General features: G+C 34.7%; 2 protein-coding genes across 3 annotated transcripts in view; both read left to right on the top strand.

Moving 5' to 3' along the window:
* Positions 1-10,861: 10,861 nt before the first annotated feature.
* LOC129227449 (uncharacterized) lies at positions 10,862-55,865 on the top strand. 2 transcript variants are annotated; one of them, XM_054862008.1, is made up of 7 exons: positions 10,862-12,302; positions 18,788-18,832; positions 33,727-33,816; positions 35,344-35,412; positions 40,197-41,684; positions 49,344-49,451; positions 54,156-55,865. In XM_054862008.1, the coding sequence occupies exons 1-7, from the start codon at positions 10,950-10,952 to the stop codon at positions 54,279-54,281; spliced, it is 3,279 nt and encodes a 1,092-aa protein (XP_054717983.1). In that variant the 5' UTR covers positions 10,862-10,949; the 3' UTR covers positions 54,282-55,865. The 2 variants fall into 2 exon arrangements, with proteins under 2 accessions (XP_054717983.1, XP_054717984.1); XM_054862009.1 differs by having other exon boundaries at positions 11,980-12,302; positions 33,727-33,813.
* Positions 55,866-64,585: 8,720 nt separating this feature from the next.
* The window catches only part of LOC129227492 (uncharacterized), a 10,129-nt gene continuing 2,625 nt past the window's right edge, over positions 64,586-72,089 (top strand). Inside the window, exons 1-2 of the mRNA XM_054862065.1 lie at positions 64,586-66,408; positions 67,823-68,011. Of these exons, the coding sequence (XP_054718040.1) occupies positions 66,238-66,408; positions 67,823-68,011 (360 nt within the window). The 5' untranslated portion in view covers positions 64,586-66,237. The remainder of the gene's footprint in view (positions 66,409-67,822; positions 68,012-72,089) is intronic.

Consider the following 72,089-nt stretch of genomic DNA (forward strand, 5'->3'; position numbering starts at 1 on the left):
CGTGATTGTTTTTTTTTTTTTTTTTTGAAAAGTAGAGAGAAATCAATTCTCCTTTTCTCCTTTCCAATTTTTCAAATTTGAACTTCCAAAAACTCAATTCCATACAACTTTGAAAATTTTTACAAGAAGGAAATTCTGGAGCTCCTCCGCCCCCCCCCCCTGGAAATTTTTTCAAAATTAAAGTCCTAAAAACCTAAGTAATATTAGGAGAAGTGCTCCAGAGGCTATTCTAACTTAAATTTTTCTTAAGTCATGTTTGAAAAACCTAACTTTTGATGATATTTAAGAAGGGAGGTTCGGAAACCCTTGCCCGAATATTTTGTGAAATTGAAGTCTTAAAATCGTGATTGTAAGATCATAATTAGTAACATTAGCTGGCAATCTTTCGAAATTGAAGCTCTAAAAACGCAATTTTAAGTGATTTTCGAACGGAGTTTCATGCACTGTTGTTGTGTGTACGGGAGCTTTTGTGAAATTGAAGATCTGGAAACGAAATTTGAGATGCTCCGTAATGCTTTTGGCATAGAGGGGGGAGAGATTTGGTGGAGTAGCATTTTGAAAACTTTCTTATTTTCAGCTGAAAAGAAAAATAATAAGGAAAAAGGAGAAGAAGTAGGACAGAGGGGGAGTAGCTGACCAATTAGTTGAAACTATTGAGAATTTTTAATGCAAGGATTTCTTTTTAAAAGAAATTAGAGTTTTACCTCAACATCATTATTTTTTCCTAATTAAAATCATTTTGTTTTCCAAAGACAAAGTTTTTTTCCCCCTTCAATAGTAAATATTTTTGAAAAACATTAAACTAGCATTCTGGAGGGGAGGGGGTACGGGGCGGTGCAATTAAGGGGGGTGCCCTGCGGACCCTTACCCCCCCCCTCCCCACCGCAGAACAGGAGGGTACTATTATATTCTAAATTGAAAGATAATATTGTAGAGGATATTCCACTTTACAATCTGAAACTGAAACTTACCATTAAAACGAATAATTCTAAAGTACAAATCGTTAAAAAGGCATTGAATTTAATATCTAGTACAAACACATTGTCCAAAGCTCTTTCTTTAATTTAATATGCACATAGTTGAAGAAAATGGAGGTTTAAGAATTGAATAATTATGGTCAAGTCGTTACTTTTCGGAACAAAAAAGTTAATCTAAATTATTGTCTACAATGTATGCATATTACGCACAAGTATGCAAATGTGCTTACCATATTTTTTAATGTATGATAACATGAGGCAGTGGAATTACCACAAACAAGAGTTTCAAATCACAAAAAAGACATATTGCAGGAATTATAATAGGTATAACATATTCATCGCAAGAACCAAAATGGGGAATAGCAAATTTCTTGCGCTGCTTCGTATGGCTCAACCTTGTGAAATTATAAACATACTGAAATATCCTTCATGGCTCCACATATGAAGAAAAATGATAATTAATTAGCATCATGTGTTTTCTGTGTAAAAGATTGCGCTTTTAAATAGTATATTCGGACACAACAAGATAATAATTTTCCGTTATAAATAGGCAGCAAAGAGGATTGCTTGTTTTAATGAGCAGTATACTTTCAGTGCTACTTTTGTAGATATAATGAAAAGTTCAAATTTAGTTTTTTTGTTGGAGATTTCACCCCTCAATCTCACGACCTTGCACATAGGGATGGCCTGGCCCTGCCTAGCTTGTACTAATCGAAACATTGTGCAGCAGGTAGAGACGGCAGTTTCAAACATATTATCAATCATCAGTTTGGATAAAAGAGCTGGAGGTATTGTACCTCTCATTAAAGCTGAAATTACCTTCGTACTTGTAGTTAAATAAATTCATCCTGCTAGGGAAGGACAACAAATCTGGTATGACTCACATTGTAACTCCTCCCTGCCCTACATCAGGGGATGTCTAAGGGCCATAACTCTCCACATGGGGCTCCCATGGAGTTCAACCATGCTATAAAAAATGTAACAGAAAAGTGTTTGTCTTGAAGACATGGACACACTAAAAGGTGATTAAAATTCATGAAGTCTCTTGTAGAACAAAGGGGGGTTGCTGGGAGAAGAAACAAAACCAGTACAATGTGAGTGTAGAATGTAATTTCTCTAAAAAAAAAAAAAATGAATTCATAAATAGGTCTGTTTCGCCTGCATTGTTTTCATCTGTGTCTTCTGTTGAATTTTCATCAATCCTTCTCTGATAATGTTGACTTTGTCATAGATTAGTTTGTTATAGATTATTATTAGCATTTTCTTAAATATACTACAATGTTAGATTAAATAGTAATTTACCTATATCTCTGAATTATTGAAACATATTTGAACTTAATTTTCTTTTTTAGTGCTGCATGAGTTCAAACCATTTACTCAATGGCTTTTCACTGATAACATAACGAACAAAAAACCAACAAAGATGGCTTTTGAAGTTATCAACTTTCTGACGTTGGATTGTTTGCGACAGGTATAGATTCGGAGTTATTAAATAATACTATAAATATATTTGAAATGGTATTTAAAAGGTAGGCAGTTTAAAAAGTCATTTAATTGCTGTTGTAACTTAATGCTTCCTTTATATAACAGTTTAGAAATGTTTCTGATTTCCTTAATATCTCACAAAGATTTTACCTGCCATTTGTCTTGTCTTTTTGTCATTACTTTTGCTTTCCTTACTCAATCTTGCTGAAGTGCTTATCATAAAGACTAAAAGACTTGTTTGGGTCGTATATATCCCTTTCACCCTCTCTATGTTTCAACTCCATAAACTAAATGTATGTCTTGCAGAGGTTGAAATTAGTATCAGTCAGATAGGTGCCAATGGCACCGAATATTTTTTTCCTAGTTGCCAAAATGTGTAGTTTGGTTGCAATTTTCAAATTACAGAGGTGTGAAATTTATTAGACTTAAGGAGCGAAAAACAGGAAAATCGAATATTCCGGCTTAAAAATAGCCTCTAGATACTTTTTAAAAGCCTAGTTATGTTTTTCAAGAATAGTCGAAGTACTATATGCATTATTTCGGTACAAAATTTCCTGTTTGCTATGAGTTTCCCCTCCATGGCAGCACTGAGTCTTATCTGATAACAGCTGTGAGCGGTGTTAAGTATTTTTTCGTGTATTTTTGCACTAGGACCACCAAAATAACAAGTTTACGAGTGATTTTGTTTTGCACAGTGGTTTCAGGGAACAGTTTTAGAGTTCGTTTTTATGTTTTTCCCTTCGAACATCGGGTTTGGTGAATTTTGGGAAGTGGGTAAGCTGCCTGATATCTTACCACGCAAGAAAGCATTGGTTATGCGTATGTTACACCAAAATACCTTTTGACAAAAGGAACTTGCAAAAAAACTTACTATTTCCCCAAAAACTGTCAGCAGAATCAATGTTTCTGTCAAAAAAAAAACATACCAATTGCACCATACCAAAGAAGTTGAGAAAATGTGGCAGAAAATGCAAAAGGTCTCCAAGAATGGAAAGAAAATTTATTTAGATAGTCAAGGCCAACAGAAGAGCAACTAGTAAAGACCTTGCTAACAGTCTGAAGCACATGGTGTGGAGGGGAATCCACCATTGGTCCGGCAAAGACTCATCGCCAATGGAATGCCAGCTCAAAGGCCATGCTGGCAGGGAGCCACGGCACACGAAAGAGGTACAGGGAGATATCCCGTATCTCACGATGAGCAAGGTTCACATATTAAGGGGTAAACTCCCAGTTGGGCTGACGCCCAGCCGATAACCTTACCCGGCACAATAAGCCCTAAGACCGTCCATGGCAACCAGACGACTATCGACCATCGCACCCAGACGTTGGGGGGGGGGGGGGCTTTATGCTCCCCCCAGATGGTGGAACCAAAGGCTTACAGCTAAGTGGTGGGGTGTTTGTAGAGAAAAGTACACCACTGCTCAGAAAGGTCAAAATCACCCCAGATATGGCAAAAAAAGGACTTAGTGGTCTCTCTCTTAAAAGGACTTAGTGGTGAACATCTCTTGCACATATTTCACCCAGTGAATCCCTTTCTGTGCCATATCTGGGGTGATTTTGGCATTCCTGCATGGCCTTTGAGCAAGTATTCCATTGGCCATGAGTCTTCGCTGGACCAATAGTGGATCCACCTCCACACCATGTGCTTCAGACTGCTAGCAAGGTTTTTAACTAGTTGCTCTTCTGTTAGCCTTGACCATCTAAATAAATTTTCTTTCCATTCTTGGAGATCTTTTGCATTTTCTGCCACATTTTCCCAACTTCTTGGGACAATTGGTATGTTTTCTTTGACAGAAGCATTGATTCTTCTGACAGTTTTTGGAGATATAGTAAGTTTTTTCGCAAGTTTTTTTTTTTTTTTTGAAAAGGTATTTTGGTATATAACATAAAAATAACCAATGCTTTCTTGTGTGGTGAGATACCAGGCAGCTTACCCATTTCACAAAATTCACCAAAACCAATGCTCGAAGAGAAAAACATGAAAACGAACTCTAAGACTGTTCTCTGAAACCACTGCAAAACAAAATCACTCACGAACTTGTTATTTTGGTGGTCCTAGTGCAAAAATATAAAAAAAAAAATACTTAACACCACTCACAGCTGCAGAAAAAGTTTTGGAAACACAACCGACCATAATGACTGAGGTTTCCAGATAAGACTTGATGCTGCCATGGAGGGGAAACTCTAAAGCTAACAGGAAATTTTGTGCTGAAATAATGTATATAGTTCTTCAACTATTCTCAAAAAACATAATTAGGCTTTTAAAAAGGATCTAGAGGCTATTTTTAAGCCGGTATTTTTGATTTTCCTGTTTTTTGCTCCTTGAGTCTAATAAATTTCACAACTCTGTACATTGATTAGATGCATACATCTTGCAAAGATCTATGCAAAACTGTATAAAAGGAACATTGAAATTTAAACTAGCTTTAAAAAAATTGAAATATACACGGTACAAAGTTATCCCTATAGTGCATGTAAATATGAAGAATAGAATGTCAAACCCTTCTCCAAGAATGAAATGTTTAGTTAATTATCTTGATCAATTTCAAATTCAAGTGCTATTTAAGTTATTTTATACACTACGGCATACAACATATAGCACCTTGGTACAAATTTCTAATTATTGGTTTGTCAAAAATATGGCACAATAACCAGGGATGCCCCCCCTAAGAGCTAAGGGCTCCCCTCAATACTACAAAGACCCCCAAAAAGAGAAAAATATCCCTTAAACCTTTCCCTCCAGCTAAAAATTTCAATGACGCCGTGTGCAACACGTGTCTCCCCCCCCCCCTAGATGGGCATCCCTGATAAAACAAATGCTAAACAACAAGGGATAAAAATTTCATTTGACACTGAAGCAGCAAATTTCAAGTAAAACAACAAAGTTTTATACCAAATCAATTCTTTTTCAAGAGGTGGGTAAAATAACCTTGCATTATCGATCAATCATTCTTGCATGGTGTAACATTCAGGAAATTACCAAAAGAAGGTTCAACTATAAACAGATGCTAAAAAATTGCTGCACCAGTACAATATGCACTAAAATTCCATAAGCTTCTTTTTCGTACAAAAAACGATTAAAATAAATTAATGTACAATAGTTTCCAGCAGAAATGTCACATTGGCATAGTCGTCGCACTGCCCAAAAAGTATGCTTAAAAAATTTTTTAATGCTCAGAAAAACCTTTGGATTAAAAATGATATCATATGGATAGGCTTGCCAGATTTCTGCAATGTTCAACCGAGACATTTGAATACTCCCTCCCTTCCCCCCCCCCCCCCGCCATCGTAGCAAGTACTCAAAAGGGTACACACCCCTGGTTGGTTTTGAGAGTGTTCTAGGGGCTAGTTCATTTTTAATGCTATGAATAAATGGTTACTAATTATGAGCCTATACCAGGGGTAATAAATAATACGTGATGCAAGCAGATACATTTAAACATTTTATTTCCTGGATGTTAATACTTTAAAACTTTGAATGAGGAATAAAATTTTAACACTATTTACATGTTGTTCGCATTGGCTAGAGCTTTTTTTTGATTAATCTTCTTGTAAAAATCCTCACTGGCTAATCCAATATTAATTTTACAGGTCAATGTTACAAATCTGTTCCTCAAAGCTAGACTAACGTTAGTTACATAATTGCCACTTTACAGGAGAGGGGAAGAACATTTGTCAGGAGCATGCAAAGAATTGGACGCGCGATTTTTGACAGTGGTAAATAATTGCAGATTTTTTTCTTTAGATCTAGGTTTGCATGGCTCGATGCATACTAAGATCCCACATACAATGCAGCAATAAATGCAATTGCAAATAAGAATAAGGAGGAGAGAAAAAAATAGAAACACAATGATTTAATAATGAAAATAAAGGAAAACTAAGCAATTTCTTGAAGCACAAAATAAAATAGGCAAATTAAAGGTAACAAGGGCTAAAATAGCTTTAAACTTTCAGAAGAATACTTTCTGGATGCAAAAGATTTGGAATCTTAAAGACAGCGCTCCATTTTTGGCCAGCACGTGTTTGATGTTGCCCTGTTTCCAAAACAAACTCATTTCACACATAAAAAATTTGAAATGGTAAAAACTTCTTTTTAACTGCAATAAATCTGTTTAAAAATAATCCCCCCCCCCCCCTAAATTTTTGGTCATGATTTCTCAATGGATTTGATCAATCTAAAAAACAACCCGAAGGCCTTTTTAAAAAGCGGATTTCCGCGAAAAATAGAGAAAGCATATATACGTACCTGAATATATGTAACATTCAAAAATCATAAATAAATTAAAAATAATAATAATAATAAATAAATATGTAAAAGGAAAAAAGAATGTTTACGTGATTTGTTAAGTTATAAACCCACTCAATCCAGATAAAATGGATTTCTGATTCACCCCCTAGGCACAGAATGCATATGTGTGGCTACTAATGGCTGAACATTAAGGTAGGTACAAATGCAAACACATGAAACTGGACCACAAATGGCGATTAGCTCCGCTTTTGTGACCTGAGTGCTTTATCACATTTCACTCATGAGGTAAGGATGCTGACAAGCAATGGACTGTGTGTGTGTGTGTGTGTGTGTGTGTGTGGTGAAAAAGTAAAAGACAGTGAAAAGGAAAGGGGATTACTTCCAGGGGGCCCAAGATACAGAACAAAAGCAAGGAAAGAGAGGAGAAATAAACAAAAAGGCATGTTTGATGTCTCCAATTGTTATTACATTATGCTGGGAGGGGGATGGGCGGCGATAATCTTGGAAAGAGTCCTTTCTGTTATCTGGAAGTAGATGGTTGAAAACAAATCTTCTGAAACTGGGAGCTGGACAGAGGGGGGGGGGGGGGAAGCAAAGTTAGGCCTGTCAGCATGACAGCTGGGTTTAAAATCACGGTCGTTAAAACGAAATTTATAGTTGCAAAATACGACTAACGACCGCTAATTTCGAGCACTGATGTCAGGATTCATTCTAGATGCAAACAATTGATGTCATGTTTTAAGTATTTAGCTGACATTTTGTCAAATGCAGTAAACAGCACCCAAGTGCTCTTCATTTGACAGTCATTGAACTGTATACAGCTACATGTAATGAAAATTGGGTAATCATACACAATCATGTTAGGTAATTTTCACTTTGCAATAGGTTGAGAAACCAGAGTTCAGATTTCTGTGGAAATAGGATTTTAAGCCACATGTTTCATTTTTAAAGCTCTTTGTTATTGAACCAGTGGTTAAAAGCCAAATAAAGTTGACAGTGAATATGGCTGTTAGCTACTATATCAGCCAGTTCTTTTTTAGAAACATTGCTTTTGCTTGGTACACAGATTATTTTAGAAATGATTATGGGTACTGGGTGTCACAAAGATCTTTTATGGTCAATTATCCAAATCTGAAGTTTTGTTCTACACTCTAAAGAATTGCATTTATTAGTGGAAAACTTGCTACCACCAGTGAATCTATAAAATTTTTTGTGCTCTCTAATTGCTGTCTTGATTATTATTTTTCCCCCCTAGATTGTTCAAGAAGTGTTTCTGTTAAGAGAATATTATCTACTGGCACCTTTCTTTAAAAAAGCAGTTGTGAAGGACTTTAGAAAATATGAAATAGAGGACTTTCATTTTTTTGATGAATCGAATCAAAGGTATGTATAAGTTCAATGTTGAAAATGTATTTTAATGCACTTATTTTTATGAGGTTTCTCTGTAAACATTTTCTATTCTTGTTGGCAATGAGTTCTTTCCATGGCATCCATTATTTGGCCATTCAGGAATAGCAAACCATAATTACTAGGTGTGCTCAAGCAGGGCCGGATTTGGAAGTGTGGAGACCCCGGGGGCAATGAAGGAGTGGATTCCCCTAATCAGGTTCAAAAAGATCATCATATTTTCGAGAATTTCCGATACTTTGATATATATCCAAATATTTTGATATATATGTATATCCGATATTTTCAACCCGTGAAAGTTAGGATATTTTGCAAAAATTTTATTGTGGGGGCCCCTTTGTTGTGGAACCCCGGGGCAGTAGCCCCGCCTGCCCTCCCTTAAATCCCGCCCTGTGCTCAAGGCTCTTCTCAAACTTAGGAATGCAGTATGGTGGAAATTGGTATATTGAAGTTCTTAAAGAGATAAAACGATCAGGGAGCAGTGCCAAAGGTTCCTAACTCTCTCATGTTTAAATCTTGTCATTTTGACTAGAATGTCAAATGAGGCAGTGAGGAGCAAAGGGATGCAAGGGGACATTTCCAAGTTTTGATTAAAACGCCTTTAAAGATAACTTCTTAGGTAAGCTTTCATTGAATTTTTTTTCTAAATCATGCTGTTTAGCAGCACCTGACAGGGCTGCTAGTACTATATCTTTCCTCAAGACATAGGAGAGGTTCCCCTACTATGTGTACTAGTCTCCAAACTTTTAATTTTGCCACTACATTTGCCCTTTGCTTCTTACTGCCTCAAATGGCGTTCATGTGTTAAATCGCTGTATGATGGGTGCAATCATTGCACTTGAGTTTCGTCACCCTCAAGACCAAAAACCTCATACTTGTGCCATCAGGTGTCGACTTCAAGGAAGAGAAATAGTTGAAAAACTGATGATCCATTCAAAAGGGGCACATCAGGGGTGTTTGTGATTCAAAAATTTTGTGTTGCTGTTTCCAAAACTTTTCAGTTGATAACGTTCTAAAACTAAAAAATTATTAAGGAAAAAAACTTTTAAAACTTTTTTTTTTAATGATTTTAATGATTTTTGTATTCATATGTGAAAGGTTTTTACCAAGGGGGTGGTCAAACTCCCTTTTTTTTCCAAAAATTTCACACAGTCTTCAGAAAATTTTTCTTGAGTCCACTTTCACACGTGGTGCACATGAAACAACAGACAAATGTTAGCATGAACTGCCCTAATGTGGGAAAATGTTTTATGGGGTGTATAGATTCTGTCTTTTAAATAAAGTTTGCATTCATGTGCAGAACATACATTTGGACATCTATTTTAAATTTCTCAATTCTTGCAAAATATCCTCAAATCTATTGTTGCTATTTTTTAAAGTTTTTACATTGCTTCCCAACTAATTATTTTTTAGTGTTAGTTTAAAGAGGAAAAAAAAAACCAAACAAATATCTGGACATTTCACCAAAAATCATGAATTTTGTCCTATATGGGACAGCTCTATATATAACTTAAAAAGTAATTTATAAAAAATATAATAAATAAAAATTTTTGCTTAAGAAATCTCACATAGGTATGTTTTTATTAGGAACTTTTTTTTTTTGTTTATTACATGTACCGAAATGAAGTATAAAGCTGTCAGGTGCAAGGCAAAACGTCTGCTTTTCTGTTGAATAACCTTTTTGTAGTTGAAGTAATTAAGTATTTATGGATCTTATGGAAAAAATGGATGAACTCATACTCCAACCATTGGATGACATGGGTATAAAAATTTAGTAACAGTAGTTTTTACCAAGAAATGTGGCAAATTTGGTAATTAAATCTGGAAATGTGAAAAGTATCCTTTATACAAAAATTCAATCATTGGGAATTCAAATTAAATAGGTGACATCCATGTGAAAACTTTCTATTTTTGCACCCATTTTACCACAATTGACCCCACTATATTTATATGAAATTATCTACATGAATGTTAATCTACAAAGAATAGCTTCTTAAGTATATGAGATACAAAATTATTTTGTATTCAACAAATACATTTTGCACTAAAGGTGTGTAGTGCTATAATTAGAAAGATATTTAATGAAGTTGAGTTTTAATTTAATTGAAAAAATATAAACTTTTAATTCCAGGGTGATTGACAACTTAAGAAGCCTCGACAAATCGACTCAAGACTGGCAGTTACTAAATAAGAAGAACATCAGTAGTAAATTTAATAAATTTCTATTGGGGGAAATTCCTTTGTCTGAGTTGAATCCTGATCCCCCTACAGAAACAGATGTTTTTCCCAGTAGGAGAGAAATAGATGATTTACTTCCAGGGTTTGCAGATCACAGATATAATTTAGAACATCTAAAGAAAAAATATTTGGGAAAACAAGAAATTATTGTGTGTGCTGCAAAAAACACTTCAAATAGTGATGAAACAAACATGGAGGTTGAACTGTTCGATGAGGGCAGTTCAGACTTTGTTATTAATGAATCATCAACTGCAGAGCCTAAATCAAATACATTTTTTCTCTCAGTCTCAGATGATGAAAGTCTTCCCCCTATCTATAATTGTATTGAAAAATGTTTACATGATTCTAATGATGCAAACACTATGGACCAAGATATTATACCACAAACACACACAATTCTTCTAAAAAGTTCAAATGACAATGGAGGCATAAAGCCCAAGTTCAATAGGGAAAAGGCATTTGATTCAGCCCACAAAGCAAATTCTATAGAAGGGAACAAGAAGAAAGATGATTATGAGCATTCTGAATTAAATGACGGTACTTTGTTTGAACCTGTATGTAAAGGGTGGTTACATAGTTCTCTTTGCAAATTTATGTGTAATATCCTGACGGACACAAAAGTTGATTGTATATTTGGCTCTTCAGAAGAAGTTGAATATGATAGTGAGAAGAGAAAGGAAAAAACAATAGGTGATACTTGTTTTGTTTTTTTGGCTAAAAGGGAGGAGGAGGATGGTAAAATTTCATTTGAAAATGAAAATGTAGTGCCTGAAGAGAGTGATGAACTTGATAGCGAATATGTTCTTAGTGATTCAAGTGACGATTTTTCCGACTTGGAATTTAGTTCCCTTTCTCTTCTTGACTTATCAGATTCTGAAGAAAAAGAGAGCGAAGGTGTGTGTGCTAGAAAAAATGCATACCTGTCTGATATTATGCAAGCAACTTCAGAAGAGGATGATTTTTTATTTTCTTCTGCTCATGCGGAGATACTTGATAAAGAAGATGATTTTGATTCTGACAAAGAAAATAAAAGTTTAGGGGTAACATTTTTCGGTCTCTCCCGCGACCCCACACAGGGTAATTTTCTGCCTAATTTTTCTTCAATTTGTGAAACAGAAAGTGATCTAGATTCTTACCATATACGATCTGATGATGAGATCACATTATGTTCTGACATTTTATCAGACATGGAAGTTGATAAAGATGATGAAAACTCATCATACTCTGAATCATCCCAAAATGATGAGAAGGAAGGTGTTTTTGATGGTGAAGTGTTATTCGAAAGTTATTTTGGTATTGAAGGTTGTTGCTGCTCGCCAGAAGATAAACCATTAGGTAAGCTAAGGGATGAACTTACAGGAGACAATGAACATAACTTACCTCCTACTCACGCACACCCCCATGTAAAGGGTTCTGAAGCACAGGAAATAGAAGGCATATCCTTGGACGATCTGAATTTTAGTGAAATCAAAACTGATGAATTTTGTGACACATTTTTGAATCTCCTTGAAATCATTTATGCAGAAAATTTAACTGAAGAGGAATTTTCTTCTGTGTATGTTAGAGATGTTTATGATGTTCCTGAATGGGGGGACAGCAGTGAGGGGAATGATATTAGTTTTGATGAAGGTGGTGATAATAATAGTGAGGGACCCCCCACTCTTCTCACACACACACATGTTGATCATGTTGAAATAGATGGTGGTGATGGTAATATATCTGATAATGTTCATGACGACACTGACGGGCATGTTGAAGATGACATGGAGGTTAAAGATGTATCTGGTAGTTATACATTAAATGTTAGCAATGGCAGTGATGATTTAAATGAAAATGACATAAAGATTTCTGAAGATGATGAGGTTCTAGGATATGGCATTGAAAGTGCTGAGAAGCCAGTAGATAGTATTACAAGACATTTACGGGACGAGTTGTTTTTTGGTGAGGTTAGTGTTTTTCAGTTTTCATACATAATTCAAGCCAATTTCTGACAAAACAATTTGGATTACAATCTTTAAATGAGACAGTGTGAAGCAAAGGGATGTAAGTGCCAAAATTAAAATTTTAGAGATAACCGGTACAAATAACAGGGTTCCCACAGGTCCTTGAGAATCCTTAAAAGTGCTTTATTTCAGTGCTGTATTACAAAGAACCCTTTAAAGTGCTTAATTTTGAACAAAAATTCTTTATTATTTTAAAAAGGTGTTTTATTTTTAATTTTTTTAAGCAAATCTTTCAAATCAAAAATTCTGTCAATTTTTTTTCAATCATCTCTTTCTGTATTATTTCAAATCCCATTGTTTATTTCTTTTACTGAAATTCAACATTTAAATGAATTACTAAGGTTATTTTATTAATGTTGTCAATTGATTTTTTTTAAAAATTAATATCAAATATTTTCAAAAAACTTTCCCTGCTTTTTTTTTTTTTTTTTTGCAAAAACTGAAACACAGCAAAGAAATTGATTTGATTTGCTTATCTTGCCAAAATTCATTAAGTAAGCATTTTCAAGCAACAATTGCATAAATACTCATTTTTCTTGCCAAAATTTTTGCATATTCATGTTCTTTTTTTTTTCTGGTTCCTTCTCTAGTATTATTGTAATTTTTAATTGTAATTTGTAGTTTCAAAACTAGCTGTAAAACTTTTAATATCATTCAGTCTTTTCTATTATTATTGTACTTTTTAATTTTGACATTATAATCACATATGTGTCTATATGGGAAATCAAAGTGCTTTGTGCTCAGAGTTTGATTTACTTTGTAAATTTTTATTGATTAAATTCTAATTATTATTTTTATGCTACGTTTTAAGTTATCAGAATACAAATAACATTTTTAGGTTTTTTTTTAATTTTATATTTTATTTTTTTTTATTTTAAGAGCAATATTAAACCGTTCTGCAAAATCACAACATGCTCCACAAATCCATTGTAGATGGTTCTCAAATCCTTTGTTTTACAATTTTAATCCTGCATAAAGTTAAATTTTGCATTTTTGTTCTCAATGTATTTGTTTATGCTATTGTCCTAATTCTTAAATTTCATTCAATTGAAATTTATATTTTCTGTATTTTCCCATTTGTCACAAGGATCTTCCAGAACCAGGTATAAAAAGATAATACATCAACTATGAAAATTTTAAATGATTTAGCAAGAACACAAAGAAATCACCCTAGTTGGAGAAAAAGTAGGATGCTTTAAAAAAGTGCTTTATTTTAATTTCCATTTTGTAGTGGAAGCCCTGAAATAATAGGGGAACCTCTCCACTGCTTTGGGGCAAGAGATAGTTCTACTAACTCTGGTGGATGCTGCTATACTGCATGATTTAGAGAAAAAAAATCAGTAAAAACTTACCTAGGACTGCAACTTTAAAGGCATTTTGCTTGAAACTTTAAAAAGTTCACTTACATACATCCCTTTGCTTCTCACTGCCTCAAATGGGCTATGATGTTTGTTTATAGTGAAAACCTAATATATTATTGCTAAAATAATCTAATCTTGATCAATCTTGCCACACAATAAAGAAAGGCATCACCTAATTCAAACATTTGTTTTCAAAATCATTTTAAAATAAAACTTAAAATCAGTTGCCACAGAAGTGTTCACATCTTAAAAATTCATACCGATTGTCCCATTTTTTATCTATACAAATAATAATCTAAGATGTTTAGGTGTGGAATAGAAACATGAAATTTGGTATGAAGATATAGTTTTTGCAAACAATGTTCAGCTCAGAGCCTGAGTTTTGATGAATTAAGCTGAAAAATTCATTTGATTTTTAGCAGTTTTTATCTTAACATCAAACTAATTGTTCTGTTCTCCTTTAGTATATTGTTGTCTGGAGGATATTTAACTTTGCCAACTTTTTAATTGCGAAGCATCTAGAATAATGAAATTTTCTCTTAGAGTTCCGTTCAAGTTAGAAATAAATAAACATTGTTATATGATCTTTGAATAAGAAACTTGTGTGTTTATGTGTTTGTTGCAAGCTTCTGTTGAAGACAATAAGACCTGGAAATATGAAATTTTTTCAGAGGTGTAGAATATTTGAATCTATCAGTTCAAAAACCAGTCATCTCCATCAAAACTAATTTTATAGGAGAGATAAAAAGCTAAGTTATTCAAATTCAGCTGACATATGGGGCTTTTTTCCTTTTTTAAAACCTTAGAATATGGACGCTTACTTAAGACTTCGACACTTCAACGGGCTTAATATTGCTTCAATATTGCTTAATACGATTTTTAGTTGGGGGGGGGGGGGGCGAGGTAAATGAGATTTTACGGATGAGCCGAAGGTTTAAAGTTACGCTACTACCTCGCCCTAGTCTGGACTTGTCACCCTGTGACTTCCACATCTTTGGACTAAGACAACATTAGAGGGGAAACGCTTCTATTTGGACGATGAAGTGAAGAAAGCTCTGTAAGACTTCCTCAGGAATCAGCCCCGATCTTTCTACAGCAAAGGCATGGACCTGCTTCTGCAATGCTGGGACCTGTGTTTCAACGCCCATGGCGATTTCCTTTGATTTACATTGAAAGTATTATTATAATTCAGCCTGTCCACTTTTCATTTGGACAAGCCATATATATATATCTCATCAAAAACAACCCTGTTGTAAAAATTTCCCCGCCAAGAAAACCTTTAACTTTTCCGCACAAAAAAGAAAACCTGCATCCTAAACCCAAAAACCCTCAGCCATAAAAAGTTATGATATCTAGTTTGCCCGCCAAGTATCTGCCAAACTATCATCCTCCCTCTTCTCCTTTTTCATCACAGCTACTTTCATTAGAACCTCCTCCCACCTTCAACTCCTCAGAAATATGGATAGATCTTTTAGACTGTTTATCTTGTTTGGCAGGAAGCTTCTTAAAGTGAAGTGGTTGCTTGGTGAGCAAAAAGCTCCCCGCCAAACAAGATAAACAGTTTAAAAGATCTATCCATATTTCTGAGGAGTTGAAGGTGGGAGGAGGTTCTAATGGAAGTAGCTGTGATGAAAAAGGAGAAGAGGGAGGATGATAGTTTGGCAGATACTTGGCGGGCAAACTAGATATCATAACTTTTATGGCTGAGGGTTTTTGGGTTTAGGATGCAGGTTTTCTTTTTTGTGCGGAAAAGTTAACGGTTTTCTTGGCGGGGAAATTTTTACAACAGGGTTGTTTTTGATGAGATATCACATCTTTTTGCATTGATATTATTACTTTGTCTGTATTTTTAGAATTGAGAACATCAAGTCAAAAAATTTTCAATTGAAACAACGCTGTTTTGTGTTTTTAAGGAACAATAATGGCTAGCCTAATTTTACGTCAAGTTATTTTCTGACTATTAAGATTCTATATTCATTTTGCGAGAATTGGGCGGTTTAAATTTTATTACAATCCTTGTATCCTCTCTCTGTTGCAAAGAAAATTTCTTGGATAATAAAATACTATATTTTAAATTATATTGCTTTCGAGTATTTTGCAACTTCGCAATAAATTCTATAACAGTTTCTTTATTTGACATATTCAACATTTTCATGAAGGTTTCTTTAAATGTTTTACAGCTTGAGGGCTATTTTAATCTAGCTTTTCACTTTTTGTTTAATTACATTTTTTCTTAAATCGTGGATTATTTTACGTTTTATGGGATAGTTTAATTGTTTGGTGATTTATCTTTTTCTTGATAGAAGTCTTTGTCTTGTTTAATACCTAGTTTTGTTTAAAAGTTCATTTAAAAAACGAAATAACGAATGTTATCACCAAGCAAAAAAAAAAACTAAGCCATTAAATATTTTAAATTTGAATGTGTCAGAAGATCTATACAACTTTACTCGATGTCAAATCGCGGATATCCCAAATTTGCCATAGTGAATGCGCATGTTGCGCGTGGACTAAGCTCATTAAAAGTCTTGCTTAAATTAATTGCAAAAAATTTTTCAGCTAACAAATTACTGCAAAGCACGGATATCCACACACGTATTTCATATATTTTCAATTCATTATGTATTGTTTGTGAAAAATCCATTAATTTAGAAAATAATCAAACCAATAAAAAAGTGCTATTTTTCGTTTTCAATTAAAAAGTTATATGTTCCGTATTCATATGCGTACAGTTTCATATAATTTGTCACGTAAAATATGGTAATGGTTTAACCCCAGTTTCGCGCCGACATTTAAAATTTCTTCCCTACATAAATACATCAAAACTGAAAAACAGGAAGAAAAGAAATTTTGTATCGGCAAAACTGGGTGGGGGAGGGGGGGGAGGACAGCATTCTAATCTCATTCATTAATTTGTTTCTCTGCAAAAGTATAAACAAACAACATAGAATCTGAAAACAGAAAGCCCAATGAGCTAAGTCTGCGAGCATGTGCAGTCGCTGTGGCAAATTTGTGATATCCATGATTTGACGTCTAGTTGCAACTGTTGGATATGTTTTAGTCTTGATTGAATTTCATTTCCTAAGACAACTTTGGAATATTTGTTAGATCTGTTCTAACCTTGCAATTGCAGTCCGAGATAAACAAACCCTATGAGCTGAGAGTAAGTACATAAGAATTTAGGGAAAATTAGTGATTTTCAAACTTTAATTACTCCGGCCCATGATGTCCCCGATGGTTGAATTTTTGTATATGTACTCAATGGCCCTCGAAGAATATGTATACAAAAAATCATTACCGTAGCTCCTCGGGGGGCTGTGATAGAACACCGGGAAGGTACAATTTTTTGGGGATAAAAACGAGGGGGGAAGGGGAGGGGGGTCAAATGGCACAAAAGGCACATCAGTAGGGTACAAGGAATGTGTGTGCGAAATTTCAGCTTGATTCCTTTTTTCGTCTGGGCTATAGCCCTGTCAAAGAAAGCGAATACGTTTTGGAACAGCGATTTTATAACTTTAATACCTCCTCCCCCTGATGGTCTAGGGGATTGTATTTTGGTTTACGGCATCAGGGGGAACTAGAGATTGAGTGTACTAAAAATCAACTCCGGGGGTCTTCATGGGGCTGAGATACAGAGGGGGGAAAAACCCCAATTCGTTCCGTCGCATAATCTTGTTCTTGGTCGCTTTATTTTCTTTCGTCTTTGGCGGTGGATTTGCTTCTGTTGGCTGCTGACGTTTGGTTTCCTTGGCGGGGCAAGACGCTCCCGCGTCCCGTGATATGCATACATATATATATATATATATATATATATATATATATATAAACATCAATAGAACAATAAACAGACAAGTTTACAACACAGATAAATGACAGAGATGAAACCAGTACTCTTCATCAGTGGAAAGTTCATCCTATAGTCGAAAGACCAAAAAATTTTAATACTAAAACTAAGAACAGGATGTCCAATTCCGAAAAAGTCAACATTCATGAATACATTGGGCAAAAGCACCACATGTGAAAAATGAATGCAGATTTTTGGATTTTTCCAAAAATCTGAACTTCATCACTAGGAAACTTCATCCTATGGTCTTTCAATCATAGGATGAAGTTTCCACTGCTGAAGAGTACTGGCTTCATCTCTGTCATTTATCTGTGTTGTAACCTTGCCTGTTTATTGTTCTATTGATGTTTATATTTACCTGGCTTATTTGTTTGGCTGCTTTGCGCATCTTTGGGCTTCTGGTTTTTGGTACTCTAATTTTTTCCTATTTATATGTTTTTAATTATATATATATATATATATATATATATATATATATATATATATATATATATATATATATATATATATAATATGCAAACCAAATACCAAATATTAAACAAATTATATAAAAAATAATGATGAGGAAAAGGAAAATTGCAAATAGCTATTTAATAGGAAAAGACAATGTATGGTCAAAAGACCAAAAAATTTAACTATGAACTAAAAGAGTGTTTAAGCTCCAGTACATGCAATATAGAGTAACATTGGACAGATGCACCACATGTTAAACTATAAACGATAAACAAGAGCCGAAACCTAAAATTAAAAGCAGGGGGTTTCGCCTCGACTAATTAGGAAAACAAGTTCCAAAATAATTAGCCATCCACGGGACAGTACCTGCCAATAACCAAAATTATCTTACCTTGAGATCCATTTATAATAAAACCAATCCGATGTTCAACCTGACAGAATTCATTCCTGTTATCAATGGAAAAGTAAAAAATAAGTCCATATCCAAAGAGATTAATCCAAAAACATGCCAGTCGTCCGTTTCCCACGTTTTGGTGTGGTCTTTTCAATATTTTTCACTTTTATTATAATTATATATAAAATATCAGCTGAAACTGAAATTTTAAAACAGATTACAATAAATCAGATCTAATCTATTGAAAATTTCAGAAATCTTTTCTCACTTTTCATTACATTGTTTTATTGCATATTTTTTTAATACTCAGTATTTTTTGCCTTGTCAAATTATAATATACGTAGAAGTGAAAAACTGCTATAATATATGTGTTTTGCAGGGTGTACATGGACTCTCTGGATCCGGGGAAACTTCAATTTCTAAGGTAACAACGAACTCTTTGGATTTTCTATATAGTCCTCAGAATTATTCACCACTCTAAATTAATGAAACTTCGATCATGTTTGCAATTTTTAGAAAAAGAAATCATTATGTTTTGTTTATAAAATGTTAGAATCACTGTTTGGTGCCACATATAGTCTCTTCAACCTTTGGTGCCTCACAGTATTTCACCTCCTGAAGCTGCAACTATCCCCATTACCATGAATTGGTTGTGAAGAGGTTCTGCTCTATTCCAACCCTGTCGCTGTTTTGGATGGTTTGTGTTGGATATAATTTGAGGTTTATGGCCTACAGCTAAGCTGAAAATTAGGCAACTCATTTCCAACTAAAAATTTGAGGTAGTGGTCTGCCCGAAGAAAATAAAACATGAATCATTCTTTACACTGAAAAACATTTATTTGACACATATTGAAAATTGGTTACAACACAATGATTTGTTCCCCGGGAAAAATTAGAAAAAGAGATCTTACAATGAGTCCATGCATGGATTAAAAGTCCTGTTGGTGTTCCAAGGTGACGCCTCACCGGTCGTTGGACAGTATGGCAATTTCCACGAATTGCAGGCAGGTCGATTCACACCGCGTGAGCAACAGTTCACCACATCAGGGAAAGGTATACCAGGGATGGACGCGATCTTCTTCCGCAGGAGAACAAAAGACCCACATCAGGGAAACTTAGAACTCTTTGCTTTTGTAGACGTCATCACAACACGCGGGTTCCAAACTCAAAACATCATCAGTGCTTTTCCAGGAAAAACCAGACCTCACCAAGAGGCCAATAGCAAAAATTTAGGATGACATTTGACGAACACGTTCACGGGACACAGACAACACAAGACGAGGAGACGAGTAGAAGTAAAAAAACGAAGCGAAGCGATCGAGCTCCTGCCGGTCTGCGTATTTATAGCCAGATTCGGCCTTTCCAGAAACAATGTGACGTTACCTAATTTGCATATTGCCAAAACAACACAACCCGGAGAAAACACAGCTTGCCGGTTGCACAATTCTTATTTAATTTGGCATTCAGCACTTAACACCTCAACATGATTTCATCACGTCATTGACACGTGCTCTTTCGGAAGTTTACCGACATCTGCCGAATGACAACAACCAATCATAGCATGCCGCATGTTTTCCAAACACTTCCGATTCAAACTCGGACATTTGAGTGTTGGCGGCAGGTGGATGGGATTCTTCGCGCAAAGTTTTCTCTCGGAATGGCAAAAGGTAAGTCACAAAATGATTTTTCTTTTAAACAATATTGGTGAAATCCTTCAAGAACCAAAAATAAAGGCATTTAGCCCAACAAGTTCCCCCCTCTTGAAGGAATTTCATCAAAAAAAAAACACATTATATACATTAAAACATTTAACTACATTCATATTATATTTACAAAAGATACATTTGAAAAACAGTTCAAAAATTTGATACGCCCCCCTCATTTAATCCCAATTAAATATAATTTTACAAAGTTTATTTAAACAATTCTTAGATAGGGGTTTAGTGAAAATATCCGCGATGTTTATATTTGTCCTCACATATTTAATCAAAAAAATCTTTTGCTCAATTAAATTTCTTAAAAAATGGTACCTTACATCAATGTGTTTTGTACGGGAATTCTCAATGGGAGACTTAGAAAAATCAATTGTTGCAGTGTTATCACAATAAATAATTGTATCTCTAAGCTGGAGGTTTTCAATATTTAATTCACTTATTTCTGTGATTATCCTCTTCAGCCAGACCATTTCTTTTGCAGTTTCACCAAGTGAAATATATTCTGCTTCCATTGTGGATAACGCAACACATTTATGTTTAAATGTCCTCCAATTAATCGGGACCCGATCAATACACAAAATTGATCCTCCCATTGAGACCCTATCCTCCCGATTAGCGGCGTAATCGGAGTCTGAAAATCCCCGTAGATTTACACTATTGATTGAACTTAAATTTAGTTTGTATGATATTGTATGCTTTAAGTACCCTAGCAATCTTAATAGAAAATCCCAATGCTTTCTTCCGGGATTTGCTTGAAATTGGGAAAAATATTCACCGCATACGAAATGTCAGGTCGGGTCTTCCCCGCTATGTATGCCATACAACCCAACAAATTTCTGTATGGGAGCTTTTCTGCTTCCCTTTTTTCTTCCTCAGTTTTCGGGCAGTCGTCCTTCGACAAAACTGTACCCTTTGAGATTGGGAGGGTTGAATTTGGCACATAGTAATCAGAGAATAACTCCAAGACCTTCGAAATATAAGAGCTTTGGTGAATGAAAAGATTATTTTTATCTTCCACAAATTCAATCCCCAGGAGCTTTCTGGTTTTCCCCATTTCTTTAATATCATACATACTTTTAATTTCATTGATTACCTTTTTAATTAAATTTTCATTTTTTGCTAGAATTATTATATCATCTACATAAATAAGAAGAAAAGTATTTTTGTCTCTATGGTATACACAATTACATCCTTTTAATTTTTGAAAACCAAAACCACGAAGAACACTGTCTATCTCTAAGAACCAGTTTCTTCCGGACTGGTGTAGTCCATAGAGAGACTTCTTCAATTTACAGACAAAATTAGGGTAGCTTTTACTGACAAAACCCTCTGGTTGTCTCATGTAGATTTGTTCCTCTAAATCAGCATACAGGTAAGCATTTTTTACATCAATTTGTGAGTGACACCATTTTAAAAGACATATGAAAATAGAAAAGAAAACTCTTACAAGTGAAAACTCAATTACTGGACTGAAAACTTCAGAATATGACTCAATTGACTGACGGTCCCCCCTAACAACTAATCTGGCCTTGTATCTTACAACTTCACCCCTGTCATTTACCTTGAGATCGTAGACCCACCTGTTTCCCAAAATTGGTTTCCCCTCTGGTGGGGGTACAAGGTCCCACACCTCTCTTTGGTTAATGACATCCAATTCAGACTCCATGGCCAGTTTCCAGTTGTCCACCTCGGGGGTAGCCATACATTGCCTATACGAGTTCGGTATAAAAATTTCTACCAAACTTGCTTCTTCACTTTCTCCCGAACTTTCACTGTCGTCACAGATTTCCCCTACTGTTGGATTTTTAGATGAAAAGTCAAAAAGTTTTGGTTTATACTCTATTTTATTTTCACTACAATATTTTAGAACCTGTTTTAATGAATTTAATCTTACTTTATTTTTACCGGCAATTGTATAATAAATATCAGTCCTATCCCCGGTCTTTCTCTTTTTGGCTTCTCTAACCCATTTAATTTTTTCACAGGGAGTTTGCTCAACACTCTCCTGGATTTCCTGTTCAAGTTGAACTTCACTTATAGGCCTGATAAAGTTAAATTTTCTCTCATTTTTATTTTGGACTTTTAATTCCCCCCATCTTTCATTTTCATTAAACTTTACGTTAATAGTTTCTGTGACTGTTCTGGTTTCAGGATCCCAGATTCTGTACCCTTTGGTACGTAAGGCGTATCCGACCATGATCCCCTTGGTAGCCCTCATATCTAACTTTTTTAGTTTGGACCTAGGCTGACCTACATAGGCAGTACACCCAAAAATACGTAGGTGCCTCACTGAAGGTTTACGTCCAGAAAACAGCTCGAATGGGGTCTTGTCCATATTTCCTATTACCGTCCGATTCCTTACATAGTTGAAACAAAGAGCGGCTTCAGCCCAAAACTCATCCCCCAATCCAGAATCCTTGAGCATAGACCTCACACCATTCATTATGGTTAAATTATACCTTTCTACTACCCCGTTCATTTGCGGGGTGTAGGAATTGGTCCGCTCTATTTTTATTCCCTGATTGGTGAGATAGTTTTCAAAATCTTTGTTAACAAATTCTGTTCCATTATCGGAACGGATAGCCAAAATTTTTGAATTCAGGAATCTTTCAGTCCTTTTTTGAAAATTTACAAAAACATTAAATGCCTCATTTTTTGTTCTTAAAAAGAAAACATATGACTTTCTTGAGAAATCATCTATAATTATAAAGATATATTTCTTTCCCCCCAAGGACTCGGTCTGAAGGGGTCCCATCAGGTCCATGTAGAGCAATTGAAGTGCAGAATTAGTACGCCTTTCTGGCATAGATTTAAACGAGCACTTCCTCATTTTCCCTAATTGACAAGGGTCACAATTGGGTTTTTGCCCCTTCTTAATCTCCAGTCCTTGGACTGCACCAAGTTTACTCGTTTTGGTGATACTTTCCATATTTATATGGCAAAATCTCCTATGCCATTTTTCCATATCAATACTGACCATATTGGCCCCTTCAGACGGGTCCTTGGTCTTAAAAAATTTGGTATAATTAACATGTTCACAATCAATATAAAAATTTGGTTTAACATGATAAAGTTTATTTATTAAATTTGCTGTAAATAATTTAACATTTTCTTGATTAAAGACACAGATCTTTCCGGGCAACCATTTGAGCTTATAGCCCTGTCTATCTATACAAGAACCAGAAATTAGGTTGCGTCGCAGTGTTGGAGCATAGAAAACGTTATTCAATGTGATGGTAACTAATTTTCCATCTGATTCAATTTTAAAAATCACTTTCCCAATGCCCTCTACCTGGCTCTTCACATTTCCTACAGCTACCTCCATTTGTGTGTTTTGTACAGGCTCTAGCTCGGCAAATAACGATTTATCTCTACAAAAATGAGATGTACTGCCGCTATCCAATAGCCATGTATCCTCACATTTTGGGTAGGTAGTGTTTGCAGAAATTTCGTTTTCATTTACTGAACAAAACATTCCTGCCTGAGGGTCTTCTTTGGCTTGAAATTTAAAATTCCTATCCTGTTTTACTTTATTACGGCTCCAACACTTCGACGCAATATGCCCTTTCTTTTTGCAAATGTAACAAACTTTATTTTTAGCAAGAAATTTACCCCTACCATCTGCCATTCCGGAGTTTCCGGGTTTTGAAAACATTGCCGAATTTTCTATATTAGGCTCTTCGGCCAAATACCTAATCCTACCTCCCTCAGCTAGTAGTTCATCTTTTACTTTCGAGAAAGTAAATTTCTCTCCTTCCCATCTGTAGATGGCTTGAACAATGCTGCTGAAACTAGGAGGTAGATACCGTATTAATTGAAAAGTTCTGAGTTTTTCTTCCATAATATATCCATTTTCGACTAGTTGGTTAAAAATTCCCCCCAACCTTGCAGCGAATAATCCCACCGTTTCACCTTCTTGCATTTTGCAAGAGAAGTAGGATTCCCACAATGCGGCTACTCTGGCCAAAGATGGGGGTTCAAAATTTGCCTTAAGGGCTTTCCAGGCTTCATTAGGATCTTCCAAATTATCAATTAACCTTTTTGTATCTTTTTCCAAGTTTAAATAGATGATGGCTAAAGCTTGGCCACATCTTTTTCTGTCAGCACTAGTTAACTCCCCTTCTGGTTTCTTTTGGGTAATCTCCCATAAATCCCTTTCTATGAGCACCATTTTTATATCTTTGGACCAGGTAGCCCAATTATGGGAGCCCAACTTCTCAACGTTTCTATAATCTTTCTCCATAATAAAGAAATGATTCAATTTTCTCCGGGCAGATCAACCACACGACTCTGCTACCACCTGTTGGATATAATTTGAGGTTTATGGCCTACAGCTAAGCTGAAAATTAGGCAACTCATTTCCAACTAAAAATTTGAGGTAGTGGTCTGCCCGAAGAAAATAAAACATGAATCATTCTTTACACTGAAAAACATTTATTTGACACATATTGAAAATTGGTTACAACACAATGATTTGTTCCCCGGGAAAAATTAGAAAAAGAGATCTTACAATGAGTCCATGCATGGATTAAAAGTCCTGTTGGTGTTCCAAGGTGACGCCTCACCGGTCGTTGGACAGTATGGCAATTTCCACGAATTGCAGGCAGGTCGATTCACACCGCGTGAGCAACAGTTCACCACATCAGGGAAAGGTATACCAGGGATGGACGCGATCTTCTTCCGCAGGAGAACAAAAGACCCACATCAGGGAAACTTAGAACTCTTTGCTTTTGTAGACGTCATCACAACACGCGGGTTCCAAACTCAAAACATCATCAGTGCTTTTCCAGGAAAAACCAGACCTCACCAAGAGGCCAATAGCAAAAATTTAGGATGACATTTGACGAACACGTTCACGGGACACAGACAACACAAGACGAGGAGACGAGTAGAAGTAAAAAAACGAAGCGAAGCGATCGAGCTCCTGCCGGTCTGCGTATTTATAGCCAGATTCGGCCTTTCCAGAAACAATGTGACGTTACCTAATTTGCATATTGCCAAAACAACACAACCCGGAGAAAACACAGCTTGCCGGTTGCACAATTCTTATTTAATTTGGCATTCAGCACTTAACACCTCAACATGATTTCATCACGTCATTGACACGTGCTCTTTCGGAAGTTTACCGACATCTGCCGAATGACAACAACCAATCATAGCATGCCGCATGTTTTCCAAACACTTCCGATTCAAACTCGGACATTTGAGTGTTGGCGGCAGGTGGATGGGATTCTTCGCGCAAAGTTTTCTCTCGGAATGGCAAAAGGTAAGTCACAAAATGATTTTTCTTTTAAACAATATTGGTGAAATCCTTCAAGAACCAAAAATAAAGGCATTTAGCCCAACAGTTTGAAAGTGCATGGGTTCATGGCCTTGGTGTGATGTTTCTGTCTACCAAGTGGGATAAGAAACAACATAGTCTTGCAAGAAAAATCAATTTTTGCGAAAAATCTAGAATTTTGTTTTATTTTATTTATTTACTTTATTTTTAGGGCTAGGCATCAATATTGCGATATCAGCCAGCACTGAAGCGGCTTGTTTTATTTGTCCTTTTAAATATGAAGTCAATGTGAGGGTGACAGCACCTGCCGAAATGGGGTTGTTTCTTTCAGTCAAAAGTAGTACTTTTAGTCACTGAAATTGATAGAATAAGCAAAAAAAAAAAAGAAATAACAAGGACCCTGAAAAATTTTTCATTTTCCCAACAGTTATTTTTTAATTATTTTTTTTAAATGTCCGATTTTTCAAACAAGGCGTCTTGATGACGTCACAAATGATGCACTTGCCGCATCTTTCTACTGCGATTACTCATTATGGTAATCAAGAAGCGAATTACAATTGCGCTCTATGCTTGCTATCAACCATATCATTGCCATTACGCGTGAGTAAAGATGCGAATTAAATATTTTGTTCTGTGAATGGCATTTCATCTTTTGTGATGTCATCAGCAAGAAATGTAAACAATGAAAGAGCAGAGATTTAAGTAAATTTTTTAAAATATTAAACTTAGTCAAATTATTTAAAAAATAGTTAGATCCTATGTTTTTAAGTATGTTCTTTTAGAAAAAAAATACTTTTAAAATTTTGTAAACGACCCCATTCTCTCCCCAGATTCCTTTCATACCTATTTTATTAGCTCGATTTAGGTAAATAGACTGCTCTGAATAGGATTGATGCAGTGAGAAGTAGGGGGTGTTACTGGACATTTTCAAGTTTTGAGTTAAACGTGTTTAAAGATAAGGTCCCAGGTAGGCTTTCATTGAATTTTTTTTCTAAAACATGCTGTATGGAAGCACCCACCAGAGCTCTAAGACAAAGGAGAGGTCCACCTATCATTTGTACAGGAAATCGCCAAATTTATAATTTTGTCACATCCTTTTGCTTCACACTGGCCCAGTTGATCTCTGATAAAAAATATACAGATCTAACGTCCAAATAAGTCACAGATCAATTGCTTAAATTTTTTCAGATTTTTAAAGAAATATTTCTTTATTTTATGGAATTAAAAAAAATAAATGTTTTCAATTGTTCACATGTACCTCTATGGGGGGGGGGTACATATGAACAAACCTGGGGCACATATGAACATAATTGAAAAATGCAGAACAAGCATCGCATTTCAACAAACTCTTTAATATGAAACATACACTATATCTTGAATTGTTTTGCTTGTATTTCTATCTTGAATTGTTTCACTTAAATTGTTTTGCTGATGATGTAAAAGTTGTGGGGATTGTCGAAAATGAAGAACAAGCAGATAGATGGGGTATGGCAGTTAATGTAGGGAAATGTCAAGTACTACACTCATGGAAATGAGCGTACGAGATATCGTTTACAGGGCTCAGTCATTAATCAGGCGGAAAATGTTATGGATCTGGGTATCTTAATAAATCAGGACTTCAAGTTTAGTCAACAGTGCAGCATTGCTAGTAACAAAGCCAACAAAATGCTTGGGTTTATCAATAGATCTATTTCAAACGAACCTAAGAAGGTTCTTCTGCCTTTATATAGGAGTTTAGTAAGACCTCATTTGGAGTACACTGTTCAGTTTTGGTCGCCTTATCTGAAGAAAGATATTTTTGTATTGGAAAGGGTTCATAGAAGGGTAACTAGATTAGTAAGGGGACTTTCAGATTTAAATTATGATACCAGATTTAATAGGCTTAACATGTATAGCCTGGAGCAAAGGAGAGTCAGAGGGGACATGATTCAGTTATTTAAATTTATCAAAATGAAAGATGAAAATGGATCAAATTTTTGCAGGGAAAGCAGGATGAGGGGGTCATTGTTTTAAGCTATTTAAATCTCAGGCTAACTTGGATATTTGGAAAAACTACTACTTTAGCAGGGTCATGGGCACTTGGAATAGCTTACCAGAAGAGGCGGTAATGAGAAAGGGGGTGGATAGCTTTAAGAGGGCCATTGATCTTCATTGAGGACTAATTAATTGACTAGGGCCAGCCTAGCTGGGCTCAGAGCCTGTTGCCGGTCGTCACATTTGTATTTGTATATGACCAGAAGTATAGGGACACTTTCAAAAATTCATTTTTGTAAAGGATTTCTCAAGAAGTAAGAGACCAATTGCTTTGTAACTTTTGTCACATAAAAGTATGCTCCAACTATCATTTTCCAATAAAAGTTATATCCCCCTTGATTTTCGGGGATCAGTAACAAATTGAGGAAAATACAAATGTTTTTTGATCATTCATCGTCTGGCCGTCCAAAGAGCTGTCGGCGCCCAGGGGGAAAGCTTCCTGGCGCCTCCCCCCCCCCTTTTACAAACACAGAAAAATCAAGTTAGTTATAACATAACATCATTGCATAATACGCATGAACGCATCATACTTCTTTTTTTTAATATTAATGAACAAAACAATCAGAGGGCTATAGATAGTACAAATTAAGCACTGAATCTGTTTCTAATATTTAGCATACATTAATACCCCAAAAGTTTTGCGTAAAATGGAAATGTTAAAATTCCAAATATTTATCTTGTAAGATGCTACCCCACAAGATAAAAACAATTAAAACTTAACTAGTTACTCATATTTATCAAACTAAGAATATGAATTAAAAATTTATTGAGACTAAATAGAAAATGTATTTATCAAAGAAACATTAAAATTAAATTTCAATATGGACTCATCCACTGATTCTTTTCTAGAGTTTTTTTTTTTTTTTTTTGCTTGTATGAATATATACCAGCTTTCATATCTCGCTCGTTTGGAAAAAGACTGCCACAATACAAAATTTTTCATTTTCATATTTTTTTTTTTTTGCTTAATGGCTTTCAAATGTCGTTATCTTCTGTGGAAAATAACAACAGATTTTTTGTTCTAATATAAACCACGGGAGAGCACAGCAAACTTACTTATCTTAATGCAAATTGCCTGAAGGGTTCAACTTCAAATGCTAAAATTTCATTTTTTATATTTATTTTATGACTGTGCATCTATGATTCACTTTCGGCCGCTAGAGGGCGCCTGTGATGCAGGGAGTGTTTTTTGCTGCTAATTTGATAAGTGTTTTTTTACTATAATTTTTCATTATTACTGTCTAGTTTTAGGTTTTTTTACTTCACTTTATCATGTAATTTAGTTTTATTGTGTTTTGGGGGCTCATTTTTGCTGTTATTGTATTCTTGAAGTGTTTTTGCATTTTTTGGAGCTAAGCCTAACATGTGGTGATCTCCTGGTTTTTGATCTTGTGTGCTTTATTGGGTGTAGCAACTCTGTTTATTTACTGCTGTTTTTAGTATTTATTCTGTGTTTTTTTGCAGTTTTATCTTACTGTTTTGCCTTTTGGAACATATTCACTGAGTAGAAATGGGTGTTATATGCATTATGAAAGAGGTAAAGAGTGGGAAGGGGGACAGGTGGATCTCTTGTGATTTATGTCATATGTTCTGCCTGTATAAGGGGGAAAATGAGTCTGTTTTTGAAGAGGATTATATTTGCACTAAATGTGCTGAACTCTCAGACTTAAGACTTAAGATGCTAGTTTTGGAAGCCCAGTTAGCATTAGGGTGTAAGCCAGTTGTAGAGGGTATAAATGTTCCAGAGATTCAGGGGGAAGTTTCAAATGAGGAGTTAGATTGGGAAACTAAGGGTGTAATTTTGGGGGACTCTATGGTAAGGGAGGTGGGTAACACAGTTGGGAGAGTAAAGCGTAAGGTGGCTAGGTGTTGTTTACCAGGGGCTCGGGTAAAAGACGTTAATATGGTTGCTGAAAAGAAGGGAGTATTGAATAAGGAGGACATGGTTACTTTGTGGGTGGGAACAAATGATGTAGGCCACAGTAAAAATGAGGAGTTTTCTAGGGAATGGGAATCCCTGTTGGATAAAGCAACCAGCTTTTCGACGAATGTCCAAGTGGTTGGTTTGCTTCCCAGGTATGGAGTGCATAGGAGCTGGCTAAATCAACGTGCGAGGTGTATGAACTTGCTACTGAAGTCAATTTGCGAAAAGCGCAGTATCAGGTTCATTGATGTATGGAGTCACTGTAAACGGGATTGGATTGCTAGGGATGGCCTGCATCTGAGCTCTACAGGGGTCAAAATGGTTAGTGGATTGATTTTAAGGGCTTTGGAGTCAAAAAACTAAGTTGGAATGGGGGGCATGGTTCAAGCACCAGGTATCGAGAGAATGTAATGTTTTTGGGTATTGCTAGAAATGGAAATAAAGTGACAAACAAGAGTAGTAATGTTAACAATTGTAATTTAGGAAATTTCAGGGTGTTAAATAAAAGCAACTTAGGCATGCTTAAAGTTTTCTATACCAATGCTCGCAGTATTAGGAACAAGATGGATGAATTGAAAAGCATAGTTATGGATGAGAAGTTGGATGTTATCGGAATTACAGAGACATGGGCTACCGAATCTGATGCAGAGTTATTACATATTGCTGGGTATAATTTATTCAGACAGGATAGAGTAGGTAAAAGAGGTGGTGGGGTTTTATTTTATGTTAGAGACAATTTTATTTGCAATGAATTGGTCATAAATGATAAGCCTACTGATATTGATATGGTTTGGCTGGAGTTGATGAGCAGTAAGGGCATAAAGCTACGCTTTGGAAACATTTATAGGCCACCTAATTCAAACCAGGGACAAGATGAACAGATGTACCGTATTATTAGTGACATGTCTAGTAAGGGATCCGTTATCATAATGGGGGATTTCAATTTTCCGGGTATTGATTGGAAAAATTTTTATCCTGGTAATGGCAAAGAAGAGGAATTTTTAAAAGTAATTGGTGACTGTTTCTTAGATCAAGTTGTAACTCAGGGAACTCGAGAGGAGGCCATTTTGGATCTAGTTTTTTGTGACATAGGTAGTTTTGTTCAGGGGTTGAGTGTAGGGGAGCATATTGGAGATAGTGATCATAACAGCATTAGGTTCCGGGTTAAATTTGAAGTGTGCAAAGATGATAATTTTAGGTTTGTGCCCAATTTCAGAAACACCGATTTTGTTGCACTTAGGCAGAGCTTGAAAGAGGTTTTTTCGTCAGGGTTGGAAAATAGCGACGTAGATCAGCAGTGGACGGAATTTAAGGATAAACTTGCTAAAACCGTTGGGGACTATGTTCCATTTAGGAGAAAAGGTGTTAGTACCAAAATTTGGCCCATGTGGTTCTCCAGGGAGACTAAAGAAGCTCTTAATTATAAGCAAGCCACTTTTCGTAAGTTTAAAGAAACTGGTCAGAGTGCGGAGAGGCTCCAGTATGGTAAGGCAAGGCGAAATTTTAAGTATTTGGTACGGATTCAGAAAAGGGAATTGGAGCAAAGGCTGGCAGATGACATTGATGGGAACCCTAAGAGGTTTTTTGCTTACGCTAATTCCGGGAAAGCTCGAAACAGTCAAATTGGGCCTTTGGTTGATGAGCATGGAAATTTAATCCAAAACGATAGGGATATTGCAAATGTTTTAAATAACTTTTTTTCCAGTGTGTTTAACGATAACTGTATCTCAACAGTTGACACTAACAAGACACAAGCTATTATACAGCTTGAGGATTTTGTATTTTCCAGGGAGGAGGTTTTATTTCATTTGAAAAAGATTAAAGCAACTAAAGCTCCGGGACCAGATAATATTTATCCAAAAATTTTAGTTGAATGTGCAGAGGAATTAGTGGATGTTATTTTGAATATTTTCAATGCTTCTTATAACTCGGGGACGGTGCCAGAGGACTGGAAGCTGGCTAACATAACGCCACTCTTCAAGAAGGGGTCTAAAGGTATTGCTGGGAATTATAGACCTGTAAGTTTGACTTCGGTGATTTGTAAGATTTTCGAAACTTTGATCAAAATTAAGATCATGATGTTCTTAGAGACTAATAGTCTGTTGACTAGTTTGCAGTATGGTTTCAGGAAAGGTAAATCCTGTACTACTAATTTATTGCATATCTACGACAAGGTTACCTCAGCTTTAGATAACAAAAAATGTGTGGATGTTGTTTATATTGATTTTCAAAAAGCTTTTGACAAGGTACCGCATGTTGCTCTTCTCAGCAAGTTAGCTGACATTGGAATAGGAGGAAAAACTTTACTTTGGGTTAGAAATTGGCTTACTGGTAGGAAGCAAAGAGTAGTTGTGAGAGGAAATCATTCTAATTGGAGTGATGTTTTAAGTGGGGTTCCTCAGGGATCAGTTTTAGGGCCTCTTTTGTTTATTATATTTATGAATGACATCAATGAAAATATTTCTGGAAGCATGAATTGTTTTGCTGACGATGTAAAAGTTATGGGGATTGTCGAAAATGAAGAACAAGTAAAACAGCTGCAAGAGGATTTAGATCATATTACTAAGTGGGCAGATAAATGGGGTATGGCAGTTAATGTAGGGAAATGTCAAGTGCTACACTTAGGTCTTGGAAATAAGCGTATGAGATATCGTTTACAGGGTTCAGTCATAAATCAGGCAGATAATGTTATGGATCTGGGTGTCTTTATAAATCAGGACTTCAAGTTTAGTCAACAGTGCAGTATTGCTAGTAACAAAGCCAACAAAATGCTTGGGTTCATCAATAGATCTATTTCAAACAAATCTAAGAAAGTTCTTCTGCCTTTATATAGGAGTTTAGTAAGACCTCATTTGGAGTATGCTGTTCAGTTTTGGTCGCCTTATCTGAAGAAAGATATTTTTGTATTGGAAAGGGTTCAAAGAAGGGTAACTAAATTAGTAAGGGGACTCTCAGATTTAGATTATGATACCAGACTTAATAGGCTTAACATGTATAGCCTGGAGCAAAGGAGAGTCAGAGGGGACATGATTCAGTTATTTAAATTTATCAAAATGAAAGATGTAAACGGATTAAAGTTTTGCGGGGAAAGCAGGACAAGGGGTCATTGTTTTAAGCTATTTAAATCTCAGGCTAACTTGGAAATCAGGAAAAACTACTACTTTAGCAGGGTTGTGGGCACTTGGAATAGCTTACCGGAAGAGGCGGTAATGAGCAAGGGAGTGGATAGCTTTAAGAGGGCCATTGATCTTCATTGGGGACTAATTAATTGACTAGGACCAGCCTAGCTGGGCCCAGTGCCTGTTGCTGGTCGTCACATTTGTATTTGTATTTGTATTTGTATTTGAAATGAAGGGGAGCCTCACAGCGCCCCTCGTTTCGTGGCAGCGGGGAGATTGCCCCACTCACTCCCCTCTTCGGACAGCCCTGTTCATCGTAAATAGCTGAGAATAAGCTGTAAATTTCAGAAAATAGTTAGCTTGCTATGTACAATTATTTTTACGTACTTTCAAGAAATTATCACTGATATTCGCGAAGATATAAGCATTTCTTTCAAAACTAGGATTTTTTTTTTGAAGGTTTTTGGCTCTTAACACGCAAAGTTTTCGCTCAAAGCTTACCAAACCTTCAGAAAACTTGACAGCACACACGAGGAGTTAAATATTAAAATTTGAAATAAAAATGTTGAAAATTTGATAAGATATGGACATTTAAAGCAATTATTTTTTTTATTGTGCATGCACGAAAGACATCAATTTATAACTTTTTTTATATCTAAAACCCAACTATATTCCTCAACTCATAATAAAATTCCAGTTCAATATTTTTAAAATACAGAAATTTATCAGCAATCTAATGAGCTGAATTTCAACAATTCTTGGATAAGCGACAAACCGTAAGGAATCTTTCACCAATAAGATATTTTTGTCATGAATCACTCTGAACGATTACAAGTTAAAGTTGCAAACTTGCAAATGACCCCTCGCCATTCGTCCCCGTTCCCAAAATCTGCACAACCTCTGGTCCCAATCTGTGTGGATTTTGACTTTCTACTGTATTACTTTGTTTTTTATTTGCCAATTGTGGAAAGTAAAAAATAATTTAAAAATAAGAATGTGATATGATACTAGAAATTTAAAAACTTGTATTTCAAATATGCTGAAATGTTGGAACACCAGATCTATAGACACTATGTATGAATAAATGCCTACAATACATGCAATTTCAAATCATGTGAGAATTTTATGTGCTATGCTGGCATCAGTATTTCAAAATGGTGAGACCTAGTAAAATACCATTTTGAAGACAAAGCATAATTTTCCAAATCCTTGGGTATTTTTTTAAAAAAATCTGTTTCTTTTCAGGCTGAAAACAGAAATCCAGAGGTAGACAAATTCTTCGAGGAGAGAAAAAGAAAATTAAAAGCGACTGGGGGGCAAGAGAAAGAAGTTGTAGTAAGTTTAACTCTAAAATTTGACAATTATTTTCAGAAAATTTTTATCATGTTATGTATGATTTCATGTATTGGTGTGCATATTGGGGGGGAGGGGGGGGGGCATATGTAGCTCAAGGTCTGGGTATTATTACTTCCAGATTTTAAATTTTTAGTACAAATATAACATTTCAGCACAAGCCATTACTGACTGGTGCATTGAAAATATCTTTAATTGGTACTGAAATAATTTCTAATAATGTGTACTGAATTTGCTTGGAGAATTGTTCCATTGTACTTCAGATCACAGGTTTCTACGTGTCTTCTAAAAGAAATAAAAATGGGAATCCCCTTACCTTGGAGTTGGAAGCATTATGTTCCTGTCCTAAATCAAGTTATTGTAAATCATGGTTAGCATTATACTAAGGACATCAGTTTAAAATCCTCATTAGAATAAGAACTATTATTGGAGTAAGACTTAAGTTTGTTTTTATACTCTTGTGACCTCTCCCTCAAATTACTGCCAGCTAAACTTTTTTATTTCTTACTTGGACTTTGTTTATGTATTTTGAATTAAGATTGCTGACCTCAGCTAGGTCCCAAACAAAGATATTTTAATTCATCCAGTCATGATGAAAACTATAGAAAAAATTATACTATTCTTGAAGTAGTTACCTGAATCAGGTATGACATATGGAAAAACAAGGACTTTTCTCCACCTCACGCCACCTCTTAGTGTGTAGCCTTAGGTGTAACACACAAGGAGTGCTCGGTACTTCCTCCAAGAAATATTACCCCGGGAAAGGTTTAGTTTTAGTTGTTTTAACTTTTAGGTTTAGTTTTAGTTTGGTTTAGATTTAGTTGTTGACACTTGTGTTCTTTCTTCTCAAAATGTTGTGCATATAATGAAGTAGTGGCTTCATGTGTTGTTTTATGCGAAGTAGTGGCTCCAACATTAATAAATTGTGTTTAATAACTTTGATACAGTCCACATTGTGTTTTGTGAGTGATAAATTGTATTTTATTTCGAACCAGAACATTACAAATAGTCCTCGGCAGAGTTTTCCCACTAACACTACTAAAGATTGTGTTAAAAAGTGTTTTTTAAAGCTAAATTCTGAAGAAATGTCCCTCCCCCCCCTCTCTCTTGCTGTTATCATTAAAAGCTCTTTCAAATTTTATTTTTTGGGCTTCAATTTTGAAATACTTCTGAAGAAGAACTTCCCAAAACTAATTTTTAGAAGCACTGTTGAAAAAGTTCCGGGGGAAAACTTTTTCAACATTTCCCAAAACTTTTCTTTCCCTTCTCTAGTCAGGACAGAGGAAACTCCCCATGTGGTTCTGGATGTTAAATAAGAGGATAAAAGGATTTCCTCTTATTCCCCTCATGTCATTGATCTCGTTGCTGAAATGAGACACACTGGGCAGTTCTCTTTTGCGTCAATATTTAAACATAATGCGATCTAGTAATACATTTTATTGCTGATGTAATCAAAGCATAATATCCAAATTCTTCGGCAGTATTTTTCATTAATTTTTATTTTTGTAGCGTGCGTCAGAGGTGAGCCTGAAAGTTAGCAGAAAAAAGAAAAGAAAATTAAAACCGATTGAAACTGGGGTATGTATCTCTTAAACAATGATTTGCTGATTCAATTAATTATAAATATGTATGTTTCTGTAGATGCAACATAAATAGATTGATTTATAGTAGGTACCTGTTCAGTCTAAAATAAATTAAAAAGTAATGCTCATCTGAAATAAACCTAGTTTGTAATTAAATATGGTACAATTCTAGCATGTTTTTGGTCTAGTGTTGAATAAGAATCATTTTTGTTATAAGCATTGTACTTACATATTTAAAAAATCAGTACATCTTATCCACATACAATATAAGCACCCAAATTTGTTTTTGAAAGTTAGTGCAATGTAGTGCAGTCCAGTGTCTGGGTTCTCTTACTTCGGTCTGGTAAGGGTTGAAGTTCAGGTTTTTATATTGCTATCGCATGTCAAAATGCACAAGAAAATTGTGCATTACTCTGCAGTCAAAGAGTAGAATTTTTCTGGAGAAACTCAGAGCAATATGCTCACTGCTGAACACTCGAGTCACAAATATTATCACTGAATTTTAATTGCTGCATACTGTCCACCAGTGCATCTGCATTTATTTTGATGCTTGCATTATCTGTTGGTTTTTACCATCAGTTAGTTAATATGATCCCAGAATCAATTAGCATTAAATGTTAAATTATCAAGTGCCTAGACTTATCCATTTTCTAACTTTGTTCCTTGAAATGAATTGATTTCAATTCCTGTTGAATGAGTTGCCATATCATCCCCCATAGTTTTGCATTAAAGTCAGGGGTGCTCATCCCCCCCAAGTTCAAAGGCGCAAATTCCCTCCCCCTCCCCCCATTTTTCTTAATCCTTTTTCCTTTTATTATTATTATTTTTTTTAGTATTTATTTTTAAAAATATTTTTATATATTTATTTATTTTTTTGCGTTTAAGTATTATTATAATTATAATTTTATTAGAAAAGTTCTGTGCTCCGCCAATGACATACCACAACACACACAAACTAAGTATAATAAGTAAATAAATTTAATTAAATATAAACAGAATAAATAAAATAAATTATTCAAATTAAAAATAAATCAGTAAATAAATTTAAAGTAATAAATTTTAAAAAATTAAAAAATCCCCCCCAAAAATTTTGATGGTGCAACTTGCGCCATAATCCTTCCCTGTGAGCACCCCTGGCTATAGTTGCACTTTTGCTCCAGATGTTAACTTGAGACTGGCATTCAATCTTTTCACTCCCCCCCCCCCCCTTCCCCGATGTTTCCAAGACTAAGAGCAAAATTGAGCAAGATTTAAAACATTATCGCCCTCCACCTCCTTTTTCTTGTTTCTCACATTCATTTCTGGATGCTTCATTCTATTTTCAATTCCTTTTCTGTGGGTCTTTTTATTTGATTTTCCTTAATTTTCCTATCCTAAGATTCAGTGATTAAAAGACATATTAAAATGTAATAACTCAGCTATTAGTAAATTTAAGATTCTTGCTTCTAGAAGGAAGGGGAGGGAGGATATTTAGCTGTTTCTTGTTTTTGAATTCTAAATTCTTCTTCATTGGAGATTAAATAAAAAAGAGAAAATATATTGTAATAAATTGAAAAATTCATTGTTAAGTTTCAAATTCTTACCACTATTTCATTATGTCTTGCTAACTAATGGCAAAAGAAAGCATTGGGTTGATTTGTAAACATGTAGCTGTAAGTTTTTAGATATAGGTCATATTTAATTATCCTATATTTAATCTAGTGTGGAATATATTCACCTAACTTAAAGGAATATTACATAAAAATGACAATAATAATAATAAACTGAAAAATTCAATGTGACATTTTAATATCTTACCAGTATTTAACCTAATAAACTGATTAAGATGAGATCATTTTAAAATGATCATTTGAAGATAAATATCAAGAGTTATTTTGTATAAAAAGAAAAATACAAAAATGATGACCAATAAAAAACTCTGGACCCAGCTTGGCTGGTCCTAGTCAGCTTATCAATCCTTAATAAGGATCAAGAACCATCTTGAAACTGTTCACCTAATTACAAGTTACAGCTGCTTTTGGTAAATTATTCCAAATGCCTACAATTCTGTTGAAGAACTAATTTTTTCTGATTTCAAGATTAGCTTGGAATTTACAAAGCTTAAGGGGGGAAACCAGTTTAGACTGGTCAAAAAATCCACTTTTTTTAAATGTCATAAAATGTTGAGTAAAACTATTCAAGAATGTGTTGCCAAAATTTCAGTGAAAATTTCCAATTAGTTCCGATGCTATGAGTTCTTAAAGTGATTGTGGAGTAGTGGTGGGCAAACCAATTCTTTTTAGTGAGTGACTCAGAGTAACTCACTCCCTCAAAAGAACTGATTCTTTTTAGCAATTCACTGACTCACTTTCAAAAAAAAAAAAAAAGAAAAAAAGATAATTAGAGGAATATAAAAAAAGTGCCTTCTTGAGCATCAATGGACCCCTGTTCCAAATTTGCTAAGATTTGGGATAAACTGGATTTGTATCAAGAAAATCTCTAGGGGGGTAAAACCTGTTGGGGAGAATTTCTAATCTAATAATATCTCCCCAATGCTTTCTTTGATACTAGCAGGTGAGTTCGGAAATAAGACTTAACAAACTATTTCTAACTTTCATGAAGTTTATTTAAACAATAATGTAAATTGTTAAAACACGCTGTAAATGATAAAAATAAATACTAACAACATAATAATCTCTCCACATGCTACTTTTGCATGAGATAACTAACACTGCAATGCAAACTGCATGACTATTGACTAAAAACTTTGATGAAGTAGACACATTGGGAAATCAGCTAATTCCAGCTCATCATTTCTAATAAAGGGCGAACGGCACGAACAAGCAAGTTCGCATACCGATCGAGCGACCGCCTACAACGAAAGATGATCGAAGAGAGAGAGAACTAAAGCCGCGAGCAGTTTAAATATCCCCCCGGGTCATTAGCATATCAGAGTCACGTGAACGGACACATCACTGCTATCGTTAAGCACACGTCCCATCAAATTCCTTCTAGAAGCATCTATGACGTCATCCACAACGGAGTTCCCCCCAAGGGTGGACGAAAGTGAAACAAACATTCGGTCGATTCGACCAATGTGAATGAGTGCTGATAAGATTCTTTTACCCCAGTCATGCAGAATGATTGGTAATACATTATAAGTAAGGAAAAACATTATTTTACTCTTGGTGTTGTGAGGTGATGAGATAGGATTATTTACTGTTGTTATTAACAGGCATTTATGCCTAACAAAACCCCCGGAGGAGAAGAGAAACCCTCTTTGTGAATTCCTGAGCATCAAAGGAGCTCTTTGTCTAATGAGACAAAAATCTGACAAAAGCAGTATATTTGCATGAAGAAAAATCCCAAGGGGGTGTAGACCCCCAAAGGAGAGAAAATCCCCTTTTATAAATTCTTGAGCGTCAAAGGACCTCTGTGTCAAATTTGGAAAAGATAAGGTGTAAGCAGTGGATTTGTATAAAAGAAAGCCCCAGCCGGGACGAACCTCCCAAATTAATGAAGACATCCCTATCTAAATTCTAGAGCATTAAAGGACCCCTGTGCCGATTTTGGCAAAGAACCAACTTAAACTGTTGATTTGAATGCCAAAAACAAAATGGGGGACGACCCCCATAAGGAGGAGGGGGGCTCGAAAACCTACTTTCACGAATTCCTGATCTTCAAAAAACTTTTATGCCGATTTGACAAAGATCCGACATAAACTAGATTTTTATGAGGAAAATCCCCATGGGGGTGGGATTATGCCCACCATGAGGCCGAAAATTCCCCAATGTGAATCAATGCGCATCAAAACACCTCAGTGCCAAATACGGCAAAGATCCGACCTAAGCTGTCAATTTTTTTTGACGGGAATGCAAAGGAAGGGGTTAAAGAAATATAATTTCTTCCCCCCTCCAAAAAAAAGGCTTGTAATTGCTTTGAAAATAAAACTATAGCATGCAACCAATTTTCAATGCTATGCCTTGCAACTGTGAAACAAGGATCTCAATTTTAAGAACATGTGCTTTTATAATGCCTGAAAAGTGAGAACCAAAAAAGATTACTTTTGAAGTATTTTAATCACCATACAAACCCTGAATTCTGCATTTACTGCATTGTCTGTATAATTAAGTTTCTACTGCAGTTGAAGTCTTTATTTTCTTTATTGTTATGGAAAATGTTGATGTTCTGATTTCTGTTCGGGAGAAATTTTCCAACATTTTAGCTACAAAAGTTGTTACTGACATTGAGCTACAGAAGTTGATCTCCCAAATTTTAACCTTGTTATTTGTACCACATTCTTTGATTTACATGCAAATGTATACGGTAATTATTTTAATTAACGTGCATAAAGTCCTTAAAACTCTTAACTTAATTAACACTCGATGAGTGTCTGCCATGTTGTGAAAATTTCTGTAGCAAATCCTATGTAACTGTTTATGTAATTGTTATGTTTGGCATATTCTAAAATTAAGAACTCGATAGGTTCGGTTGTTGCCCAATTTTAGGCCCTATACTTAACTTACTTTTAATTATGAAATTAAACAAGTTAGGTTTTTTTTCTTTCCTTGTTTGTTTTTATCAAAAACATTGGTGATGCAAAAGCATTTAGATGTTTTCTAGGTGAATAGGCTAATTTTTTCTCTAAATTAGCATAGGACGGTGATTTTAGGTTAAATGTTTTAACTGTGGTGAGTTTTTCAAGCCCTATGTGGTTGAAAAGTTAATTTGTTATTATAAAGTTTGAATCATACATGCAATATGCCTCTAGTTAACTTAATTTCCTCAAATATGTTTCAGCCTTTGCCATGGAGTTCACCTCATGAAGAAATAGCATCGTGGGACTATATATATTCATCAAGTGGTTCTCTCGATGAGTTAGATATTGATTATTGCGCTGATTGGCTCGCTAGTGCTGAAGCAAGTGGAAGTGAATATGATCTATTTGGCCTCTCATCAGCTGAAGAGAGAGCTTATTCATCTGAAAAAGTTGACAATAGATCAACTACCTCCACAACACTAAAGGAATTTGATTTCAATGACTTCTTAACAAATATTAAAAAAGATGATGCTTTTTTACCACCAACTATCAAAAATCGTTTAAAGGTATATGATGACTATTTTTCAAAAATTATGCTTGATGCAATGCAAGAGACTTCTCAAACTGACATTGACATGATTGATTTGACAGATAATGTTGCAGAAAATATTGATAACCAGAGAAGATCTCAAGCCACAATGGAAAGCATTCTGTCTTGTACAAAACGTCTCAAATGTGATTTCATTATAAATAGCCTTGATAAGCTTGAACTAAATGATCATTCTGATGATGACTTGGGTGACAATGTAATTTGTTCCATAATGGAAGAACCTGGATCTATTTCTCTTGAGGAACTTACTAGCTATGTGGAAGAAGAGCCCATTGATTCCGATCCTGAAGCAATTGATCAATCAAAATCTTTAGAGAAGAAGAAAAAGAAACATTTAAATAAGACTCAGAAACATAATTGCAATCCTATCCCACCTAAAGGAGAAAGATGTGTTGATCCTGAGGATGAATTTGCAAAATTTGTTGAAGAATTAATAGAACCCATTTTTTCTGTTGAAGCAAAATCCTTTTTTACTGATATACCACAGTCAGTTGATCCAAGCAAAGCAGAATCTTCAAAATGTTCAAAGAATATGAAATATTCTAAAAAGACACATAAACAAAAGCGGATACCCATCCCATTTAAACGAGTAAGATTTGCTGTTCCTGACAAGGAAGAAACCAGTAATTCTGTTGGAGAAAAATCGGCTATCATTGACAAACTAAAATCCATTTTTTTTGTCAAAGCAAAATCTGTTGACTCTGATATACCTGAATCGATATTTTCTAGTGGAGCAGAGTCTGTTGATCCAGGTAAAGCAGGGTTTTCAAAGTTTTACAAGAAGAAGAAAAAATCTAAAAGGACACATAAAAAACAAAAGGGGAATTCTAAAATTCCACCTAAAGAAGCAAAATCTGCTGACCTTGTTGATGCAGAAAACCTTTTTTTTGTTACAACAAAATCTAGTGATTCTGACAAAGCAAAATCTGTTGATTCTGACAAAGCAAAATCTGTTGATTCTGACAAAGCAAAATCTGCTGATTCTGACAAAGCAAAATCCAATGATTCTGTTGGAGAAAACTCTGCTGAACCTAATATTGCAGAATCCATTGATCCTAGCAGAACAGATAATCAATCAAAGCCTAAGACTTTAGAGGAATTTCAACAAATGGTAAAGCAGAAAATTGATTCCTATAAAGTAAGTTTCTTTAATATCTTATACAGTCAAACCTCCATATATCGAACTTCCACGTATCGAATTTTTCTATGTCTTGAAATCCCAACAAATTTCTATGTTCATTACATAGAAAAATTTTCTATATATCTAAAAAATCTCTATATATCGAAATTTTTTTCAAAACATTCGTAGATTTGTTTCCACTTTAGAATGTTTGTCTCGTGAAAAATAAAGGTTAGGGGAAGGGGTGCCCACAGGGGGGGGGGGGGATTATGGCGCAAGTTGCGCCATCAAAATTTTTTGGGGGGGGGGGATTTTTTTTTTTTTTTTTTTTTGAAAATGAAATTTTTGGATGGAAGAAAAATATTTAAATTTGTTCAACAAAAAAATAAGGTACTTGAATATGTATTACTTTTTTAATGTACTCCTTCCAAAATTAAGTAGCCGTGTCTTTTTTTTTTCAATGAAGACCACCTCAGAGACGGGATCGTATCAGAAGGTTGCAAAAAAGGTTCAGACCGTTTGATTTTAATTTATCATGAATTTTTCCAGAGCTGGTCCAGTTCTGTACAATGAAAAAAAAGGGGTCAAAAATGGAGAAAATAAAATGTTTTTTAAATATTTTATTTTTTTGGTGAGAATTATGACCAATAAGCTCCAGCCTTTCACAGATGTATTAACAACGGCAAAAATCATTAAGAGCTAGTTTTAAAGTTAAAAAATAGCATTGTTTTGCGTTTGACTGGACAATGTTAATATGTTTTCTTTACTAACAAACTTCAGTTTATGTAGGATTTTTCATTTAATTTTACTCCCATGTTTTGTATCATTTTTAAAATGACCCGTTTTTTCAATTTACCATTCGATGATATTTACCAAAGTTTGAAAAATGTTGGACCCCTATGATGGAAGTAGAGCAGTTTGATCGTAAACATGTTAAACTACTTTCACAATCACAAACCATTCTTACTTTCCTCCATATCTAATTAAATACATAGACGGAAGTTTTTTATCCATGAAGATTCACAAATTTTGAAAGTTTGTGTGTTTAATAGCTGGCTCATTTTGATCATTTTCGGAAAATATCTATCTCTGTGTATATTTGTGTAACCGATTTTTAGGTGGTTATACGTATTTAGGACTTCAATTTCTATAAGCTTTTATAAGAACGCACCGTCCCCAGTAGCAAAGACGGTCCTAAATTTTGTTTTTATGGTTTCAATTTCCATGGGAGAGTCATGAATTCCTTTCACTGCCTGTGGAGGCCTCTTGAACATCTCTTCCACAAACATTGCCAAAGATATCGTCTGAAACTGCCCTTATAAAGATACAAGTTCGAAAATTTTTCGATGAAGTGCCCCCTTTCCGCAGTTCTCGCAACCATTATAAAAATAGTTTTAAGTTTCGTTTTTAGTGTTTAAATTCTGAAACCATGTCGAGCTTCTGAAAACTCCTCCAAAACATCATTGAAGATCGGCTGAAATTGCGTTTTTGTAAGCTTGAATTTCGAAAAACTACCTGCTCCGAATGCTGCCAAAGATGGTCTACAACAAACGCGTTTTTAACACTTAAATTTCAAAAAATTCTCCCCCCCCCTCTAATAGAAGACAATCTATAATTGCTTTTTTAGAGTTCCGCTCTCATAAAATTGTCACGGGAGTCCACGGAACGCCTTCTCCGCCTAACGTTACCAAAGGTCTAAAACTACTTTTTTAGAACTACAATTTCAAAGAAGTTCCAGGTTGAGCCCTTGAACTCCCTTCTCCCTATCATTACCAAAGAACGGCTAAAGCTTATCTGTTAGAGCTCTGATTCCGAAAAATAGACTGTCAAAACCTGCATTTTAGAATGACAATTTCAATGAAGTACAGTGGAAAAGCGTCCGAAAACTCTCTTTCCCCCCCTCTACCCCTAAACATAATCGAAGGTTGGCTAAAATTGCGTATTCGGAGCTTCAGTTTTGAAAAACTGGATGACTCCTCATGTTTTCAAAGATTGTCTACAATCGCATTTTTAACCCTTTTAATCGCAAAAAAAAAATCTAGGAAGGGCCCCCGAACCCCCTTTCCGTAACATAACCGAAGAGGATCTCCACAATTGCGTAGTGAAGGCCTCAACTTCGAAAAATAGCCCCGGGAGAGTGTCAAAATCTCCACCTAACATTACAAAACAGCGGTTTTAGAACAATATTCGAAAAAGTTCCAGAAGAGAGCCCCGACCCCTGCTAATATTATAAAAATTCGTCTAAAACTGCGTTTTTTGTATTTCAATTTCAAAAAATAGCCAGGGGAGAGTCATTAAACCCTTCAAGCGGCCGTGACGTAAAATTCCTTCACCCAGCGATGTATTGAAGAGCGGCCGTGTCGAAAAATTTCGCCATGAATATTCTTCCATTGAATTTTACGCCGCAGCCGTTCTCGAAGCAGAATATTCAAGGCCAAATTTTTTGACTACAATTTCGATCTTTCTTTTTGGGGGGGGGGGGATTCCCAGGAAACCATTTTATACTTAGGATAGAGTTTGTTGATTCCCTCTCAAATCAAAAGCTGGATCCACTGCTTCTCGGTATTTTAAAATATGTTAGGAGAACACGAGGGGGGGTGGAGGACTAGCTAAAACTCATACCCCTTCCCGTTTAGTTTTTGCTCTCTATGACCCTGAAAATTTTTATCACTTTTTAAACTGGGATTTATACATTAATTACAAACTGCGCCAACACATACTCTAAATAAAGTGAATCTGGTGGTTGCAACACGCAAATTTGAAACTCCGAGCAAACGGGAAAACTTATTTTAGTATTAGCAGTGATTACTACAGTGGTTGTTAGAATTAAAAGGGCAGCAGACAATTGGACAGCATTTTTTTCTGAAATAATTCAGTGAAATTTATACACAGCATGCCTTTTTATGCTAGAAATCATTGTGGAATGCAGAACATTTGAAAAAACAAAATGTAAATGTTTTCCATAATCAATGAAAAAAATGTCATTTTTAAAAAACTAGACCAAATTATAAGGACAACGGAGCGTTTTCCCCCTGAAAAACCCCAGCAATCAATAATACCCCCCCCCCCCCCCTTTTTTTTTCAATTACTTTTATCAGTCTTGATGTCATGGAAATTGAAGAACGTTCTTGGAAACTTTTGTCTTGGTTTTTTCGATGGAGAAAATCAGTTCCTGCTTGTTTCGATATTGAATACCATTTTTTCCATACTTCGGGTGCCATAATCCCTCACAAAGTTTCCATTAAAGTTAGGTGGAGTCATTTGTCCGGATAGTACAGTAATTTCCCGAAATAAACGTCAAGCAATGCTTTTGAGGTTTGATAAGTATGTCATTAGGTATTATCCTGCTAAAAACAAATTGTTCAGCAGGATAATACCCTACCGTAATTAACAATATTTTTTGGTTTTTAAAATATTGCTCAGTATAACAACATCACTCTCAGAATTCACTCTGCCCTGCCACTTAAAATATTGGTACAGTTTCCGGTTCTAAACTTCTTCAGACCATTACTGAGCCATCTCCAAATATACGCTTTGAGATTTCCCCCCCCCCCCCCCTTCACAGAGATAGCACCAGAAGTAACAAAAACCATCTTTTCTATCCTAGCTAAAATTTTCTCATCAGAAAAGAATACATTTTCCCATTTTTTACCTATAATAACGCATTTTTTTGGCAAGTTGAACCCCTGGTCTCTTATGAACTTTTTTAAAAGTCGGTCGTGATATTAATTTCACATCATGAAAAATTTTCTCTTTTTGTGAAACATGTTGAACAGTTCCGGAACTGCATTGTAACTTAAATTAACATCAAATATCTCTTGATGCTTGTTTTTCGGAGAGCAAGTTCGTCTTACGATCATGTGTTTCACATGTACAGAAGCAGAAGGTTTCCTGCCTGTTTGTCTTTGTGGTCTTAGTTTGCCAGGACTTTTGAGAAAGCTCTAAATGACCGATCTCTATGTATTCAGATTTGTTGCTATTTGACGCACAGTGAATCATGAAGTTTTTCAAGCAACAAGCAACCACTTTCACTTTCTTAAATTCTTCAATTTTAGTTACGTAATGGCATGACAGTAAAAATAGAATGTGACATCCCCAATCTCTTACTAAGCATTTATATCGTTATGTAGTGCAGTGCGCAGAACAAGAAACAAGCAAATTTAGCTTTTTAGAATACACATATCTAATTGTCCTTATAATTTTGTCCATATAACAGGGAAGTCAAAATTCAAACTTTATTCTATGAATACGAAATTCCTATGTATTTCCAATAATAATAATAAAAAAAGTTTATTTTACCATAAATTTAGTCGTAAAATTTGCAGAACTTTCCAACCAAATGCAGCTAAGATTTGAGAAAATTTTCTTTTGTCCTTATAATTTTGACCACCTTTGTAGCAAGCTTCTAAATATATAACAAAAAACTAATGCTTTTCTTGAAATAGCACTCGTAAATGTAAGCTTTTTTTTTCATTCGTTGTAACTTTATTACTCTTAAGCAAACTTGTATTTCTTGATTTTTTTTAAAAAATATATTTTTTGATTAATTCATTAAATGAATGCGAATGATCGTAAATTTAAACTGAAAATTTGAGACTCTAAAAAGTGTTATGTTTAATCTAATTTAAAAGTCGGAGAATTGGGGAAATTTTTTTTTTTTTGGTGGGGGGGGGGGGGGGGATTTTGCGCCATTGATCTTTGGGCGGATGGGCACCCCTGGTTAGGGGAGAAAATTATGTTCACTGAAGGTTGCTACGAAACTCATAAGGAATCTGGGGTTGAGGAGTGTGTAGATAGGTCCTTGTTTCGTTCTGAGTTCTTAAATTCCCTCAAGTTCATTTCAAACATCTTAGTTGAAACCAGTAACATTGTAAAATCAGTTTCAAGTTAGCCCTTTTGTCTGCTGATTCCTAGTCTTTTTAGCTGCAGTAAAAATCATTCAAGTTAAATAGATTGATTTTTTACTTTTCTCGCGATTTCATCGTCAAAACGAAAATCCCCTATTGTTGCCAATCAAGTTGAGTTGCCGAAGCATAAAGATGTATAAAGGTGAAAAAATGTAATTTCTGTTTTATAATTATTAACTTTCATTTAATCCGATGCTTGTGTAAATTAGAAATTGGGTTTCTTACACGAAAATTGTGATAGGGATGAGCTTTAATTTTAATGTTTTAGGAGATTTTTGGGATAAAGAAAGATTGTTTCTATATATCAATTTTTTTTCTGGCATTTTGCTACCTCGATATATGGAGGTCCAACTGCACTATTAAAAACTTAGTGTATCATTGTAACTCTTTGCCTATCTATCTATGTATTTCACTCTAACTTCTTCCAAATGCCAAAGAATCGACAGTGGAACCACGTATCGATAGATACGTACTTTTTTGAACATGTTTTGGCAGTTTTCGTTTTTCTATAACTTTAATTAGAGGAGATATTAACTAAAATGTCAATTCTTAGTAACATTTCATTTGCTTCAACATTACATTGTCTGTTTAATGTAACTGTGCCAAAGTTGCTTGCAAGAAAACAAACCTACGGAATTACTTTACCTTGAAGCAATAGTTCCTTGATCAAGCATTAAGTTCTATGCATGGCGTGGAAAAAATGAAATAAATTAATGTACTGCTCATTCTTGGGTTCCCAAGTAAGGGATCATGGCACAGGCTGTGCCATTGAAATTTTCAGAGGGATGTGTTTTGAGGTATTTGCTCCACGTTTTTTTCAGGGGGGGGGGGGGCTTTGTAATGTTGTGGGGATCACGTCATTCCTGTTGAGAGGCATTGGCATACCTGTGCTAATTAACATTCTGTCGTTGGCAGTAAGGCATGTTTTTGGGGACTTCAGGTTGTAAGAAGGGGCCAAAGCCCCCAAAATATTCCACTGGTGCACTTGGGTTCTTTAGAGGAAAGCGGGTTGCACAAGTAGCCTTACACTTCAGTTGTTGAGTGTTTCATATTTGGACTAGCTTCCTATGCAGCATTGCATGGGAGCTTATTAATAACCCATATATAACTAAATGAATGATTTCTATCCACATGGGCATAAAAAAATTCATCAACCCCCACCTTTTAGACATAAACTCTCAAAAGAACTTTAATAGCTCAGAAAAATAAGAAAATTACAGAAAATGTATCATCAAGTAAAAGCCAAAAAACATGCAGCATGTCTGGGCTGTGTTATGTTCACTGGCACATTGGTGTGTGTTTGAATCAGACAGTGTATATATTCAAGTGTCATAATGCAAAGACAAATGATTGTCCTTAGTATATCTTGTTTGATTTAAGAGAAGGCATGTAAGTTAGGCAGAACCTTGAGTGACCCAATGAAAGCCCTCAAATGAAACCCTAGGATTTCTCAGAATCCATTTTAAGAGTCACTTTTTTTTAAGTCTGAAAAATTAAATGGTGGCTTGACAGATGACACCTTCAATTTTCGGAATATATTAGTAGTATCATGATAAGAAAAAGTGAACCTTCTGTCTTCTCAAATTTATCTAGTTGGCCCTTGAGTATGGGTCAAAGTTTAAGGATATAAATAAATAATGCTAAATGAATGATCGTTTTGTTTCAAAATTAATGTGTGACCCCTGCCAATTTCTTAAAATGTGGATGCTACTTGAACTTAATACTAGGTGCCTGTTAGCATAAATAATTTGGTGATTCACTCATGGCTTTGAGGACAAAGGTCAATTGAAAATGCTATTTTCGTTCCTTTTTTTTTTTTTTGCTTTGTTTGTGTCCAGAAATTAGTTAAAGCTGTGAGTGGCCCTCAGAAATAATTACAGTAGAGTCTTGACTTATGCGAGGCATGCGTTTTAAGACCCCTTGCATAAGTCGAAATTCTGCATTGTGGAAAAGGGTATGGGTGCAGATTTTTTATGTACATACTCAATTATTTTAGACATTTGTAAACATCCCTCAAACTGTTTTAAACCATTTATCAACTATTTAATACCCTTTCTTACTTAAAGAACAAAATTTATACTGTATTTCAAAAAATGGAACATAAAATACTGTTATGGTATACAAAATCAATGATGATCAATGGGGGAGAATAAAAATAAAATTCATACCTCAGTGAATATTGGTCGTATGAATTTCAAACGTTTTGTGTTGGAATTATATTTCAATGGAAATTATTTCCCTAAATATAAATTACCAACCTGGGGCCCTAATTTATATTTAGAGTATATATATAGCCTTCTGGTATGAAAAATTAAATTTTGAATTTTTTGACTTTTATTTTTACTTCAAACTTTCAATATCTTAACTCTGCATCTGATTTTGAACATTTTTTTCTATTGGACGTATACATCTAGGACTAACGGTTGCGAAAATAAAGGTCCTGCAGGTGAAAACAGAACAACCTGTATATTTTCATCATCATACTAAACTAAGGAAAGTGAAAATTGGCACTTTTCAAGAGAGACCAAAACACTGAGTATAATTTTTTTTTTCAATGCTTTATTTTTTATTGATAACTGTTAGAGCAAAAATAACTATCCTTTGAAGTAAGTATAACCCTTTCTGAGTACTATGGCAAACACGGAATTAGAAAAAGGCTTTTTTTTTTTGCATTTGTTAGTTTAGCATGGTGCCGACGATATGTTAGGGTATAAATAAAATTAAACTATCCATTGAAGTAAAAATCTGAATCTATTTTCCATTTGTATAGAAAGAGGCAAAGTCTGCTGATCCGAACAAAGCAAAATCTATTAATTACAGAAGGGAGCTTCATGAAAAACTTGATAAAGCAATATCAAAGATTTTTACCAAAATAGAAGTAAGTTACTTTTTCATATAATTGTTAAATTGGATAAATGAATTGTGTTTTTTAAAATAGAAACTTTTCATAGACACAAGAAATATTACCAAAACACAATTGGTTCTAAATTCAAACTAAAAACGTATCACTTTTGTTGTTTTGTAAAAAGTAGTAGTAGTAAAACACATAAAAAATATTTAATAAGGACAAAAAAAAGATTTTATTTTAAAAATGAAAATTTCTTCGTCTAACAGGTTTCTTTCATTGTCATGGCCTGATCATGACAACTTGAAACCAAGGGTAGACATTTCAGGAGGGGCCTCCTTCACAGACATTCTTTTAACCTTCAGAAGAAGAAAAAAAAGACTGAATTATATAAAATTAAAACTTGAAAATATCATGCATATGTCTCGACAATAGTAGTAAAAGAACACATCATTTAAGTAATTACTTGAAATATTCCTTTTCAAAAAATCAAGTTCAACTCTTCTTTACAAATATTGACATACAAAAATAATTTAAAACTATGGTCACATAATATTTTTAATATTTTAAAGTTTTCCACTAAGCAGAGAAGCAAAATCATCAAATAAAAATTTTTGAGTTTTAAACCCCATTTTGACTGGGCTCTCTTGGCATATGTCACTCATGCAATAATCAGAAGTCAAGAAGCAAAAGGATGTAAGTAACTAAAATAACAGTTTGTATAAAACTCTTGCAAAATCGGATCATAAGGTAAACCAACCAGTAAATGAACACCCCTAATGAATGAGCAGTTCATAATTTCGTTTTAAAAATAGAATTTTTAAAGTTTTTTCTCTGATAAATTGACAGCAGTAAATTCCTTCTGTACGATTGAATTGTTTAGTCCAAAAACCAGTCATCTTCATTTTTTTACCAAATGAGACTGGCCCATTAAGTCAATTCCTAAAATAAAAGGACTAGAAAATGTTGCACTTGTCCACTGGTTGGATCATTTACTGGGCTAGTCCACTTTTTTTAAAGTTTATACCCTCCAAAAAACCTGAAGTAGAATATTTAATGTTCTCTCAGTTTTTTTTCAATAGTTGCACAAATCTGTAAAAACATTTTTAATGTCATGTACCAAGTATTACTCTTTTTAATGAAATTATAAATTTCTGTAAATGAAATTAGGCTTAAACATTCATTCACTGGTCAGTCCACCCTACAGAAAGTTCTAGAGAGTTTTTATACGCATATATTTTCAATACGAGTTCCTTTATGTAACTGTTAGTTTAAATACAAAGCATGAATTTTTTCTAATAATAAATTTTTGCATAGGATTTTTTTTTTTTTTTTTGAAAAAAGAACTTTTTGTTTTTCAATAAACACCCATTTGCTCCACTCCATATCATTAGTGTATTCCTGAAAAAAGATGTAGGGGATACAAGCATAAGTCAATGAAATCTGAAGGGGGGCTTGTGTTAAAAATATAAAAAAGTGAGAGAGTACTGATGTAAAAATTAAAAAAATATAGTGGGGGCATTCACCTGCATCCTATTTCTACCACACCACTCTTTCAGCTAGGTAACTTACACCTCTTTGCTATAAAAGGAATAATGTGTTTTGATATTTCATGAATTACTGAGCGTTAAAGACAACTTATGTGTTATAAAAATTTATTAAAACAGTATTATGTCAATTGACAGAGAAATATAGAATATCAAGACAAACTAATTTTGACAAAATTCTATGATTTAAATTTTCTTAGTTTGATTCTTAAATCTTATTTATAAGTCATCTTCTAAATATAGTACTTATTTAGTACTCATTGAGGTTGAATTGATTATTGCAAATTGGGTGGTTTCATTTTCGTCTTTTCTCTTTTCTTTTCCTTGCCTCTTTTTTCAGGGTTTTTTTTTTCCAACTTTATTTCTCTACTTCCAGGTTTTAACATTTCATAAAAGTGGTGATGACTGAGAGGCAGAATGATCCATATCCTCCCCAAAGTATTTATTTATTAAATACTTTGAGTATTATTTTGTATATCTTCTAGGCATAATACATTTTTATTAACTGTAAAAAGTAGCTGGCTTCCTAATAGCCACATAAATGTAGAATAATTATATTTATTAACAACATAATCTATGATCTATTGCCACTTTAAGAACCGAGAATGAAAACTGAGACAAAAACAAAATCTGCAGACGATTTTGTTGTTATTTTTCATTATTTCAAAAAATTGGAATTATTTTCTTTCATTTTTACTACCTTTCACAAAAAAGAAAGTATTGTATTCGCAAAGAAAATTTCACTCAAAAATCAACCTTAATTTCCATTTTGCTCACCCCCAAATGAATGTTGAGTTTTGTTTTCGACTCGACCACACGTGGATAAGTGCCTAAGAACGTACAGACATGCGAAATAACCATTTTAACGATTTCAGAGTTAATTACAGCAAGTTTTCTCGTGACATCTGTATGTGCTTACGTGCGTATGTGTGTACGTAACGCATAACTCAAGAACAGAATGTTCTAGAAAGTTGAAATTTGGTACTTAGACCCCTAGTGGGGTCTAGTTGTGCACCTCCCCTTTTGGTTGCATTCGGTTGTTTCTAAAGGGGTCTTTTGCCCCTTTTTTGGGGGAAATCATTGTTAATTTCAATGTAAACTCGAGTGGTGTTATAATTTGGCGGACACTTGGCAATATTGAATAAAAAATGACAACGTGTATAAGTACAAATTGAGAATGAAAAAAGGTTAAAAAACCAGCAAACAGCTGTTTCGGCACTCTAAAATACAAGTGCCATCATCAGTGCATTAAAAACGAAGACAGGTTCACCCGACTAAAACACAGTCGAGGGACTGTCTCTCGACTGTGTTTTAGTCGGGTGAACCTGTCTTCGTTTTTAATGCACTGACGATGGCACTTGTATTTTAGAGTGCCGAAACAGCTGTTTGCTGGTTTTTTAACCTTTTTTCATTCTCAATTTGTACTTATACACGTTGTCATTTTTTATTCACTATGCAGTACAAAGTTTTCGACTACTTTTTATGTACTTGGCAATATATCGCCAGTCTTTTGGTCGGCAAATTTTGCCGCCAACTTGGGGACAAATTTGGCGATTTTCTTTTTTTTTTTTAAATCAGGTTTCAATTTAGCCACTGTTGGTGATATTCAGAGAGTAAACTATTGAATCACATTAAAACTGCCGATAATGAGAAAATGACATTAAATTGGAGTAAAAAGAAGTCATGTGATGCACACAACTCGTTTCCCTTCCAAGTTGTGTAAAAAAAATAACCTGCATTGCCCATTTAAAGCAAATGAATCAATGCATAAATTTATTCAGAAGAAAGCGGATGTAAGTGCACTTGAGTGCATTCCTTTGCCATCTAACAAAAGCTTTCATTTAGTAGTTTTTTTTCGAACCACACTTTTTAGCAGTACCTCTTATAATCTTTTTTGCCACAAAACAGATAGCATCAATCTGTCTTCTATCATTTTCAATTGTTGTTTTCAATTTTTTTTTCGCTTACACACCTGTATGTCTGATACATAAAAATTGATGTGATTAATAATTAAGGTGTGTTAATGATAAAAATGCTCTAAAAACATTTCATAAATCAAGATGAATTCTGTCAGCATATCATTTCCATAAATTTGAAATCTTGGATACATCTGCTATTCGGAAGAAACAAGAAGAAAGCAAATGTGTAGCCTTTTTTTTTTTAAACTTTCTAACTTTCTTATTTCAATGCTTTGGTTATTCTTCTATAAATTGAAATGGGTGCACCATCTAATTTAAATGCTAGATAGGGCAACACACAAGGGGGAAAATCCTTACTTTGAAATACAGTAGTTTTTAAAAGCTGTTTTGCACAACTGTTATCTAAATCAAACTCTATAAAGTATTAAAAAAATCACCTTGGCTTACAGAGTAGTGTAGTGGTCAGGCATTGATATCTCGTGCCTAAAGGTGCAGGTTTGAACCCTTCTCCAGTCTGTGAATTTTCAAGATGCAGAAAATCAACAGTGTCTTTGCCGTATGATTATGTGGCATGTAAAGGATTCTTCAAGTACTCGTTTGGCTTTGAGTGCATTTAGCAGAATTAAATTCCTAGGGAAGTTTCCAACCGAAGAGAGCCAAGTTCCTCCATCTGGGGAGGAAACTGGGCATCAAAATTCTTGTGGTAATGGCATCTGCTGATAGTGGTGCCACATGAACACACAGAAACAGGACGAATCTGCCGCTATCCGGAATATATTATTTTATCATAGTGTTTTATCATTATAACTAACTGAGAGTGTAAGCCATTAGATGTTCGAGGCTTCAAAGTAAATGCTAATATGCTGGTGGACGGCATTCAGCAATTAGTGTGTCATAAGTGGGAATATTTTTGACCATCTTTGAATTCATTTTGAACCATTTTTGTGTAAGATTTTTTAAAAAGATAAGGAAAACAATGTAGCAAAATGATACAAAAGTAAATCACCTATTTAACTTGTATCAATGTTTGTTATTTCTGCTGCCACATTGTTTTTTGTTATTTTATTTCACTTGATTTCTTTTTGTTATAAATGTTTCTATATTTGATTTCTAAACATTCCTCTTGGATTTTTCTTAAATTTATTTTGGGTTTTACAATAACCAGCAGTTATAAGTATTTTAGATGCTGTAAGATTATTATTGATGCATAAATCTGTTGTTTTTGGTGTGAATTGTAATATTTTATTTAGTCATTCCTGTATTTTTTCTAGGCATTATTCACAGCCTCTGAAAAATATTTTGTGAGGATGCATATTTTGAAGGAATCAAATGATGCTTTTTTTTTTTCTCTCTTTAGTTCAGGACTCTTGTATGAAGCGAAACAGGTTGTACCATAGTTGTCTGTAGTAGATGTTTAAATACATTTTAGTAAATCTTAACTAAGGCGAAGCCCTTGATCACTTACAGGAGTAGTTCTAAGACTCTCTCAGTTGTTTGCCAAAGGGGCAGTTACAGTAAGAGGTAATTTGTGATTTAAAAAAAAAAGAAAAAAAAAAGAATTTGAATTTTGACATCTTGAATTCAAATTATGTTTTTTACAATCACGAGTGGGTGTATGTAGGCGTGTGTGTTTGTGTGTGTATGTGTATACGTGCCTATTTGTGTATGTATCAGTGTGTGTTTGCGTCTGTGTGCAGGCATGAGTATGCGGGTATGTGTGTAGGTGTGTGTGTAGACGTGCATGATTGTGTCTGTGTGCAGGCATGAGTTGTTATATTTGCAATGAATTGGTCATAAATGATAAGCCTACTGATAGTGATATGGTTTGGCTGGAGTTGATGAGCAGTAAGGGCATAAAGCTACGCTTTGGAAACATTTATAGGCCACCTAATTCAAACCAGGGACAAGATGAACAGATGTACCGTATTATTAGTGACATGTCCAGTAAGGGATCCGTTATCATAATGGGGGATTTCAATTTTCCGGGTATTGATTGGAATAATTTTTATCCTGGTAATGGCAAAGAAGAGGAATTTTTAAAAGCAATTGGTGACTGTTTCTTAGATCAAGTAGTAACTCAGGGAACTCGAGAGGAGGCGATGTTGGATCTAGTTTTTTGTGACATAGGTAGTTTTGTTCCGGGGTTGTGTGTAGGGGAGCATATTGGAGATAGTGATCATAACAGCATTAGGTTCCGGGTTAAATTTGAAGTGTGCAAAGATGATAAGGTTTGTGCCCAATTTCAGAAACACTGATTTTGTTGCACTTAGGCAGACCTTGAAAGAGGTTTTTTTGTCAGGATTGGAAAATAGCGACGTAGATCAGCAGTGGACGGAATTTAAGGATAAACTTGCTAAAACGGTTGGGGACTATGTTCCATTTAGGAGAAAAGGTGTTAGTACCAAAATTTGGCCCATGTGGTTCTCCAGGGAGACTTAAGAAGCTCTTAATTATAAGCAAGCCCTTTTTCGTAAGTTTAAAGAAACTGGTCAGAGTGCGGAGAGGCTCCAGTATGGTAAGGCAAGGCGAAAGTTTAAGTATTTGGTACGGATTCAGAAAAGGGAATTGGAGCAAAGGCTGGCAGATGACATTGATGGGAACCCTAAGAGGTTTTTTGCTTACGCTAATTCTGGGAAAGTTCGAAACAGTCAAATTGGGCCTTTGGTTGATGAGTATGGAAATTTAATCCAAAATGATAAGGATATTGCAAATGTTCTAAATAACTTTTTTTTCCAGTGTGTTTAACGATAACTGTATCTCAACAGTTGACACTAACAAGACACAAGCTATTATACAGCTTGAGGATTTTGTATTTTCCAGGGAGGAGGTTTTATTTCATTTGAAAAAGATTAAAGCAACTAAAGCTCCGGGACCAGATAATATTTATCCAAAAATTTTAGTTGAATGTGCAGAGGAATTAGTGGATGTTATTTTGAATATTTTCAATGCTTCTTATAACTCGGGGACGGTGCCAGAGGACTGGAAGCTAGCTAACATAACGCCACTCTTCAAGAAGGGGTCTAAAGGTATTGCTGGGAATTATAGACCTGTAAGTTTGACTTCAGTGATTTGTAAGATTTTCGAAACTTTGATCAAAATTAAGATCATGAAGTTCTTAGAGACTAATAGTCTGTTGACTAGTTTGCAGTATGGTTTCAGGAAGGGTAAATCCTGTACTACTAATTTATTGCATTTCTACGACAAGGTTACCTCAGCTTTAGATAACAAAAAATGTGTGGATGCTGTTTATATTGATTTTCAAAAAGCTTTTGACAAGGTACCGCATGTTGCTCTTCTCAGCAAGTTAGCTGACATAGGAATAGGAGGAAAAACTTTACTTTGGGTTAGAAATTGGCTTACTGGTAGGAAGCAAAGAGTAGTTGTGAGAGGAAATCATTCTAATTGGAGTGATGTTTTAAGTGGGGTTCCTCAGGGATCAGTTTTAGGGCCTCTTTTGTTTATTATATTTATGAATGACATCAATGAAAATATTTCTGGAAGCATGAATTGTTTAGTCAACAGTGCAGTATTGCTAGTAACAAAGCCAACAAAATGCTTGGGTTTATCAATAGATCTATTTCAAACAAATCTAAGAAAGTTCTTCTGCCTTTATATAGGAGTTTAGTAAGACCTCATTTGGAGTATGCTATTCAGTTTTGGTCCCCTTATCTGAAGAAAGATATTTTTGTATTGGAAAGGGTTCAAAGAAGGGTAACTAAATTAGTAAGGGGACTCTCAGAGTTAGATTATGATACCAGACTTAATAGGCTTAACATGTATAGCCTGGAGCAAAGGAGAGTCAGAGGGGACATGATTCAGTTATTTAAATTTATCAAAATGAAAGATGTAAATGGGTTAAATTTTTTCGGGGAAAGCAGGACAAGGGGTCATTGTTTTAAGCTATTTAAATCTCAGGCTAACTTGGAAATCAGGAAAAACTACTACTTTAGCAGGGTCGTGGGCACTTGGAATAGCTTACCGGAAGAGGCGGTAATGAGCAAGGGAGTGGATAGCTTTAAGAGGGCCATTGATCTTCATTGGGGACTAATTAATTGACTAGGACCAGCCTAGCTGGGCCCAGAGCCTGTTGCTGGTCGTCACATTTGTATTGTATTTGTATTTGAGTGTGTGCACATGTGTGTGTGAGGTAGGTTTGTGTATGTATCAGCGTGTGTTTGTCTCTGTGTGCAGGCAGGAGTGTGTGCACATGTGTGTGTGAGGTAGGTTTGTGTATGTATCAGTGTGTGTTTGTCTCTGTGTGCAAGCAAGAGTATGCGGGTATGTGTGTAGGTGTGTGTATGTATGTATGTATGTATGCGTGTGTGTGTAGGATATGGACACATGCTAGAGGAGCAGCATTGTGAGGCCGGTCGACGGTGGTGCTGCAGAGAGAGGGGGAGGGGGAATAAAATCATAGGACATCAAAACCGTCAAGTTCAAGCAATAATGCATATAAGGTGAGCAGAAAAAAATGTTCATGTTGCTATTGCTAATCAAAGTATCAGAAACAAAAGGAAAAAGATCAAAAGTAAGTGGTTTAATTTACAGAGTTTTATGCTGAAAGTTAGATATTGTTGTATTCTTGCTCTTTACTTACTTTCAAACCACAATCTAGTTCTGTTATTACAGGGTGTACTTTTGCATATCAATTTACTTCTTATAGGTATATTATGGGATGTTAAATCTCTTCAATTAGCTTGAAAGTTTTTCGAAAGTACCACATGGAGCAAAAATTTTCTTTCTTTTCTATGGAAAAGTACATCAAATAATATCAATCCAAATCAAATATTTGCTATTCTAATTCTGCCATGCATGATTTTAGTTTTCCAATGTTGATCTCAGTTGGGATTATTTTCATTCATCACTTGTGCATTTTATTAGTTTAAAAAAATATTACTAACTTTAGAGCCAATCAGAAGCATTATAAGCAAGAAAGTAATTCTGTAAAATTTCTGTTTCGTTTGTTTCAATCTCGGCATCATCAATTACTATGCAAAGTGCATATGCAAATTAAATATTGCATGTTCAAGATCAAGTAAAATGATTCTAATTTGGCTGTTTTCTGAGAAAAAACAGGAGCAAAGAAAAATTCAATGTGCTTTGATAGTTTGGAAGTTAATCACTCAATACTAAGTTTTTATGGTATTAAATAATCATGTTCTCCGCTGAGATGCAAACTTGATCTTTACTAACAAGTAAGAGTAATGCACATTTTTGTTATATTAAACTCTCTACGCAACAAAAAAATTGGATAACCGTATTTTCGGGCGTATGCTCTGCGGCTGAGTTAAAATGTTCATAAATGACCAATGCAGTGCATATAATGTTTAAAAAAACTTTTTTTGTGTTTTTAGGAAAATAAACTATTGTAACAGGAGGGATTATAAAATGCATTAAACTTGTTTAAAAAACGATCGGAAATACAGGGTGCAGCAACCTCTCGTGCAAAGAGAGTGTGCTGTTTGAATTGTGGTGGGGAAACTGGTGTTAGTGGTATTGACAGGTAGCAGTGTACCTGCCATTTGCAGTAGTAGTAATGACATGTGGTGGTTGCTGAAAATTCCAGATTTTTTTCTTGTGTTTTTCCTGTTTAGAGCCTTAATTTTAGTTTTCCTTTACTCTCCAAATCTCTCTTCCGGATTTTTTCAAATTTTTATGCCTTGCCAAAGTAGGTCGTAATTTTTAGGTTAAGAGATATGTTGTCATTGTCAAATTAAAAATAAATAAATAAATAAATAAATAAACAGAAATGAGAAGTACAACTCTACTGTGGCCTAGAGTATTAAATAGTACTTATAAATAGGTACTTAGAAAGCTCTTAGCTGATGTAGAACTGCTTCTACATGGAGAAGTGTGAGAGGTTATGAAGGCACATGCTAGCACAAGGAGCGCAGAACCATTAGTGTTGCTTCTTGTGCAGAGCTATAGAACTGCTTGGTACACATTGTTGAGTTCTTGGGGAGGCTCTCTAGTGGAATCTGTCAAAGTATGTTGAAATAATTGCGGCCTGAAGGTAGACAGAGGATGTTGTATATTTTTCTTCATTTGGGCCAAAGAAGGACCCTAGGGCCAAAGCAGCCCGCATTTACGATATTTACAGTCTTTGATTAATGACCACACTGTAAAATTATGCCAGAATGTGTCAGTATTTATTTCTTTAGTGTTTTGTTTTAGGGGTTGAACTAAAATCTTGAAAATGTCCATATTTTTCGAATGGTGTTTGTGGACAAGTTTTGGAAGTTTGATCCCATGGCTCAATCGTATCCTACCGCTTAAAACATCAGTTTTCAAATGAAATTATTCATATTTTAATAAGTATATACTGTAATCATTTCAATGAAATAAATTTTCCAAAAATTCCATCAAAGCGATTGTTTCGCATTTATACATCCGCCAGGTTAAAATTTTCATTAGGTATCTAAAATTCAATAATATCTTATTTTTAAGGTGTATTATCCTGAATTGCAAAAGTAAATGTAAGATATTTGTAAAAACCTTCAAAATGTTAATTTATCTAAATTGCATTTTATTAATATTTGTTTTAAATTATTTAAATTTGGGCACAGCACTTATGACAAGTGAGGCACACACGGTAGTTTTTTTTTTTTTTCATTATTCTTTTATTACATAGTACCATGCGGCACTTCCTCTGACTGCGATGCATACTCCAGAAAATACCAAAATTCAAATTTTTCTGCAAATAAATTTCTCCATAGTAAGTTTTTACTTCATCACAATACTTACTGAAAGTAACATGTTCTAGCATTGAAGCACAAACATGCTTTTCCAGTAACAAGGTAAATCCTCCTGTAACATTGTGCCTTTTTTTGTTAAATTTGGTAATTTACTACTTGGGAGACAATAGGGTACTTCTGCTTTGGTATTGTAAGTTTCGATCTTCACGGTAAGTTTTTTATTTTGAATACTTTTTAAGTATTTCTATTCATTCATTTCAGATGAAAACATTTCTCCTTAAATCATCTATTGAACCACCTAATAATTATGAAAACTTTTATCACTTGGCTTTTAAGGATCCCTTAAAGGCAATTCATGCATTTGAAAAGTACGCAAACATTCTGCTGTAATTTACTTCAAATGTGGATGTCAAACATTGTTTTTTTTTAAATTGTAAGCCAATGTAATACTGATAAACCCTATATAGTTTCAGCCAAATGCTATAACAAAATGAGTTTTATTAGAAGCGTTGTCAAGAAGATTTTACATGAGGATTAGAAGTTATTAAACAAACCTATAGCCTCATGTTGAATTTTTATAAGTATTTTTATTTTCCCATTGTCATAAATCCCTCTCACCTACTTGGACAAGGATTAGGATTTATTGAACTATGAAATATTAGGTAATTAAAAAAATCATAGCTTCATATAATGTGACCAGATTTTTCAAGCTAAAAATCAGGACACATGACGGGAGGGGGGGGGGGTAGAGTAGGTTTTTTCCACACACTTAATATTTTACGTAACAGAAAAATGCCAAGAAATAACTCAAATGTACCAATAAAGAACTCAAATTGAAAATAATTTAATAGTATTGATGTAAAGAATATTGCATCACGCAACAAATTTATTAATCAAAATTATTATTTTCAGGTAGTTCAGCGTGTTAAACATTAAAGAATAACATTTTACATGGCGTTCTTATGTTTACTGACAGCAAAAAATTGAAAAAGCGTTTAAAAAATCTAGATTGTATGTTATATTTCTTGTGTGACGGAATTTAAACAAAAAAAAAAGCTGGACTTTTTCGACAAAGCGGGACACTTTGGCGGGACAGTAAGACAAAAAGCGGGACTGTCCCGCCAAGTCTGGTCACATTAGCTTCATAGCATATGATATTTCTTGAAATCAGAAACTATTTCTTTGTGAATTTTGAAGCAGTTTGGCTTTATTCATAAAGACTTGATGCAGTCGAGATAACATTTTGGTACAGTAACATGCCGCTTTCATTAATATTATGGTACTGCCAAAAAGTACCCATGTAGTATTTTCATCTTTAATTCCTTATAAGCTGAAAAAGGAATCCATAATTTTGCAATCAGCTTCCTTCTAAGTACTCACACATACACCCTTTTTTTTACTGTGTTCATTACAGATTCTATCAGAGAAGAATTAATGGGCAAATTACAATATTATGTATTCTTGAATTCAAAACTTGTGTTAAGCGAAGTAAAATGCACTTTTTTGCACTGACTTCAGACTCCAATATTACTTCTATAGCATTTTTGAAAAAAAATTTCAGTACAGGGCTCCCAAACGGTCCGTTTTTCCCGCTAAAGTCCGTTTTTTAGGGTAAAGACCGCTTTTTAGCATTTTGGTCCATTTAGTCCGCTTTTATATCGTTTTTACTTAAAAATCACATTTTAAAAGTTTTCATTACGTTAAAAGATACTGTGTGCTGATGTTTACTCCTCATTCAACTGCTGCCTGAAAATCCAGCAAATGGAGAGGTTTGGGGGAGGAGTTATGATGTCTTCGTACGCTCTTGAAAAACCTTGAACAGTACTTGAAAAAAAAATTTTATTTTCAAGTGCTTGAAAACCTTGAAAAAAATATGAAAGTTTTTTTAATGCTTGAAATCGGTAGAAAATCATTGAACTGTGCTTAAATATTTTTCAAGAACATTTCATCAGTGCAATTTTCTGAACTTGTGTTTGATCGCGAAAAATTGCTTCTTGTGTTTGCGAGTTCAATCTTTTTGCATCTTGTTAATATTTTGATACTTTTGACAATCAGAAGTTATTTTGACATATATTACCTTAGATCAGCTTATTTTATGTTTAATTTCAATAGATAATAAACTACTTTTTTTTCGGAACCACGGCAAAATCAAACTTACTCAGACTTTGCCGAAAATTTCTTGTCGTGTTTGAGATTTCCATCTCTTGGCATCTTGTAAATATTTTGATATTTTTGGCAATTGAAAGTTATTTTGACATACACCACCATAGATAAGCTTATTTTTTTAACTAGTGGTACCCGCACGGCTTTGCCCGTAGTAGAAAATTAAAAGGTCTTCTGGTTTGCCTGTATATTTAGAAATAACGTATGATGAATTTCTCGCCAATTGGCTTGCCCATGTTACGGTTCCACGTTGTGATAACTTGGTAATTTACTCGTCCATCTTATGATATTTTGTTCGGGAAAATGTTCTTAAAATTGGAATAGAAAAAGAACAAAATCGAATTTTCAAAAAATGCTTCGAGGTGCACACCCCCATGCTACAAACTAATTTTGTGCCAAATTTCATGAAAATCAGCCGAACTGTCTAGACGCTATGCATCCAGACTGAGAGACTTTCAGCTTTATTATCAGAAAAGATTTCAATAGATAACAAACTACTTTTTTTTCGGAACCATGGCAACATTGAACTTACTTGGACTTCGCAGAAAACTGCTTGTCGTATTTGAGATTTAAATTTTTTGCATCTTGTAAATATTTTGATATTTTTGGCAGTCGGAAGTTATTTTGACGCACGCCATCATAGATTAGCTTATATTTTGTTTAATATTACTAGATAATAGACTTTCTTATTTTTGGAATCATGGCAACATTGCACTTACTTGAACTTTGCGAAAAGTTGCTTCTTGTTCAATCTTTTCACATCCTGTAAATATATTTTAATATTTTGGACAATAGAATGTTGTTTTCACATATGCTATCTTAGACTAGCATATTTTATGTTTAATTTTAGTTATGTTTAGTTTTAGTAAATAATAAAGAAATTTATTTTTGAAAAATGTGCCAACAGTGAACGTACTTCGCGAAAATTTTATTCTCATGTTCGAGATTTCAATCCTTTTGCTTCTTGTAATTATTTTGATACTTTTGGAAATTGGAAGCTATTTTGACATGTGCTACCGCAGATTATATTATTTAATTTTATTTTTAAATAACTAAAAACTGAATTACTCTGTTGTATTTCTTTATTTCCTTATTTATTATTGAAAATAATATTAAGTCATTCAGTAAAGGCAGGCTCAAATTTATGTTCAGAGTATTTATCACTGAAGCAGCATTTGCATATTTTTGGGTGTGGGGACTTCAATAAAATATTTTCTTTCTTATTAATTTTTGCATATACTTGAAGGGAGTTACATTACCTTGGTGGCAGAACAACTAATATACATACATATGAAACAATGATTTGGATACTTAGACTACTAACAAATGATTTGCAAACCTCTAATATTTTTGAACTTAGGCAGTGTGGCATAGCCATTATTTCCTGTGTTGGGTGTTTGATCATAAACTCTCATGTTTGTGGAGGGAGACCTCCTTCCTAGCCTCTAAACTATATCTTTTTGTCTTTCAGTACCTTATATCAAAATGAATTCTGTTCAAACTGGTTATGTGAAAAATTTTAGTAAATGACTAGGTGCTAAGATGTTTACTGTGATAACTGTATCTAAAAGGTCTTAACTAGGTATGCACTGATTCAACGGTCACTTAGCTGGTTATTTACAATCAGCCAGTTTTCACCTGTTAATTAGTAGAAAATTTATTCTTCAATTAAAAGTACTCTGTAATTTCGTTAGTTAAAATTCTTGCTCCCCCCTCCCACTCCATCGAAATTTTTGTGTAAATAATGAAATTCAATGGATAAAAAGTTCAATTGTACAGAAGGTAATAAAGGAAATGTGTCATTAAAAATCATTATTATGATTATTAAAGAATTATCTTCATGGATTTAGCAGCTGGCAGCTAATTTGCCTTTTGGTGCTTCCCTGGGTTTAACTATCAATGGTCCTCCCAAGGTCCTCTTTTTAATCCTAACTGGTCCTCTTTAGTCCCCTTTTTGATTGAAAGCGGTCCTCTTTTACCATTTTTTATAGCTAAAATGTGTTGCGAGCGATGAAATATGTTTTGGTATTTCTTTAAAATAGTAATTTAATTTTATTTTATTTATGCAATGGACAAATGAATTAAATAAAAAAAATGAATAGGTAAATTAATTTCATCCCCTTGGGAGGGGCAAGTACCCCTGTGCCTACCCCCTTAAAATCCGCTACTGCTTATACACCAATAACGTGAACATTATCATGTTTATTCAGTTAGTTACTGCCCTATAGCCCGGGCTAAGGCAGAAATACATGAAACACACCGCCAGCTCAGTCAATTCCAGCGGAGGACTGCAGCAGTTTCGTGCTTATTAGCACTCATCAGCCCGGCTTAAGAGTGACTGAACTGGAGGTGGAAAACCTCTTAAGGAAGCCTAGAGTGCCAAACAAACTGGTAGCTAATACAGAATTAGCACTGACGAGACGAGTGACCGAAACAATGGTTCGGTTCAACTCGAATATTGAAGGCAAGGCATGTATATTCAGTAAGTTACCGCCCTATAGCCAGAGCTGAGGCAAAAATACATGAGTTACACCGCCAACTCAGTCATTTCCAGCCGAGGACTGCAGTTTCGTGCTTAATGGGCGGTAATTTACTGAATATACCTTGCCTCGCGTTCAATCTTCGAGTTGAACCGAACCATTGCTTCGGTCACTCGTCTTGTCTGCGAATTCTATATTAGCTACCAGTTTGTTTCGCACTCTTGGCTTCCTTAAGAGGTTTTCCATCTCCAGCTCAGTCACTTTCCTATGCCGGGCTGATGAGTGCTAATAAGCACGAAACTGCAGTCCTCGGCTAAAAATGACTGAGCTGGCGATGTATTTCTCTGCTTTAGCCCTGGCTAATGGGCGGTAATTTACTGAATATAGTGAAAACGCTATCTGCACTTGTCGCACGCAGGTAGCGTGCGACACGATCCCAAACTGACCCTTCACTTGGGGGCTGTCCATAAATGATGTCACAATTTTTTCCAACAAATCTGACCCCCTTCCCTCAGTTACATTCTGTCACACTTTTTTCAACAAATTCGACCCTCATCTTCCTGCGTCACATTTCATATTCCCCCTCCCTTTGTCACATGTCACGCTGTTTTTTAGAAGCATTTTTTTAAAGAAAATGGCTGTGTGCTCTTTACAGCAAACTCCCTGAAAAGAAGTACACTCTTAAGTGCATGAAATACACCACCAGCTCAGTCATTCCAGCCAAGGACTGCAGTTTCGTGCTTATTAGCACTCAGCAGCTCAGCATTGGAGTGACTGAGCTGGAGGTAGAAAACCTCTTAAGGAAGCCTAGAGTGCCAAACAAACTGGCAGCTAATACAGAATTAGCACTGACCAGACGAGTGAAAGAAACAATGGTTCAGTTCAACTCGAATATTGAAGGCAAGGCAGGTATATTCAGTTAGTTACCGCCCTATAGGTTGTGTTTCATGTATTATCAGTTTTGTTTCAATGTTTTTGAAGTCATTTTCCTTTCTATATTTTTATTGTGTGGAGAATTTCCTGAGAAGGATTGTCTTCCTCGTCTCATCTTGCTCACCATCTTGAGCATGCATGATGATTTATGGTAAAACATGCTGCTGCATTTTGGGCTACTTTAACTATGTGTAGTTCATTTTTGAAGCCCTGTTATCCATCATGGTTTGTATTTCATTGATTACGAAAGCTCTGTAGTCGTTACAATACATACCGTATTTTCCTGCATATAATCCGTGGATTATCTGTTAAAAAGGCAAAGTTTATGAGGTGCGGATTATACGCTGCCGCGGATTATCTTTGATTTTCTTTTCTTAACACCAACGCTCCGATTCACCGATAGAGACCGCACGCTGACTGTATGTTGTTTATTTTACATTGCTTGCATGTTCCTTCTCGTTGCCTGCCTGTATGTTGGTTATTTTACGTTGCTTGAATGCTCCTCTTATGCAATTCAGGCTCTGTAAAATAATCAACATTACAGTGAATTAGGAAGCCATTTGCACAAGATAAGACCGTTTGCTCTTTTGTCTTGACTCTGTTTTTCAAGTAATTAGCGTACTATAATCTTGATTTCAAGAAAAAATCATTATATATAGATTATATTTCAGATTAATTTTGATTATGCCTTCAAAGCAAGTACCTTTTCACGTTTTTAGTTTAGTTGCTCAAATGTTATGTTAAATTTAAACTTTTTTTTTTTTTACATCGTATTATCCCCGGATTATACGAAGCTTTTTTTTTCTTCAGGCCGATTTTAAGACCTGCGGATTACAGGTCGCCCACGGATAATATGCAGGAAAATGGTAGCATGTTTATTTATCCCCCCCCCCCTTCCGGGTTGTATAAATGTAACCGCATCAGTAAGTCAATGCTCCTAATCATTGCTGTTTTGTTGTTCAAGTACTGGTTTGACTGAACAAAATGGTGAAGTATGCTGCATAATATCCGTTTTCTTTTTTTCAATATTTTGTGTTACTTAGTCCACAAGAGAAAAAGAGCGAGAACGGAGAAAAAAAATAATGGAAAACAGGAGAAGGTGGATAAAAGAAATTGAAACAGAAACAGTTAGTGGTGAAGAGTTTGAGCTAGATGAATTGAGGAACAAGTGTTCAACAAAAACACGGAGTGACATGAATAAAATTGTGCGGTGGCCCCTGATACATCACAAACCATCAAAAACAGCAAGAAAGGTGAGAATGGTTTTTTTAACTTCTAATTGGGGATTTTGAGTTTGGTTCTGATATTGTGGAAGAGAATAGACACTCAACTATGAGCATTCTGCACTATTTTATAATTTATGAACAGTGCAGAAAATGGTAAAATCACGCCTCTTCCTTCACTGAAACCAACTTCACTGTAAATCACCAACTGTCCATTTTCAAAAATGTAAAATCATAAGCAGCATTTCCTCGCATAACTGTTTTTGTTTGCTTTGACGAAATTTTTTTTTTTAATTCCAATACATGTGTGTGGTCAATGTAAATATTTGATTTGCAATGCTGGATTTATTCAAGCATTAGTCCCCATCATCAGTGGCAATCTGCATCGACAATATGTATTGGTAACAAAACTTGAATAGCACCTTGTTTTACTTTAAAACTAACTGCCCTCAGTAGATGATCTAGAAAGTAACGCTTTTAGTAGTGCTTTACTCTGATTCATCAAAAGCAGGAAAAATGTTTTTGTTTATTTTATTTCTTGGCGTTTTTCCCCTTTCATTCTGCTTTTCCTTTCTTGTGGTTCACGGTTATTGACATTTTCTTTTTGTGTAGGCTCTGGCTTAATCTTTGTCCAATTTAATTCTTTCTTTCGTCCTTTCTGTACCTCTTAGAGAGCTCCTGGCCTCTGTTTGCATTTCTATTTAACACTGTCCTTTCTCCATCCTATTTTTTCCAGTAATTTTTATCTGTCTTGCTTTGTTTAATTTTGTTGTTAACTTTTTTGTCTTAGTTGACATCCCCCCCCCTCCTTTTCTTCTATTTATCTTTATTTTTCCTTTTCCAAAAAATTTTTGTTTTTGTTTATTTCATTTCTTATTGTTTTTTCCCTTCCATTCTGCTTTTCCTTTCTTGCAGTTCACGGTTATTGACATTTTCTTTTTGTTTAAGCTTTGGCTTAATCTTTATCCAGTTGAATTCTCTTTTGGCCTTTCTGTACTTCAGAGAGAGCTCCTGGCCTCCGTTCGCATTCCTATTGGTTCCTTACTGGTTTAGAATTTTCTCATTGGTGTTTAGCTAATCTGCTATTTTTATCTTTTAAGTTGTATGCTTATCTCTTCTTGGCTTTTGTCGGATGTCTTTTCATCCATAAGGTTACTACCTTTTGCATTGAAAAAGGTGTTCCCTGAAACATATGTCTGCAGTAATCTGCGAATTTGTGCTTTTTAGGAGTTGTTACTTTACTTTACGTTACGCGGATTGAAAATATTGGGTACAAAATATCCTATGTAACATGTATATAAAAATATCACTATATTTTTAATATTTTCGAACCCTGGTAGTGTTATTGTTCTTCTGGGTAGTTCAAGTAGTGGTTTGACAGAACAAAATGGTGAAGTAGGCTGTATGATGTCTCTTTTTAAAAAAAGTATTTTGTGTTACTTAGTTCACAAAGAAAAAAAATCAAGAACCTATGAAGAAAACAATTGAGAACACAAGGAGTAAAGAAGGAAATGGAAGTGCAAAAAAACCTGAACTGGAAGAAGTGATGAACATGCCTATCACCCGGAGTGAAATGAATAAAACTGTGCGGTGGCTAGTGAAATGTCACAAGCCACCAAAGACGGCAAGAAAGGTAAGAATATTTATAAAAAAAAATAAATAAAAAAAATCTAATTGAGATCTTTCCTTTGGTGCTGAGCAATAAATATTGTTAAAAAGGGTGGACACTGAACTATAAGCATTCTGCTCTATTTTATGATTAATAAGCTCTAAAAAAATCATGCCTCTTCATTCACTGAAACCAACTTCATTGTAATTCATCAACTATCCACTTTAAAAAATGAAAAATCATCAGCAGCATTTTCTCACATAGCTTATTTGTTTGCTTTGATGAAATTGCTCTTAGTAACACTGGGGGATACATGTGTACCCCATACTTGCCAATTTTACTGTTTTTAATGGGCGACTGCCATTTTTTATTTCCATCTCCTGATTTGCTGTGTTTTTAAATTTTCACCCATTTTAAGTTTCTTCAATCTATTATCAAAATGTTTCACTTTCTTCTCAATTGATGGTGCCCGTTTTTAGTCATCTGCCAATGCCAGAGGAGATTACAACTCCATATAATGCATAAGAATATGGACTGAAACCATTTTTCTCCCTAGGGATAGGAATTCTATGAAAACTATGCTAGAGACCTAAAACAGGTTTTCTGCACCAATTTGAAACAAAGCTACATTATAATGATTCTGTGCCACTTCTTTCCTAAGCATAATATGTAGGTACGCCAGAAAATGGTGGCTGCTAAGTAGGGGAACATTTGGCAAAGTGAAATGGAGTCTGTCTCTGCTTTAAGCTCCACCTATCTGGTATTATTTTAACTATCTAGTACCACATGTAGTTTATTCCAGCCAGGAAAAAAATACTGCCAAAAATTAAAGCTTTTGGTAATGCAGGCAATTTTTAAACTAGTATGTTGTGGCCATTACGAAACTTTCTTCTATATTTTTCCTTTTTCTGATCCCTCCCCATGCTTGACGAGGAAGCAATATTCCTAGTCTGCAATATTAGTCTGAATTATTGTAAAAGCAAAGCAAAGAGCCAAAATTGAAAGTTATTTTAAAAGCCTTGCTTGAATTAATTACAAATATTTTATTTGTTAACAAACATAAGATGGCAACAGTTAAAAATTTTAAATCATTGAGATAATATTTCCGATCATTTCCATACAATTAAAATCACGAGAAATACGCAGACGACAATCTATTACGATTTATCTTTCTTATTGTTGCATTAATAAAGCTATTTTTATTCGCAAAAAAAATAAAATAAATAAACACCTCTTGGAGCGATTGGAGTCAAAATTGAACCAAAGCCTGTTTACGTATGGATTCACATATATTCCAAATTTCAACCAGAACGTAGCATTAGTTCTTGAGATAGGGCACTCACAATGGAAAAAAAGAATGGGCGATTGCGCTACCCCCCTTTTTAGCTGTTGACACCAAAATAAAATCAGCTCTTTTACCCACTAAGGGCTACTTGCCGATAAATTTTTCTTTCATTTCGTTCATTATTTCTTGAGATACAGCAGTCACAATTGACGGCAAAAAACGTTCTATAGCTCAACCCCCGTTTGAGTTATTGACACCAAAATTGAATCAGCACCTGTTCCTGTTAATGGCAACATATGGACCAAATTTTGTCTGATTCCGCCAGTTACTTCCTGAGGAATAGCAAGCACGCGTAACTCAAAAACGTCCCATTGCTCCACCCCCCTTGGAGGAATTCGCGCCAAAAACCAATGAGCACAAGTTCACATATGTGTACCAAATTTCGTTCAATTTCATGCGGTTGCTTTTGCTGTAGAGCGGCCACAAAAACTGGTCACACACAGACGTGACACACATACACACATACAGACAGACAGACAGACATTTTCCAAAAATAGTCGAAATGGACTCAGCACACCTCAACTTTTGAATTCGTCAAAATTCGAAATTCGAAAATTTGCACGAATCCAATACTTTCTTCTATATATTAGATATAGAAGAAAGTAAAAATGATACTCATGTTATAATATTTTGTTGTAAGTCAAAACTTTGGATAATTTTTGTTACTTTAAAATTATAAAGTTATTGTTATTAATATTTTAAACATTAATTGAGACCTCCTAATATTCAATGTAGTATTAATTTAGGTAATATTAAGCTTATTTGTATTTTAAATAAATTGTACAATCAGTCAAGTACATATGGGGCAAAGTGAAATAGCTTGTTTCATTTACCCACTCAATCCTTTAATGTTCATCAATTTGTTTCCATTTATTAATTAATTCATTTACATTCCTTCAATCGGTAATTCACATATTTATTCATTCATTCTTTTAATTGCTCATTTATTTTTCTTCATACATCAATTGATTTATTCACTTAATTATTCGTTTATTGTTTCATTATCTTTTCAATTATTCATTCAACCTTTTATTAACTAATTAATTTTAACTAAATATTTCATCTCAAAAATATTTAATTTTTCACTTACCCCATGCTGAAAAAATGTGAAAACTCAAATTTTCTGCCAAAAATAAAAAATACTGTTTCAACGCAAGTTTTATTATAAATTACAATGTCTGTTCTTTATGTACTGTAGTTTTCAAAACAAATTTCCAATTTATTCACTTTGGAAAAACTCAGCCACTTAACCATTTGACTTTTCCCCACATTCCCCTACTCCATTTTCCCCATATCTGTTCATCTGCTGCAATTTTTTTTTTTTTTTTCAAAAAATCTTTTTTTTTTTTTTAAATATTTTTTCTATTTTTTTTTTCTTTTTTCCAAAAAATTACTTTTTTTTTTTCCAATTGGTGCCTAATTTAGAGCACTGAAGGAATTGATTTGTTCAAAAGTTTTACATATAAAAAAAAATTTTAATCAATCACTTATTAAGTAAAAATTTATTTTTGGAAGCTTTCTACATGTACAATTCAAAATTTACATTCATTTTCATCTTGAGAAAAGGTTTCAATTATTTCGAAAGTTGGAAGTTATTTTAACATGTGCTACCTTGTATCAACTTATTTATGTTTTATTTTAAAAATTTACTTATTTTTTCAGGATTTTCAGTAATTAAATTTTTTCAGCTACTTCTTGGGGGAATGTTCGAAATTTCAAGCAAAGGTCACTCCTTATCATGTTTTTTCATTTGCAGTACTTTCTTGTTGCTACCAATTAGCTTACATCTCAGTAGAAAAAAGGCTACTTCAATTTAAATTTCATATTCATGGCATTTAAAAGCATAATATAATAATTTTGGTATGACGCAGTGGCGTAGCTACAGTGTTTGCCGCCCGGGGCGGTTCTTCAATTTGCCGCTCTTTCGTTGTGAAATAGCTAATACATTAAATTGTTAAAGGTGTTTAAATTAAAATTAGAAATTTGATTGAAGAAAACAAGACGTAATTAATTTCTATATACTTGCAAAAGAAAAAAAAGGAGGGGAGAAAAGGGACCACATGGAGAAAATTGCTAAATGTTCGCATAAAAAGCGTAATTCCAATCTATTTTTAGTAAAGTTCCGAGAGAGGGCGGGTTGGGTTTGCTCCCTATTTTTTTCAAAACTGAAGCCTCTTTTAGTGTTTCTTTGTTGACGTTAGGGGATCGGTGTGCACCGCAAGACAATTTTCCGAAATGAAAGTTTAAAATGCATCTTAGCTACTTTGGGGAGCTTAATACAAATACAAAAGTGACGACCAGCAACAGGCTCTGGGCCCAGCTAGACTGGTCCTAGTCAATTTACAATCCCCAGTGAAGATCAATGGCCCTCTTAAAACTATCTACACCCTTGCTCACTACCACCTCTTCCGGTAAGCTGTTCCAAGGTTCCACTACCCTGCTATAATAATAATTTTTCCTAACATCCATGTTAGCCTGAGATTTAAATAGCTTAAAACAATGACCCCTTGTCCTGTTTTCAGTGCTAAACTTCAGCCCCGTAACATCTTTCATTATAATAAATTTAAGCAACTGAATCATGTCCCCTCGGTCTCTTCTTTGCTCAAGAGCCTTCTAAGCCTGGAATCATAGTCTAAGTGAGAAAGTCCATTTATTAGCCTTGTAGCTCACCTTTGAACCCTTTCCAATACATTAATGTCTTTCTTAAGATAAGGAGACCAAAACTGAACAGCATACTCCAAATGAGGTCTTACCAAA

This window comes from Uloborus diversus, chromosome 8 (assembly GCF_026930045.1).
Source record: "Uloborus diversus isolate 005 chromosome 8, Udiv.v.3.1, whole genome shotgun sequence".
Lineage (NCBI taxonomy): Eukaryota > Metazoa > Arthropoda > Arachnida > Araneae > Uloboridae > Uloborus > Uloborus diversus.

Bases quoted from the DNA above. Each gene is read 5' to 3' on its own strand.
- LOC129227449 (XM_054862008.1), top strand. From the start codon at position 10,950: ATGTGTAATATCCTGACGGACACAAAAGTTGATTGTATATTTGGCTCT. The intron at 33,817-35,343 runs GTAAGTTTAACT...TTATTTTTGTAG, and splicing joins GGCAAGAGAAAGAAGTTGTA to CGTGCGTCAGAGGTGAGCCT. The intron at 35,413-40,196 runs GTATGTATCTCT...AATATGTTTCAG, and splicing joins TAAAACCGATTGAAACTGGG to CCTTTGCCATGGAGTTCACC.